We start from the raw sequence: 72,089 nt of genomic DNA, 5'->3' as shown, positions 1-72,089 counted from the left end.
ACAGGACCCTGCACATAGTACACAGGACACTGCACATAGTACACAGGACCCCTGCACATAGTACACACTGCACATAGTACACAGGACCCCTGCACATAGTACACACTGCACATAGTACACAGGACCCCTGCACATAGTACACAGGACACTGCACATAGTACACAGGACCCCTGCACATAGTACACAGGACACTGCACATAGTACACAGGACCCTGCACATAGTACACAGGACCCCTGCACATAGTACACAGGACACTGCACATAGTACACAGGACACTGCACATAGTACACAGGACACTGCACATAGTACACAGGACCCTGCACATAGTACACAGGACACTGCACATAGTACACAGGACCCTGCACATAGTACACAGGACCCTGCACATAGCACACAGGACCCTGCACATAGTACACAGGACCCCTGCACATAGCACACAGGACCCTGCACATAGTACACAGGACCCTGCACATAGTACACAGGACCCTGCACATAGTACACAGGACCCCTGCACATAGTACACAGGACACTGCACATAGTACACAGGACCCTGCACATAGTACACAGGACACTGCACATAGTACACAGGACCCCTGCACATAGTACACAGGACCCCTGCACATAGTACACAGGACCCCTGCACATAGTACACAGGACACTGCACATAGTACACAGGACCCTGCACATAGTACACAGGACACTGCACATAGTACACAGGACCCCTGCACATAGTACACAGGACCCTGCACATAGTACACCGGATACAGCACATAGTACACAGGACCCCTGCACATAGTACACAGGACCCTGCACATAGTACACAGGACCCTGCACATAGTACACAGGACCCTGCACATAGTACACAGGACCCTGCACATAGCACACAGGACACTGCACATAGTACACAGGACACTGCACATAGTACACAGGACCCTGCACATAGTACACAGGACACCCTGCACATAGTACACAGGACACCCTGCACATAGCACACAGGACACTGTACATAGTACACAGGACCCCTGCACATAGCACACAGGAACCCTGCACATAGTACACAGGACTCTGCACATAGCACACAGGACCACTGCACATAGCACACAGGACACCCTGCACATAGTACACATCCCCTGCACATAGTACACAGGACCCTGCACATAGTACACAGGACCCTGCACATAGCACACAGGACACTGCACATAGTACACAGGACACTGCACATAGTACACAGGACCCTGCACATAGTACACAGGACACCCTGCACATAGTACACAGGACACCCTGCACATAGCACACAGGACACTGTACATAGTACACAGGACCCCTGCACATAGCACACAGGACCCCTGCACATAATGCACAGGACACTGCACATAGTGCACAGGACCCTGCACATAGTACACAGGACCCTGCACATAGCACACAGGACCCTGCACATAGTACACCGGATACAGCACATAGTACACAGGACCCTGCACATAGTACACAGGACACTGCACATAGTACACAGGACCCTGCACATAGTACACAGGACACTGCACATAGTACACAGGACCCCTGCACATAGTACACACTGCACATAGTACACAGGACCCCTGCACATAGTACACACTGCACATAGTACACAGGACCCCTGCACATAGTACACAGGACACTGCACATAGTACACAGGACCCCTGCACATAGTACACAGGACACTGCACATAGTACACAGGACCCTGCACATAGTACACAGGACCCCTGCACATAGTACACAGGACACTGCACATAGTACACAGGACCCTGCACATAGTACACAGGACCCCTGCACATAGTACACAGGACCCTGCACATAGTACACAGGACCCTGCACATAGTACACAGGACCCTGCACATAGTACACAGGACCCTGCACATAGCACACAGGACCCTGCACATAGTACACAGGACCCTGCACATAGTACACAGGACCCTGCACATAGCACACAGGACCCTGCACATAGTACACAGGACCCCTGCACATAGCACACAGGACCCTGCACATAGTACACAGGACCCTGCACATAGTACACAGGACCCTGCACATAGTACACAGGACCCTGCACATAGTACACAGGACACTGCACATAGTACACAGGACACTGCACATAGTACACAAGACACTGCACATAGTACACAGGACACTGCACATAGTACACAGGACCCCTGCACATAGTACACAGGACCCCTGCACAAAGTACACAGGACACTGCACATAGTACACAGGACCCTGCACATAGTACACAGGACACTGCACATAGTACACAGGACCCCTGCACATAGTACACAGGACCCTGCACATAGTACACAGGACCCCTGCACATAGTACACAGGACCCCTGCACAAAGTACACAGGACACTGCACATAGTACACAGGACCCTGCACATAGTACACAGGACACTGCACATAGTACACAGGACCCTGCACATAGTACACAGGACCCTGCACATAGTACACCGGATACAGCACATAGTACACAGGACCCTGCACATAGTACACAGGACCCTGCACATAGTACACAGGACCCTGCACATAGTACACAGGACCCTGCACATAGCACACAGGACACTGCACATAGCACACAGGACACTGCACATAGTACACAGGACCCTGCACATAGTACACAGGACACCCTGCACATAGTACACACCCCCTGCACATAGCACACAGGACACTGTACATAGTACACAGGACCCCTGCACATAGCACACAGGACCCCTGCACATAGTGCACAGGACACTGCACATAGTGCACAGGACACTGCACATAGTGCACAGGACCCTGCACATAGTGCACAGGACCCTGCACATAGTACACAGGACCCCTGCACATAGTACACAGGACCCCTGCACATAGTACACAGGACACTGCACATAGTACACAGGACCCTGCACATAGTACACAGGACCCTGCACATAGTACACAGGACACTGCACATAGTACACAGGACACTGCACATAGTACACAGGACACTGCACATAGTACACAGGACCCTGTACATAGTACACACCCCCTGCACATAGTACACAGGACCCTGCACATAGTACACAGGACCCTGCACATAGTACACAGGACCCTGCACATAGTACACAGGACCCTGCACATAGTACACAGGACCCTGCACATAGTACACACTGCACATAGTACACAGGACCCTGCACATAGCACACAGGACCCTGCACATAGTACACAGGACACTGCACATAGTACACAGGACCCCTGCACATAGTACACAGGACCCTGCACATAGTACACAGGACACTGCACATAGTACACACCCCCTGCACATAGTACACAGGACACTGCACATAGTACACCCCCCCTGCACATAGTACACAGGACCCTGCACATAGTACACACCCCCTGCACATAGTACACACCCCCTGCACATAGTACACAGGACCCTGCACATAGTACACAGGACCCTGCACATAGTACACAGGACCCCTGCACATAGTACACAGGACCCCTGCACATAGTACACAGGACACTGCACATAGTACACAGGACACTGCACATAGTACACAGGACACTGCACATAGCACACAGGACACTGCACATAGTACACAGGACACTGCACATAGTACACAGGACCCTGCACATAGTACACAGGACCCTGCACATAGTACACAGGACCCTGCACATAGTACACAGGACCCTGCACATAGTACACAGGACACTGCACATAGTACACAGGACACTGCACATAGCACACAGGACACTGCACATAGCACACAGGACACTGCACATAGTACACAGGACACTGCACATAGTACACAGGACACTGCACATAGTACACAGGACCCTGCACATAGTACACAGGACCCTGCACATAGTACACACATCCTGCACATAGTACACAGGACCCTGCACATAGTACACAGGACCCTGCACATAGTACACAGGACCCCTGCACATAGCACACAGGACCCCTGCACATAGCACACAGGACACTGTACATAGTACACAGGACCCTGCACATAGTACACACCCCCCTGCACATAGTACACCCCCTGCACATAGTACACACCCCCTGCACATAGTACACAGGACCCTGCCATAGTACACACCCCCTGCACATAGTACACCCCCCCTGCACATAGTACACAGGACCCTGCACATAGTACACACCCCCTGCACATAGTACACAGGACCCTGCACATAGTACACAGGACCCTGCACATAGTACACACCCCCTGCACATAGTACACAGGACCCTGCACATAGTACACAGGACACTGCACATAGTACACACCCCCTGCACATAGTACACACTGCACATAGTACACAGGACCCCTGCACATAGTACACAGGACCCTGCACATAGTACACAGGACCCTGCACATAGTACACACGACCCTGCACATAGTACACAGGACCCTGCACATAGTACACACCCCCTGCACATAGTACACAGGACCCTGCACATAGTACACAGGACCCTGCACATAGTACACACCCCCTGCACATAGTACACAGGACCCTGCACATAGTACACAGGACCCTGCACATAGTACACAGGACCCTGCACATAGTACACAGGACCCTGCACATAGTACACACCCCCTGCACATAGTACACAGGACCCTGCACATAGTACACAGGACCCTGCACATAGTACACAGGACCCTGCACATAGTACACACCCCCTGTACATAGTACACAGGACCCTGCACATAGTACACAGGACCCTGCACATAGTACACACCCCCTGCACATAGTACACACTGCACATAGTACACAGGACCCCTGCACATAGTACACAGGACCCTGCACATAGTACACAGGACCCTGCACATAGTACACACGACCCTGCACATAGTACACAGGACCCTGCACATAGTACACACCCCCTGCACATAGTACACAGGACCCTGCACATAGTACACAGGACCCTGCACATAGTACACACCCCCTGCACATAGTACACAGGACCCTGCACATAGTACACAGGACCCTGCACATAGTACACAGGACCCTGCACATAGTACACAGGACCCTGCACATAGTACACACCCCCTGCACATAGTACACAGGACCCTGCACATAGTACACACCCCCTGCACATAGTACACAGGACCCTGCACATAGTACACACCCCCTGCACATAGTACACAGGACCCTGCACATAGTACACACCCCCTGTACATAGTACACAGGACCCTGCACATAGTACACAGGACCCTGCACATAGTACACACCCCCTGCACATAGTACACAGGACCCTGCACATAGTACACAGGACCCTGCACATAGTACACACCCCCTGCACATAGTACACAGGACCCTGCACATAGTACACAGGACACTGCACATAGTACACACCCCCTGCACATAGTACACACACCCTGCACATAGTACACACTGCACATAGTACACAGGACCCTGCACATAGTACACAGGACCCTGCACATAGTACACAGGACCCTGCACATAGTACACAGGACCCTGCACATAGTACACACGACCCTGCACATAGTACACAGGACCCTGCACATAGTACACACGACCCTGCACATAGTACACAGGACCCTGCACATAGTACACACCCCCTGCACATAGTACACAGGACCCTGCACATAGTACACAGGACCCTGCACATAGTACACACCCCCTGCACATAGTACACACCCCCTGCACATAGTACACAGGACCCTGCACATAGTACACAGGACCCTGCACATAGTACACAGGACCCTGCACATAGTACACACCCCCTGCACATAGTACACAGGACCCTGCACATAGTACACACCCCCTGCACATAGTACACAGGACCCTGCACATAGTACACACCCCCTGCACATAGTACACAGGACCCCTGCACATAGTACACAGGACCCTGCACATAGTACACACCCCCTGCACATAGTACACCCCCTGCACATAGTACACAGGACACTGCACATAGTACACAGGACCCTGCACATAGTACACAGGACACTGCACATAGTACACAGGACACTGCACATAGCACACAGGACACTGCACATAGTACACAGGACACTGCACATAGTACACAGGACCCTGCACATAGTACACAGGACCCTGCACATAGTACACAGGACCCTGCACATAGTACACAGGACCCTGCACATAGTACACAGGACACTGCACATAGTACACAGGACACTGCACATAGCACACAGGACACTGCACATAGCACACAGGACACTGCACATAGTACACAGGACACTGCACATAGCACACAGGACACTGCACATAGTACACAGGACACTGCACATAGTACACAGGACCCTGCACATAGTACACAGGACCCTGCACATAGTACACAGGACCCTGCACATAGTACACAGGACCCTGCACATAGTACACAGGACACTGCACATAGTACACAGGACACTGCACATAGCACACAGGACACTGCACATAGCACACAGGACACTGCACATAGTACACAGGACACTGCACATAGTACACAGGACCCTGCACATAGTACACAGGACCCTGCACATAGTACACACATCCTGCACATAGTACACAGGACCCTGCACATAGTACACAGGACCCTGCACATAGTACACAGGACCCCTGCACATAGCACACAGGACACTGTACATAGTACACAGGACCCTGCACATAGTACACACCCCCCTGCACATAGTACACCCCCTGCACATAGTACACACCCCCTGCACATAGTACACAGGACCCTGCCATAGTACACACCCCCTGCACATAGTACACCCCCCCTGCACATAGTACACAGGACCCTGCACATAGTACACACCCCCTGCACATAGTACACAGGACCCTGCACATAGTACACAGGACCCTGCACATAGTACACACCCCCTGCACATAGTACACAGGACCCTGCACATAGTACACAGGACACTGCACATAGTACACACCCCCTGCACATAGTACACACTGCACATAGTACACAGGACCCCTGCACATAGTACACAGGACCCTGCACATAGTACACAGGACCCTGCACATAGTATACACGACCCTGCACATAGTACACAGGACCCTGCACATAGTACACACCCCCTGCACATAGTACACAGGACCCTGCACATAGTACACAGGACCCTGCACATAGTACACACCCCCTGCACATAGTACACAGGACCCTGCACATAGTACACAGGACCCTGCACATAGTACACAGGACCCTGCACATAGTACACAGGACCCTGCACATAGTACACACCCCCTGCACATAGTACACAGGACCCTGCACATAGTACACAGGACCCTGCACATAGTACACAGGACCCTGCACATAGTACACACCCCCTGTACATAGTACACAGGACCCTGCACATAGTACACAGGACCCTGCACATAGTACACACCCCCTGCACATAGTACACAGGACCCTGCACATAGTACACAGGACCCTGCACATAGTACACACCCCCTGCACATAGTACACAGGACCCTGCACATAGTACACAGGACACTGCACATAGTACACACCCCCTGCACATAGTACACACACCCTGCACATAGTACACACTGCACATAGTACACAGGACCCTGCACATAGTACACAGGACCCTGCACATAGTACACAGGACCCTGCACATAGTACACAGGACCCTGCACATAGTACACACGACCCTGCACATAGTACACACGACCCTGCACATAGTACACACGACCCTGCACATAGTACACACGACCCTGCACATAGTACACAGGACCCTGCACATAGTACACACCCCCTGCACATAGTACACAGGACCCTGCACATAGTACACAGGACCCTGCACATAGTACACACCCCCTGCACATAGTACACACCCCCTGCACATAGTACACAGGACCCTGCACATAGTACACAGGACCCTGCACATAGTACACAGGACCCTGCACATAGTACACACCCCCTGCACATAGTACACAGGACCCTGCACATAGTACACACCCCCTGCACATAGTACACAGGACCCTGCACATAGTACACACCCCCTGCACATAGTACACAGGACCCCTGCACATAGTACACAGGACCCTGCACATAGTACACACCCCCTGCACATAGTACACCCCCTGCACATAGTACACCCCCTGCACATAGTACACCCCCTGCACATAGTACACCCCCTGCACATAGTACACACCCCCTGCACATAGTACACACCCCCTGCACATAGTACACAAAAAAATAATTATTTACAAAAAATCTACTTATAAATATGTGATGTATTTCATGTTTTTGTAGGGTGATCACACACAGAGCGGTGCCCTCCTGCCCCCGATTATAGGAGACGTCACCGCGGTCACAGGAGGGATCCTAGATCCCTGGAATAACCAGAAGGACCGGTCCTGCCAGTCCAGGGTCCAGTCACAGCCCTCACCCCCTGCAGTGCTGCCGCTTGTGAAGCCAACACTTCTCCGGGGCTTCCATTTTACCGACTGGTTTTATGGCACAAACAGAGCAGCAAAAAGTCCAGGAAGAACTTCCCCAAGGGGTTAACAATCTTCCTAAACGCATTGAGGGGGGGCAGATGTGAAGATGGGGGGGGGGCAGATGTGAAGATGGGGGGGCAGATGTGAAGATATGGGGGCAGATGTGAAGATATGGGGGCAGATGTGAAGATGGGGGGGCAGATGTGAAGATGAGGGGGCAGATGTGAAGATATGGGGGCAGATGTGAAGATATGGGGCAGATGTGAAGATGGGGGGGGCAGATGTGAAGATGGGGGGGGGGCAGATGTGAAGATATGGGGGCAGATGTGAAGATATGGGGGCAGATGTGAAGATATGGGGGCAGATGTGAAGATGGGGGGGGCAGATGTGAAGATATGGGGGCAGATGTGAAGATATGGGGGCAGATGTGAAGATATGGGGGCAGATGTGAAGATGGGGGGGGGCAGATGTGAAAACGGGGGAGGGGGGGGGCAGATGTGAAAAAACCATAATGACCCCAAAATAGTCCATTCTGAAATCTCCTTGAAATGACGGAAAAGCGATATTCCATGTGTAGAATAAATCATCCCGGGATTCCACCAATGATAAAGTGATAACCTGCGGAACGTCATTCATGGGAAATCCATCGGCCTCAAAACAAAATTTTTCACAATCTATCAGTTTTTATCTTTTTTTGTAAATAAACTCAAAACTTATCACCCAAAATTTACCAGAAAAATGAAGTACAACGCCCCCTCTGGTGCTGACATAGCGGAGTGCGCCCCCTCTGGTGCTGACATAGCGGAGTGCTCCCCCTCTGGTGCTGACATAGCGGAGTGCTCCCCCTCTGGTGCTGACATAGCGGAGTGCGCCCCCCTCTGGTGCTGACATAGCGGAGTGCGCCCCCCTCTGGTGCTGACATAGCGGAGTGCTCCCCCTCTGGTGCTGACATAGCGGAGTGCTCCCCCTCTGGTGCTGACATAGCGGAGTGCTCCCCCTCTGGTGCTGACATAGCGGAGTGCGCCCCCTCTGGTGCTGACATAGCGGAGTGCGCCCCCCTCTGGTGCTGACATAGCGGAGTGCTCCCCCTCTGGTGCTGACATAGCGGAGTGCTCCCCCTCTGGTGCTGACATAGCGGAGTGCGCCCCCTCTGGTGCTGACATAGCGGAGTGCGCCCCCTCTGGTGCTGACATAGCAGAGTGCGCCCCCTCTGGTGCTGACATAGCGGAGTGCGCCCCCTCTGGTGCTGACATAGCGGAGTGCGCCCCCTCTGGTGCTGACATAGCGGAGTGCTCCCCCTCTGGTGCTGACATAGCGGAGTGCGCCCCCTCTGGTGCTGACATAGCGGAGTGCGCCCCCTCTGGTGCTGACATAGCGGAGTGCGCCCCCCTCTGGTGCTGACATAGCGGAGTGCGCCCCCCTCTGGTGCTGACATAGCGGAGTGCGCCCCCCTCTGGTGCTGACATAGCGGAGTGCGCCCCCCTCTGGTGCTGACATAGCGGAGTGCGCCCCCCTCTGGTGCTGACATAGCGGAGTGCGCCCCCCTCTGGTGCTGACATAGCGGAGTGCGCCCCCCTCTGGTGCTGACATAGCGGAGTGCGCCCCCCTCTGGTGCTGACATAGCGGAGTGCGCCCCCCTCTGGTGCTGACATAGCGGAGTGCGCCCCCCTCTGGTGCTGACATAGCGGAGTGCGCCCCCCTCTGGTGCTGACATAGCGGAGTGCGCCCCCTCTGGTGCTGACATAGCGGAGTGCTCCCCCTCTGGTGCTGACATAGAGGAGTGCTCCCCCTCTGGTGCTGACATAGCGGAGTGCTCCCCCTCTGGTGCTGACATAGCGGAGTGCGCCCCCTCTGGTGCTGACATAGCGGAGTGCGCCCCCTCTGGTGCTGACATAGCGGAGTGCGCCCCCTCTGGTGCTGACATAGCGGAGTGCGCCCCCCTCTGGTGCTGACATAGCGGAGTGCGCCCCCCTCTGGTGCTGACATAGCGGAGTGCTCCCCCTCTGGTGCTGACATAGCGGAGTGCTCCCCCTCTGGTGCTGACATAGCGGAGTGCTCCCCCTCTGGTGCTGACATAGCGGAGTGCTCCCCCTCTGGTGCTGACATAGCGGAGTGCGCCCCCTCTGGTGCTGACATAGCGGAGTGCGCCCCCTCTGGTGCTGACATAGCGGAGTGCGCCCCCTCTGGTGCTGACATAGCGGAGTGCGCCCCCTCTGGTGCTGACATAGCGGAGTGCGCCCCCTCTGGTGCTGACATAGCGGAGTGCGCCCCCTCTGGTGCTGACATAGCGGAGTGCGCCCCCTCTGGTGCTGACATAGCGGAGTGCGCCCCCTCTGGTGCTGACATAGCGGAGTGCGCCCCCTCTGGTGCTGACATAGCGGAGTGCTCCCCCTCTGGTGCTGACATAGCGGAGTGCGCCCCCTCTGGTGCTGACATAGCGGAGTGCTCCCCCTCTGGTGCTGACATAGCGGAGTGCGCCCCCTCTGGTGCTGACATAGCGGAGTGCTCCCCCTCTGGTGCTGACATAGCGGAGTGCTCCCCCTCTGGTGCTGACATAGCGGAGTGCGCCCCCTCTGGTGCTGACATAGCGGAGTGCGCCCCCTCTGGTGCTGACATAGCGGAGTGCTCCCCCTCTGGTGCTGACATAGCGGAGTGCGCCCCCCTCTGGTGCTGACATAGCGGAGTGCGCCCCCCTCTGGTGCTGACATAGCGGAGTGCGCCCCCTCTGGTGCTGACATAGCGGAGTGCGCCCCCTCTGGTGCTGACATAGCGGAGTGCGCCCCCTCTGGTGCTGACATAGCGGAGTGCGCCCCCTCTGGTGCTGACATAGCGGAGTGCGCCCCCTCTGGTGCTGACATAGCGGAGTGCGCCCCCTCTGGTGCTGACATAGCGGAGTGCGCCCCCTCTGGTGCTGACATAGCGGAGTGCGCCCCCTCTGGTGCTGACATAGCGGAGTGCGCCCCCTCTGGTGCTGACATAGCGGAGTGCGCCCCCTCTGGTGCTGACATAGCGGAGTGCGCCCCCCTCTGGTGCTGACATAGCGGAGTGCGCCCCCCTCTGGTGCTGACATAGCGGAGTGCGCCCCCCTCTGGTGCTGACATAGCGGAGTGCGCCCCCTCTGGTGCTGACATAGCGGAGTGCGCCCCCTCTGGTGCTGACATAGCGGAGTGCGCCCCCTCTGGTGCTGACATAGCGGAGTGCGCCCCCTCTGGTGCTGACATAGCGGAGTGCGCCCCCTCTGGTGCTGACATAGCGGAGTGCGCCCCCTCTGGTGCTGACATAGCGGAGTGCGCCCCCTCTGGTGCTGACATAGCGGAGTGCGCCCCCTCTGGTGCTGACATAGCGGAGTGCGCCCCCCTCTGGTGCTGACATAGCGGAGTGCGCCCCCTCTGGTGCTGACATAGCGGAGTGCTCCCCCTCTGGTGCTGACATAGCGGAGTGCGCCCCCCTCTGGTGCTGACATAGCGGAGTGCGCCCCCTCTGGTGCTGACATAGCGGAGTGCGCCCCCTCTGGTGCTGACATAGCGGAGTGCGCCCCCTCTGGTGCTGACATAGCGGAGTGCGCCCCCTCTGGTGCTGACATAGCGGAGTGCTCCCCCTCTGGTGCTGACATAGCGGAGTGCGCCCCCTCTGGTGCTGACATAGCGGAGTGCTCCCCCTCTGGTGCTGACATAGCGGAGTGCTCCCCCTCTGGTGCTGACATAGCGGAGTGCGCCCCCCTCTGGTGCTGACATAGCGGAGTGCGCCCCCCTCTGGTGCTGACATAGCGGAGTGCGCCCCCCTCTGGTGCTGACATAGCGGAGTGCGCCCCCCTCTGGTGCTGACATAGCGGAGTGCTCCCCCCTCTGGTGCTGACATAGCGGAGTGCTCCCCCCTCTGGTGCTGACATAGCGGAGTGCGCCCCCTCTGGTGCTGACATAGCGGAGTGCGCCCCCTCTGGTGCTGACATAGCGGAGTGCTCCCCCTCTGGTGCTGACATAGCGGAGTGCTCCCCCTCTGGTGCTGACATAGCGGAGTGCTCCCCCTCTGGTGCTGACATAGCGGAGTGCTCCCCCTCTGGTGCTGACATAGCGGAGTGCTCCCCCTCTGGTGCTGACATAGCGGAGTGCGCCCCCTCTGGTGCTGACATAGCGGAGTGCGCCCCCTCTGGTGCTGACATAGCGGAGTGCGCCCCCTCTGGTGCTGACATAGCGGAGTGCTCCCCCTCTGGTGCTGACATAGCGGAGTGCTCCCCCTCTGGTGCTGACATAGCGGAGTGCTCCCCCTCTGGTGCTGACATAGCGGAGTGCGCCCCCCTCTGGTGCTGACATAGCGGAGTGCGCCCCCTCTGGTGCTGACATAGCGGAGTGCGCCCCCTCTGGTGCTGACATAGCGGAGTGCGCCCCCTCTGGTGCTGACATAGCGGAGTGCTCCCCCTCTGGTGCTGACATAGCGGAGTGCGCCCCCTCTGGTGCTGACATAGCGGAGTGCTCCCCCCTCTGGTGCTGACATAGCGGAGTGCGCCCCCCTCTGGTGCTGACATAGCGGAGTGCGCCCCCTCTGGTGCTGACATAGCGGAGTGCGCCCCCTCTGGTGCTGACATAGCGGAGTGCGCCCCCTCTGGTGCTGACATAGCGGAGTGCGCCCCCTCTGGTGCTGACATAGCGGAGTGCTCCCCCTCTGGTGCTGACATAGCGGAGTGCGCCCCCCTCTGGTGCTGACATAGCGGAGTGCGCCCCCCTCTGGTGCTGACATAGCGGAGTGCGCCCCCCTCTGGTGCTGACATAGCGGAGTGCTCCCCCCTCTGGTGCTGACATAGCGGAGTGCTCCCCCCTCTGGTGCTGACATAGCGGAGTGCTCCCCCTCTGGTGCTGACATAGCGGAGTGCGCCCCCTCTGGTGCTGACATAGCGGAGTGCTCCCCCTCTGGTGCTGACATAGCGGAGTGCTCCCCCTCTGGTGCTGACATAGCGGAGTGCTCCCCCTCTGGTGCTGACATAGCGGAGTGCTCCCCCTCTGGTGCTGACATAGCGGAGTGCGCCCCCCTCTGGTGCTGACATAGCGGAGTGCGCCCCCTCTGGTGCTGACATAGCGGAGTGCGCCCCCTCTGGTGCTGACATAGCGGAGTGCTCCCCCTCTGGTGCTGACATAGCGGAGTGCTCCCCCTCTGGTGCTGACATAGCGGAGTGCTCCCCCTCTGGTGCTGACATAGCGGAGTGCTCCCCCTCTGGTGCTGACATAGCGGAGTGCTCCCCCTCTGGTGCTGACATAGCGGAGTGCGCCCCCTCTGGTGCTGACATAGCGGAGTGCGCCCCCTCTGGTGCTGACATAGCGGAGTGCGCCCCCTCTGGTGCTGACATAGCGGAGTGCGCCCCCCTCTGGTGCTGACATAGCGGAGTGCTCCCCCTCTGGTGCTGACATAGCGGAGTGCGCCCCCTCTGGCAGGATCCACTCTTACTGTAACTTATTATGTCCTTATTTTAAAAACAAGTATGTAAATGAGCCTCTGGGGCTCAAGGCTGCATTGATATCTATGGAGCCTGTAGCACATCAGGTTCATTTGCAACTTTTTAAAAAAGTTGCTGGGACCCCTGCAGATGGCAAAATGACAGTCAAATATGAGGATGAGGGGGTGACACATGAGCTTACAGTCTATGAGGATGAGGGGGTGACACAAGAGCTTACAGTCTATGAGGATGAGGGAGGACACAAGAGCTTACAGTCTATGAGGATGAGGGGAGGACACAAGAGCTTACAGTCTATGAGGATGAGGGGAGGACACAAGAGCTTATAGTCTATGAGGATGAGGGGGTGACACAAGAGCTTACAGTCTATGAGGATGAGGGGAGACACAAGAGCTTACAGTCTATGAGGATGAGGGGAGGACACAAGAGCTTACAGTCTATGAGGATGAGGGGAGACACAAGAGCTTACAGTCTATGAGGATGAGGGGGACACAAGAGCTTACAGTCTATGAGGATGAGGGAGTGACACAAGAGCTTACAGTCTATGAGGATGAGGGGAGACACAAGAGCTTACAGTCTATGAGGATGAGGGGGACACAAGAGCTTACAGTCTATGAGGATGAGGGAGTGACACAAGAGCTTACAGTCTATGAGGATGAGGGGGAGACTCAAGAGCTTACAGTATCTGAGGATGAGGGGGTGACACAAGAGCTTACAGTCTATGAGGATGAGGAGAGGACACAAGAGCTTACAGTCTATCAGGATGAGGGGAGACACAAGAGCTTACAGTCTATGAGGATGAGGGGGACACAAGAGCTTACAGTCTATGAGGATGAGGGAGACACAAGAGCTTACAGTCTATGAGGATGAGGGGGTGACACAAGAGCTTACAGTCTATGAGGATGAGGGGGTGACACAAGAGCTTACAGTCTATGAGGATGAGGGGGAGACTCAAGAGCTTACAGTATCTGAGGATGAGGGGGTGACACAAGAGCTTACAGTCTATGAGGATGAGGGGAGGACACAAGAGCTTACAGTCTATGAGGATGAGGGGGGGCACAAGAGCTTACAGTCTATGAGGATGAGGGGGTGACACAAGAGCTTACAGTATCTGAGGATGAGGGGGTGACACAAGAGCTTACAGTCTATGAGGATGAGGGGGTGACACAAGAGCTTACAGTCTATGAGGATGAGGGGGACACAAGAGCTTACAGTCTATGAGGATGAGGGGAGGACACAAGAGCTTACAGTCTATGAGGATGAGGGGGTGACACCAGAGCTTACAGACTATAAGGATGAGGGGGGACACAAGAGCTTACAGTCTATGAGGATGAGGGGTGACACAAGAGCTTACACTCTATGAGGATGAGGGGGTGACACAAGAGCTTACAGTCTATGAGGATGAGGAGGTGACATAAGAGCTTACAGTCTATGAGGATGGGGGGTGACACAAGAGCTTACAGTCTATGAGGATGGGGGGTGACACAAGAGCTTACAGTCTATGAGGATGAAGGGGGACACAAGAGCTTACAGTCTATGAGGATGAGGCGGTGACACAAGAGCTTACAGTCTATGAGAATGAGGCGGTGACACAAGAGCTAACACTCTATGAGGATGAGGGGGTGACACAAGAGCTTACAGTCTATGAGGATGAGGAGGTGACATAAGAGCTTACAGTCTATGAGGATGGGGGGTGACACAAGAGCTTACAGTCTATGAGGATGAGGGGGGACACAAGAGCTTACAGTCTATGAGGATGAGGGGTGACACAAGAGCTTACAGTCTATGAGGATGAGGAGGTGACATAAGAGCTTACAGTCTATGAGGATGGGGGGTGACACAAGAGCTTACAGTCTATGAGGATGAGAAGGTGACACAAGAGCTTACAGTCTATGAGGATGAGGGGGTGACACAAGAGCTTACAGTCTATGAGGATGAGGGGGGACACAAGAGCTTACAGTCTATGAGGATGAGGGATGACACAAGAGCTTACAGTCTATGAGGATGAGGGGAGGACACAAGAGCTTACAGTCTATGAGGATGAGGACACAAGAGCTTACAGTCTATGAGGATGAGGGGAGACACAAGAGCTTACAGTCTATGAGGATGAGGAGTGACACAAGAGCTTACAGTCTATGAGGATGAGGAAGGACACAAGAGCTTACAGTCTATGAGGATGAGGGGGGACACAAGAGCTTACAGTCTATGAGGATGAGGGGGACACAAGAGCTTACAGTCTATGAGGATGAGGCGGTGACACAAGAGCTTACAGTCTATGAGGATGAGGGGGGACACAAGAGCTTACAGTCTATGAGGATGAGGGGAGGACACAAGAGCTTACAGTCTATGAGGATGAGGGTGACACAAGAGCTTACAGTCTATGAGAATGAGGCGGTGACACAAGAGCTTACAGTCTATGAGGATGAGGGGGACACAAGAGCTTACAGTCTATGAGGATGAGGGGGTGACACAAGAGCTTACAGTCTATGAGGATGAGGGGGTGACTCAAGCGCTTACAGTCTATGAGGATGAGGGGGACACAAGAGCTTACAGTCTATGAGGATGAGGCGGTGACACAAGAGCTTACAGTCTATGAGGATGAGGGGGACACAAGAGCTTACAGTCTATGAGGATGAGGGGGTGACACAAGAGCTTACAGTCTATGAGGATGAAGGGGGGGCACAAGAGCTTACAGTCTATGAGGATGAGGAGGGACACAAGAGCTTACAGTCTATGAGGATGAGGGAGGTGACACAAGAGCTTACAGTCTATGAGGATAAGGGGGTGACACAAGAGCTTACAGTCTATAAGGATGAGGGAGGTGACACAAGAGCTTACAGTCTATGAGGATAAGGGGGTGACACAAGAGCTTACAGTCTATGAGGATGACACAAGAGCTTACAGACTATGAGGATGAGGGGAGGACACAAGAGCTTACAGTCTATGAGGATGAGGGGAGGACACAAGAGCTTACAGTCTATGAGGATGAGGGGAGGACACAAGAGCTTATAGTCTATGAGGATGAGGGGGTGACACAAGAGCTTACAGTCTATGAGGATGAGGGGGGACACAAGAGCTTACAGTCTATGAGGATGAGGGGGGACACAAGAGCTTACAGTCTATGAGGATGATGGGGTGACACAAGAGCTTACAGTCTATGAGGATGAGGGGGTGACACAAGAGCTTACAGTCTATGAGGATGAGGGGGGCACAAGAGCTTACAGTCTATGAGGATGAGGGGGTGACACAAAAGCTTACAGTCTATGAGGATGAGGGGGTGACACAAGAGCTTACAGTCTATGAGGATGAGGGGGTGACACAAGAGCTTACAGTCTATGAGGATGAGGAGACACAAGAGCTTACAGTCTATGAGGATGAGGGGGTGACACAAGAGCTTACAGTCTATGAGGATGAGGGGAGGACACAAGAGCTTACAGTCTATGAGGATGAGGGGGTGACACAAGAGCTTACAGTCTATGAGGATGAGGGTGGGACACAAGAGCTTACAGTCTATGAGGATAAGGGGGTGACACAAGAGCTTACAGTCTATGAGGATGAGGAGGACACAAGAGCTTACAGTCTATGAGGATGAGGGGGTGACACAAGAGCTTACAGTCTATGAGGATGAGGGGAGGACACAAGAGCTTACAGTCTATGAGGATGAGGGGGTGACACAAGAGCTTACAGTCTATGAGGATGAGGGGGTGACACAAGAGCTTACAGTCTATGAGGATGAGGGGGTGACACAAGAGCTTACAGTCTATGAGGATGAGGGGGTGACACAAGAGCTTACAGTCAGCATTTCATGCAGTTAGCGAGTGCTATAGATCTGCCTAAATCTTCGGTGTTAGTGTATAGCCGGACATGTGCAGTCATAAGGTCAGAGAAGGTCACACCATTGTCACCTGTAGAGGTCAGCAGGAATTCTAGATCATCCTACAGTAATACCATAAGAATCTCCCAATCTCTGTGTAGTGTGAGTATAAGGAGAAGGGGGGGGGGGTGTAGGTGTAATGGAGGTGACAGGGTGTTTGATGTGGAAGGAAGATAAACTAATCAGCCGCTTTATTACTGAACACACAGGAAGCAGAAGAGGCCATAAAGAAGGAATCCTCTGCCCCGAGACCTCATCTCCAGCAATTAGCACCAGACTGAGGGTAAACAATCCATTCCCACAGACACAGCTCAACCCTGCACCCACACCTACCTCCGGGGTAAGTATCTGTACACTGGAGTACAAAGTACAGGTAGAGGTATAGACTGAGATGTAGAGCGGAGCAGCACTGGGAGAGTACAGGTAGAGGGTATAGACTGAGATGTAGAGCGGAGCAGCACTGGGAGAGTACAGGTAGAGGTATAGACTGAGATGTAGAGCGGAGCAGCACTGGGAGAGTACAGGTAGAGGTATAGACTGAGATGTAGAGCGGAGCAGCACTGGGAGAGTACAGGTAGAAGTATAGACTGAGATGTAGAGAGGAGCAGCACTGGGAGAGTACAGGTAGAGGTATAGACTGAGATGTAGAGCGGAGCAGCACTGGGAGAGTACAGGTAGAGGTATAGACTGAGATGTGGAGCGGAGCAGCACTGGGAGAGTACAGGTAGAGGGTATAGACTGAGATGTAGAGCGGAGCAGCACTGGGAGAGTACAGGTAGAGATATAGACTGAGATGTAGAGCGGAGCAGCACTGGGAGAGTACAGGTAGAGGTATAGACTGAGATGTAGAGCGGAGCAGCACTGGGAGAGTACAGGTAGAGGTATAGACTGAGATGTAGAGCGGAGCAGCACTGGGAGAGTACAGGTAGAGGGTATAGACTGAGATGTAGAGCGGAGCAGCACTGGGAGAGTACAGGTAGAGGTATAGACTGAGATGTAGAGCGGAGCAGCACTGGGAGAGTACAGGTAGAAGTATAGACTGAGATGTAGAGAGGAGCAGCACTGGGAGAGTACAGGTAGAGGTATAGACTGAGATGTAGTGCGGAGCAGCACTGGGGGAGTACAGGTAGAAGTATAGACTGAGATGTAGAGCGGAGCAGCACCGGGAGAGTACAGGTAGAGGTATAGACTGAGATGTAGAGCGGAGCAGCACTGGGAGAGTACAGGTAGAGGTATAGACTGAGATGTAGAGTGGAGCAGCACCGGGAGAGTACAGGTAGAGGTATAGACTGAGATGTAGAGCAGAGCAGCACTGGGAGAGTACAGGTAGAGGTATAGACTGAGATGTAGAGAGGAGCAGCACTGGGAGAGTACAGGTAGAGGTATAGACTGAGATGTAGAGCGGAGCAGCACTGGGAGAGTACAGGTAGAGGTATAGACTGAGATGTAGAGTGGAGCAGCACCGGGAGAGTACAGGTAGAGGTATAGACTGAGATGTAGAGCAGAGCAGCACTGGGAGAGTACAGGTAGAGGTATAGACTGAGATGTAGAGAGGAGCAGCACTGGGAGAGTACAGGTAGAGGTATACACTGAGATGTAGAGCGGAGCAGCACTGGGAGAGTACAGGTAGAGGGTATAGACTGAGATGTAGAGCGGAGCAGCACTGGGAGAGTACAGGTAGAGGTATAGACTGAGGTGTAGAGCGGAGCAGCACTGGGAGAGTACAGGTAGAGGTATATACTGAGGTGTAGAGCGGAGCAGCACTGGGAGAGTACAGGTAGAGGTATAGACTGAGATGTAGAGCGGAGCAGCACTGGGAGAGTACAGGTAGAGGTATAGACTGAGATGTAGAGCGGAGCAGCACTGGGAGAGTACAGGTAGAGGTATAGACTGAGATGTAGAGCGGAGCAGCACTGGGAGAGTACAGGTAAAGGTATAGACTGAGATGTAGAGCGGAGCAGCACTGGGAGAGTACAGGTAGAGGTATAGACTGAGATGTAGAGCGGAGCAGCACTGGGAGAGTACAGGTAGAGGTATAGACTGAGATGTAGAGCGGAGCAGCACTGGGAGAGTACAGGTAGAGGGTATAGACTGAGATGTAGAGCGGAGCAGCACTGGGAGAGTAAAGGTAGAGGTATAGACTGAGATGTAGAGCGGAGCAGCACTGGGAGAGTACAGGTAGAGGTATAGACTGAGATGTAGAGCGGAGCAGCACTGGGAGAGTACAGGTAGAGGTATAGACTGAGATGTAGAGCGGAGCAGCACTGGGAGAGTACAGGTAGAGGTATAGACTGAGATGTAGAGCGGAGCAGCACTGGGAGAGTACAGGTAAAGGTATAGACTGAGATGTAGAGCGGAGCAGCACTGGGAGAGTACAGGTAGAGGTATAGACTGAGATGTAGAGCGGAGCAGCACTGGGAGAGTACAGGTAGAAGTATAGACTGAGATGTAGAGCGGAGCAGCACTGGGAGAGTACAGGTAGAGGGTATAGGCTGAGATGTAGAGCGGAGCAGCACTGGGAGAGTACAGGTAGAGGGTATAGACTGAGATGTAGAGCGGAGCAGCACTGGGAGAGTACAGGTAAAGGTATAGACTGAGATGTAGAGCGGAGCAGCACTGGGAGAGTACAGGTAGAGGTATAGACTGAGATGTAGAGCGGAGCAGCACTGGGAGAGTACAGGTAGAGGTATAGACTGAGATGTAGAGTGGAGCAGCACTGGGAGAGTACAGGTAGAGGTATAGACTGAGATGTAGAGCGGAGCAGCACTGGGAGAGTACAGGTAGAGGTATAGACTGAGATGTAGAGAGGAGCAGCACTGGGAGAGTACAGGTAGAGGTATAGACTGAGATGTAGAGAGGAGCAGCACCGGGAGAGTACAGGTAGAGGTATAGACTGAGATGTAGAGCGGAGCAGCACTGGGAGAGTACAGGTAGAAGAATAGACTGAGATGTAGAGCGGAGCAGCACTGGGAGAGTACAGGTAGAGGTATAGACTGAGATGTAGAGCGGAGCAGCACTGGGAGAGTACAGGTAGAGGTATAGACTGAGATGTGGAGCGGAGCAGCACTGGGGGAGTACAGGTAGAGGTATAGACTGAGATGTAGAGCGGAGCAGCACTGGGAGAGTACAGGTAGAGGGTATAGACTGAGATGTAGAGCGGAGCAGCACTGGGAGAGTACAGGTAGAGGTATAGACTGAGATGTAGAGCGGAGCAGCACTGGGAGAGTACAGGTAGAGGTATAGACTGAGGTGTGGAGCGGAGCAGCACTGGGAGAGTACAGGTAGAGGTATAGACTGAGATGTAGTGCGGAGCAGCACTGGGAGAGTACAGGTAGAAGTATAGACTGAGATGTAGAGCGGAGCAGCACTGGGAGAGTACAGGTAGAGGTATAGACTGAGATGTGGAGCGGAGCAGCACCGGGAGAGTACAGGTAGAGGTATAGACTGAGATGTGGAGCGGAGCAGCACCGGGAGAGTACAGGTAGAGGTATAGACTGAGATGTAGAGTGGAGCAGCACTGGGAGAGTACAGGTAGAGGTATAGACTGAGATGTAGAGCGGAGCAGCACTGGGAGAGTACAGGTAGAGGTATAGACTGAGATGTAGAGCGGAGCAGCACCGGGAGAGTACAGGTAGAAGTATAGACTGAGATGTAGAGCGGAGCAGCACCGGGAGAGTACAGGTAGAGGTATAGACTGAGATGTAGAGCGGAGCAGCACCGGGAGAGTACAGGTAGAGGTATAGACTGAGATGTAGTGCGGAGCAGCACCGGGAGAGTACAGGTAGAGGTATAGACTGAGATGTGGAGCGGAGCAGCACTGGGAGAGTACAGGTAGAGGTATAGACTGAGATGTAGAGCGGAGCAGCACTGGGAGAGTACAGGTAGAGGTATAGACTGAGATGTGGAGCGGAGCAGCACTGGGAGAGTACAGGTAGAGGTATAGACTGAGATGTAGAGCGGAGCAGCACCGGGAGAGTACAGGTAGAGGTATAGACTGAGATGTAGAGTGTAGCAGCACTGGGAGAGTACAGGTAGAGGTATAGACTGAGATGTAGAGTGGAGCAGCACTGGGAGAGTACAGGTAGAGGTATAGACTGAGATGTAGAGCGGAGCAGCACTGGGAGAGTACAGGTAGAGGTATAGACTGAGATGTAGAGCGGAGCAGCACTGGGAGAGTACAGGTACAGGGTATAGACAGATGTAGAGCGGAGCAGCACTGGGAGAGTACAGGTAGAGGTATAGACTGAGATGTAGAGCGGAGCAGCACTGGGAGAGTATAGGTAGAGGTATACACTGAGATGTAGAGCGGAGCAGCACTGGGAGAGTACAGGTAGGAGGTATAGACTGAGATGTAGAGCGGAGCAGCACTGGGAGAGTACAGGTAGAGGGTATAGACTGAGATGTAGAGCGGAGCAGCACTGGAAGAGTACAGGTAGAGGTATAGACTGAGATGTAGAGCGGAGCAGCACCGGGGGAGTACAGGTAGAGGTATAGACTGAGATGTACAGCGGAGCAGCACTGGGAGAGTACAGGTAGAGGTATAGACTGAGATGTAGAGCGGAGCAGCACTGGGAGAGTACAGGTAGAGGTATAGACTGAGATGTAGAGCGGAGCAGCACTGGGAGAGTACAGGTAGAGGGTATAGACTGAGATGTAGAGCGGAGCAGCACTGGGAGAGTACAGGTAGAGGTATAGACTGAGATGTAGAGCGGAGCAGCACTGGGAGAGTACAGGTAGAGGTATAGACTGAGATGTAGAGCGGAGCAGCACTGGGGGAGTACAGGTAGAGGTATAGACTGAGATGTGGAGCGGAGCAGCACTGGGAGAGTACAGGTAGAGGTATAGACTAAGATGTAGAGCGGAGCAGCACTGGGAGAGTACAGGTAGAAGTATAGACTGAGATGTAGAGCGGAGCAGCACTGGGAGAGTACAGGTAGAGGTATAGACTGAGATGTGGAGCGGAGCAGCACTGGGAGAGTACAGGTAGAGGTATAGACTGAGATGTAGAGCGGAGCAGCACTGGGAGAGTACAGGTAGAGGGTATAGACTGAGATGTAGAGCGGAGCAGCACTGGGAGAGTACAGGTAGAGGGTATAGACTGAGATGTAGAGCGGAGCAGCACTGGGAGAGTACAGGTAGAGGGTATAGACTGAGATGTAGAGCGGAGCAGCACTGGGAGAGTACAGGTAGAGGTATACACTGAGATGTAGAGCGGAGCAGCACTGGGAGAGTACAGGTAGAGGGTATAGACTGAGATGTAGAGCGGAGCAGCACTGGGAGAGTACAGGTAGAGGTATAGACTGAGATGTAGAGCGGAGCAGCACTGGGAGAGTACAGGTAGAGGTATAGACTGAGATGTAGAGAGGAGCAGCACTGGGAGAGTACAGGTAGAGGTATAGACTGAGATGTAGAGCGGAGCAGCACTAGGAGAGTACAGGTAGAGGGTATAGACTGAGATGTAGAGCGGAGCAGCACTGGGAGAGTACAGGTAGAGGTATAGACTGAGATGTAGAACGGAGCAGCACTGGGAGAGTACAGGTAGAGGTATAGACTGAGATGTAGAGCGGAGCAGCACTGGGAGAGTACAGGTAGAGGTATAGACTGAGATGTAGAGCGGAGCAGCACTGGGAGAGTACAGGTAGAGGGTATACACTGAGATGTAGAGCGGAGCAGCACTGGGAGAGTACAGGTAGAGGTACAGACTGAGATGTAGAGAGGAGCAGCACTGGGAGAGTACAGGTAGAGGTACAGACTGAGATGTAGAGCGGAGCAGCACTGGGAGAGTACAGGTAGAGGTATACACTGAGATGTAGAGTGGAGCAGCACCGGGAGAGTACAGGTAGAGGTACAGACTGAGATGTAGAGAGGAGCAGCACTGGGAGAGTACAGGTAGAGGTACAGACTGAGATGTAGAGCGGAGCAGCACTGGGAGAGTACAGGTAGAGGTATAGACTGAGATGTAGAGCGGAGCAGCACTGGGAGAGTACAGGTAGAGGTATAGACTGAGATGTAGAGCGGAGAAGCACCGGGAGAGTACAGGTAGAGGTATAGACTGAGATGTAGAGCGGAGAAGCACCGGGAGAGTACAGGTAGAAGTATAGACTGAGATGTAGAGAGGAGCAGCACTGGGAGAGTACAGGTAGAGGTACAGACTGAGATGTAGAGCGGAGCAGCACTGGGAGAGTACAGGTAGAGGTATACACTGAGATGTAGAGTGGAGCAGCACCGGGAGAGTACAGGTAGAGGTACAGACTGAGATGTAGAGTGGAGCAGCACCGGGAGAGTACAGGTAGAGGTATACACTGAGATGTAGAGTGGAGCAGCACCGGGAGAGTACAGGTAGAGGTACAGACTGAGATGTAGAGAGGAGCAGCACTGGGAGAGTACAGGTAGAGGTACAGACTGAGATGTAGAGCGGAGCAGCACTGGGAGAGTACAGGTAGAGGTATAGACTGAGATGTAGAGCGGAGCAGCACTGGGAGAGTACAGGTAGAGGTATAGACTGAGATGTAGAGCGGAGAAGCACCGGGAGAGTACAGGTAGAAGTATAGACTGAGATGTAGTGCGGAGCAGCACCGGGAGAGTACAGGTAGAGGTATAGACTGAGATGTAGAGCGGAGCAGCACCGGGAGAGTACAGGTAGAGGTATAGACTGAGATGTAGAGCGGAGCAGCACTGGGAGAGTACAGGTAGAGGTATAGACTGAGATGTAGAGCGGAGCAGCACTGGGAGACTACAGGTAGAGGTATAGACGGAGATGTAGGGCGGAGCAGCACTGGGAGAGTACAGGTAGAGGTATAGACTGAGATGTAGAGCGGAGCAGCACTGGGAGACTACAGGTAGAGGTATAGACTGAGATGTAGAGCGGAGCAGCACTGGGAGAGTACAGGCAGAAGTATAGACTGAGATGTAGAGCGGAGCAGCACTGGGAGAGTACAGGTAGAAGTATAGACTGAGATGTAGAGCGGAGCAGCACTGGGAGAGTACAGGTAGAAGTATAGACTGAGATGTAGAGCGGAGCAGCACTGGGAGAGTACAGGTAGAGGTATAGACTGAGATGTAGAGCGGAGCAGCACTGGGAGAGTACAGGTAGAGGTATAGACGGAAATGTAGGGCGGAGCAGCACTGGGAGAGTACAGGTAGAGGTATAGACTGAGATGTAGAGCGGAGCAGCACTGGGAGAGTACAGGTAGAGGTATAGACTGAGATGTAGAGCGGAGCAGCACTGGGAGAGTACAGGTAGAGGTATAGACTGAGATGTAGAGCGGAGCAGCACTGGGAGAGTACAGGTAGAGGTATAGACTGAGATGTAGTGCGGAGCAGCACTGGGAGAGTACAGGTAGAGGTATAGACTGAGATGTAGAGCGGAGCAGCACTGGGAGAGTACAGGTAGAGGTATAGACTGAGATGTAGAGCGGAGCAGCACTGGGAGAGTAGAGGTAGAGGTATAGACTGAGATGTAGAGCGTAGCAGCACTGGGAGAGTACAGGTAGAGGTATAGACTGAGATGTAGAGCGGAGCAGCACTGGGAGAGTACAGGTAGAGGTATAGACTGCGATGTAGAGCGGAGCAGCACTGGGAGAGTACAGGTAGAGGTATAGACTGAGATGTGGAGCGGAGCAGCACTGGGAGAGTACAGGTAGAAGTATAGACTGAGATGTAGAGCGGAGCAGCACTGGGAGAGTACAGGTAGAGGGCATAGACTGAGATGTAGAGCGGAGCAGCACTGGGAGAGTACAGGTAGAGGGCATAGACTGAGATGTAGAGCGGAGCAGCACTGGGAGAGTACAGGTAGAGGGCATAGACTGAGATGTAGAGCGGAGCAGCACTGGGAGAGTACAGGTAGAGGTATAGACTGAGATGTAGAGCGGAGCAGCACTAGGAGAGTACAGGTAGAGGTATAGACTGAGATGTGGAGCGGAGCAGCACTGGGAGAGTACAGGTAGAGGTATAGACTGAGATGTGGAGCGGAGCAGCACTGGGAGAGTACAGGTAGAGGTATAGACTGAGATGTAGAGCGGAGCAGCACTGGGAGAGTACAGGTAGAGGGCATAGACTGAGATGTAGAGCGGAGCAGCACCGGGAGAGTACAGGTAGAGGTATAGACTGAGATGTGGAGCGGAGCAGCACCGGGAGAGTACAGGTAGAGGTATAGACTGAGATGTAGAGCGGAGCAGCACTGGGAGAGTACAGGTAGAGGTATAGACTGAGATGTAGAGCGGAGCAGCACTGGGAGAGTACAGGTAGAGGTATAGACTGAGATGTAGAGCGGAGCAGCACTGGGAGAGTACAGGTAGAAGTATAGACTGAGATGTAGAGCGGAGCAGCACCGGGAGAGTACAGGTAGAGGTATAGACTGAGATGTAGAGCGGAGCAGCACTGGGAGAGTACAGGTAGAGGTATAGACTGAGATGTAGAGTGGAGCAGCACCGGGAGAGTACAGGTAGAGGTATAGACTGAGATGTAGAGCGGAGCAGCACTGGGAGAGTACAGGTAGAGGTATAGACTGAGATGTAGAGCGGAGCAGCACTGGGAGACTACAGGTAGAGGTATAGACGGAGATGTAGGGCGGAGCAGCACTGGGAGAGTACAGGTAGAGGTATAGACTGAGATGTAGAGCGGAGCAGCACTGGGAGAGTACAGGTAGAGGTATAGACTGAGATGTAGTGCGGAGCAGCACTGGGAGAGTACAGGTAGAGGTATAGACTGAGATGTAGAGCGGAGCAGCACTGGGAGAGTACAGGTAGAGGTATAGACTGAGATGTAGAGCGGAGCAGCACTGGGAGAGTAGAGGTAGAGGTATAGACTGAGATGTAGAGCGTAGCAGCACTGGGAGAGTACAGGTAGAGGTATAGACTGAGATGTAGAGCGGAGCAGCACTGGGAGAGTACAGGTAGAGGTATAGACTGAGATGTAGAGCGGAGCAGCACTGGGAGAGTACAGGTAGAGGTATAGACTGAGATGTGGAGCGGAGCAGCACTGGGAGAGTACAGGTAGAAGTATAGACTGAGATGTAGAGCGGAGCAGCACTGGGAGAGTACAGGTAGAGGGCATAGACTGAGATGTAGAGCGGAGCAGCACTGGGAGAGTACAGGTAGAGGGCATAGACTGAGATGTAGAGCGGAGCAGCACTGGGAGAGTACAGGTAGAGGTATAGACTGAGATGTAGAGCGGAGCAGCACTAGGAGAGTACAGGTAGAGGTATAGACTGAGATGTAGAGCGGAGCAGCACTGGGAGAGTACAGGTAGAAGTATAGACTGAGATGTAGAGCGGAGCAGCACTGGGTGAGTACAGGTAGAGGTATAGACTGAGATGTGGAGCGGAGCAGCACTGGGAGAGTACAGGTAGAGGTATAGACTGAGATGTAGAGCGGAGCAGCACTGGGAGAGTACAGGCAGAGGTATAGACTGAGATGTAGAGCGGAGCAGCACTGGGAGAGTACAGGTAGAGGTATAGACTGAGATGTAGAGCGGAGCAGCACTGGGAGAGTACAGGTAGAGGTATAGACTGAGATGTAGAGCGGAGCAGCACTGGGAGAGTACAGGTAGAGGTATAGACTGAGATGTAGAGCGGAGCAGCACTGGGAGAGTACAGGTAGAAGTATAGACTGAGATGTAGAGCGGAGCAGCACCGGGAGAGTACAGGTAGAGGTATAGACTGAGATGTAGAGCGGAGCAGCACTGGGAGAGTACAGGTAGAGGTATAGACTGAGATGTAGAGCGGAGCAGCACTGGGAGAGTACAGGTAGAGGTATAGACTGAGATGTAGAGCGGAGCAGCACTGGGAGAGTACAGGTAGAGGTATAGACTGAGGTGTAGAGCGGAGCAGCACTGGGAGAGTACAGGTAGAGGTATAGACTGAGATGTAGAGCGGAGCAGCACTGGGAGAGTACAGGTAGAGGTATAGACTGAGATGTGGAGCGGAGCAGCACTGGGAGAGTACAGGTAGAGGTAGAGGTATAGACTGAGATGTAGAGCGGAGCAGCACTGGGAGAGTACAGGTAGAGGTATAGACTGAGATGTGGAGCGGAGCAGCACTGGGAGAGTACGGGTAGAGGTAGAGGTATAGACTGAGATGTAGAGTGGAGCAGCACCGGGGGAGTACAGGTAGAAGTATAGACTGAGATGTAGAGCGGAGCAGCACTGGTGGGGAGGTTATGGCTACTCTTCTCACACATTGTGGATTCTGCTGCCCCCTGCTGGAGATTATACTTTATAACAATCTTGTTCTTATATTGGTCACTTACTCTATGATTCTGGTGTATTAGGAGCTGCTGTGTATGTTTTGGCCTCTCGCATCGGTAGATATGCAGGGGGGGGGGGTCTCTGCAGTTAATCTGCATATTATAAAAGTTACATGTTTGAGACATAGGAGGCCACACACTGGGTTATCAATGCAGGTTCTTGATTGTTCTGCCTTAAGGCCGCGGTCACATGTACCGCTAGACGTCCGTTCATAACGCGACGCTAGCGCACAGGGGGAGGTCCTCGGCCCGAACGCACATGCGTTTTCAGGGAAACGCATGCGATTGTTAAGCCGATGGCATGCGTTTCTCTGGAAACCCATGTGCTCGGACCGAGGACCTCCCCCTGTGCGCTAGCGTCGCGTTATGAACGGACGTCTAGCGGTACATGTGACCGCGGCCTAAGGAATCCGCCACCGGATCCACTTCCAGGTGGTAGATTTCCTTTAACCCCTAAATGACCACCGTATCGAGTTCTTTCTATGTCGGCAGGTCAGAAGAAGATTACAGGAGAAGGTCGCCTGTCAGTGCCCAAACCTGGCACAAATGTAAAGACCGATCCCGGGGGTTTAACCCATGGATGACCGCAGTGCACAAGTTTATCCCTCATGGCTTGGACCCACCACAGTGAGCCTACAGGGGGATCTGATCCATTGTACTGCAGCCCCGGGCCAATCGCATCGCCGTTTCTATGGAAACGCCTGCGATTGGGAACGAGCCGCCGGTGTTTTGCGCTAATTTAACGCGAAACACCGGCGTCTCGTTCCCGATCGCAGGCGTTTCCATAGAAACGCCGATGCGATCGGGCCGAGGCCCGCCCCGGTGGGCGCGACTTTGTCTGCGTTTGCAAGCGCAGACAAAAGTGCCACGTGTGGCGCCGGCCTAAGGGTGAGGACATATAAGGCGTTTTTAGGCCGTTTTTACTAAGTGCGTTTTCAGATCGTAAAAAAACGTATCCGTTTTTGACGGGTTTTACCAATTATCTTAATTAAAAACGCCACGTGTGGCATCACCCGAAGTGTCTACCATGAAATAGTTAATACCATTTGTGGACTGAATCATCTATAGGTTGTATCTCCCCCTCTCTAGCCTCTCGCAGCCCCCCGAGTCTCGCCGTCACTTATCCAGTTATTTCGGGGATGTAACTAAAAGCCCAGAAAGCAGAACAGGAAAAACTTTGAAAATTACGTTTTTTTTTCAAAACACAAAACTTTTCACTTCAATTCTACAACTAACACGAAGGACAAAGTGTCACGAGAAAACATTCCCAGAATCCCCCGGACACGTCACAGGGACCCCAACTACAACCAATCGAGAGCTGCTCGGGAAAACAAGGGGTTAAAGCCGCATGTCCCCCCAATCCCACAGGGGCTCCGGGTGCAGTTTGTCTGATGCCAGAAGCGGGGGATGGGTGATAATGGGGGATGGGTGATAATGGGTGAGGAATTATTAGTGAGAGAAGCTCCTCCCCCATTTTCACTCCTGGTTTGGGCATCAAAAACTGCATCTGAAACCCTGAACGTGTGGACGCAGCCTTAAACTACTGCCTGCTACAGGGGCAGGGCGGGACTCAGAACTACCGCCTGCAGCGGGGGCGGGACTCAGAACTACCGCCTGCAACAGGGGGCGGAACTCAGAACTACCGCCTGCAGCGGGGGCGGGACTCAGAACTACCGCCTGCAACAGGGGGCGGGACTCAGAACTACCGCCTGCAACAGGGGGCGGGACTCAGAACTACCGCCTGCAACGGGGGCGCGACTCAGAACTACCGCCTGCAACGGGGGCGGGACTCAGAACTACCGCCTGCAACGGGGGCGGGACTCAGAACTACCGCCTGCAACGGGGGCGGGACTCAGAACTACCGCCTGCAACGGGGGCGGGACTCAGAACTACCGCCTGCAACGGGGGCGGGACTCAGAACTACCGCCTGCAACGGGGGCGGGACTCAGAACTACCGCCTGCAACGGGGGCGGGGCTCAGAACTACCACCTGCAACGGGTGCGGGGCTCAGAACTACCGCCTGCAACGGGGGCGGGGCTCAGAACTACCGCCTGCTACGGGGGCGGGGCTCAGAACTACTGCCTGCTACGGGGGCGGGGCTCAGAACTACTGCCTGCATTGGGGGCGGGGCTCAGAACTAATGCCTGCTACAGGGGCGGGGCTCAGAACTAATGCCTGCATTGGGGGCGGGGCTCAGAACTAATGCCTGCATTGGGGGCGGGGCTCAGAACTAATGCCTGCTACAGGGGCGGGGCTCAGAACTACTGCCTGCTACAGGGGCGGGGCTCAGAACTACTGCCTGCAATGGAGAAAAGGGGGGGGGAGGTTCCATTTGTCCGATCAATATAATTCTCGGTAGATGACGTCACGGATGACCCATAATAACTGAAAAGTGATGAAATCCTCAGCGGCTCCGCGATTACCGGGACGGCGCCTGGGAGAGCTATGGCCATTTCTAGCGACTTCCAGCAGGTTCAAGGCACAGACTATGGCGCCTCAGGCTGCGCTTCCCGCCCGCCGGGTGACGTCACTAGTGTAGTCCTGGCGCCGCCATTTTACCTTAGCCCCGCGCCGGTCCCCGCTGACGTCATACGTAGCGACCTCTTGTATCGGGATGGACGCTGGGAGTACTAACATGGCGTCCGCTCTACAGACGCAGTGCCCAAGCTGAAGCCCTGGAGTGGGAGCAGCAAGATGGCGGTGTGCTGTTGCCATGACGGCTCTCGGGTTTTGTTCCCAGACGAGAAATAGTAACTGCCGGGCAGAGAGTAGCGGAGGAGGTAAGTGGCCGCAGTGTACCCGGACCTCACCCGGGGCAGCGTGTACTCAGCACACAGGTATGTACCCAGTGCAGGGGGACTACAAGCCTCAGCGGGGGCAGTACCGGGAGGACTACAAGCCTCAGCGGGGGCAGTACCGGGGGACTACAATCCTCAGCGGGGGCAGTACCAGGGGGGGGGGGGACTACAATCCTCAGCGGGGGCAGTACCAGGAGGACTACAATCCTCAGCGGGGGCAGTACCAGGGGGGACTACAAGCCTCAGCGGGGGCAGTACCAGGGGGGACTACAAGCCTCAGCGGGGGCAGTACCAGGGGGGACTACAAGCCTCAGCGGGGGCAGTACCTGGGGGACTACAAGGCTCAGCGGGGGCAGTACCAGGGGGACTACAAGCCTCAGCGGGGGCAGTACCAGGGGGGGGACTACAATCCTCAGCGGGGGCAGTACCAGGGGGGACTACAAGCCTCAGCCGGGGCAGTACCGGGAGGACTACAAGGCTCAGCGGGGGCAGTACCGGGGGGGGGGACTACAAGCCTCAGCGGGGGCAGTACCAGGTGGACTACAAGCCTCAGCGGGGGCAGTACCAGGGGGGACTACAAGCCTCAGCGGGGGCAGTACCAGGGGGACTACAAGCCTCAGCCGGGGCAGTACCAGGGGGACTACAAGCCTCAGCCGGGGCAGTACCGGGAGGACTACAAGGCTCAGCGGGGGCAGTACCGGGGGGGGGGACTACAAGCCTCAGCGGGGGCAGTACCAGGTGGACTACAAGCCTCAGCGGGGGCAGTACCAGGTGGGACTACAAGCCTCAGCGGGGGCAGTACCAGGGGGGACTACAAGGCTCAGCGGGGGCAGTATCGGGGGGACTACAATCCTCAGCGGGGGCAGTACCAGGGGAACTACAAGCCTGAGCGGGGGCAGTACCAGGAGGACTACAATCCTCAGCGGGGGCAGTACCAGGGGAACTACAAGCCTGAGCGGGGGCAGTACCAGGTGGACTACAAGCCTGAGCGGGGGCAGTACCAGGTGGACTACAAGCCTGAGCGGGGGCAGTACCAGGTGGACTACAAGCCTGAGCGGGGGCAGTACCAGGTGGACTACAAGCCTGAGCGGGGGCAGTACCAGGTGGACTACAAGCCTGAGCGGGGGCAGTACCAGGTGGACTACAAGCCTGAGCGGGGGCAGTACCAGGTGGACTACAAGCCTGAGCGGGGGCAGTACCAGGTGGACTACAAGCCTGAGCGGGGGCAGTACCAGGTGGACTACAAGCCTGAGCGGGGGCAGTACCGGGAGGACTACAAGCCTGAGCGGGGGCAGTACCGGGAGGACTACAAGCCTGAGCGGGGGCAGTACCGGGAGGACTACAAGCCTGAGCGGGGGCAGTACCGGGAGGACTACAAGCCTGAGCGGGGGCAGTACCGGGAGGACTACAAGCCTGAGCGGGGGCAGTACCGGGAGGACTACAAGCCTGAGCGGGGGCAGTACCGGGAGGACTACAAGCCTGAGCGGGGGCAGTACCGGGAGGACTACAAGCCTGAGCGGGGGCAGTACCGGGAGGACTACAAGCCTGAGCGGGGGCAGTACCGGGAGGACTACAAGCCTGAGCGGGGGCAGTACCGGGAGGACTACAAGCCTCAGCGGGGGCAGTACCGGGAGGACTACAAGCCTCAGCGGGGGCAGTACCGGGAGGACTACAATCCTCAGCGGGGGCAGTACCGGGAGGACTACAATCCTCAGCGGGGGCAGTACCGGGAGGACTACAATCCTCAGCGGGGGCAGTACCGGGAGGACTACAATCCTCAGCGGGGGCAGTACCGGGAGGACTACAATCCTCAGCGGGGGCAGTACCGGGAGGACTACAATCCTCAGCGGGGGCAGTACCGGGAGGACTACAATCCTCAGCGGGGGCAGTACCGGGAGGACTACAATCCTCAGCGGGGGCAGTACCGGGAGGACTACAATCCTCAGCGGGGGCAGTACCGGGAGGACTACAATCCTCAGCGGGGGCAGTACCGGGAGGACTACAATCCTCAGCGGGGGCAGTACCGGGGGGACTACAATCCTCAGCGGGGGCAGTACCGGGGGGACTACAATCCTCAGCGGGGGCAGTACCGGGGGGACTACAATCCTCAGCGGGGGCAGTACCGGGGGGACTACAATCCTCAGCGGGGGCAGTACCGGGGGGACTACAAGGCTCAGCGGGGGCAGTACCGGGAGGACTACAAGGCTCAGCGGGGGCAGTACCGGGAGGACTACAAGGCTCAGCGGGGGCAGTACCGGGAGGACTACAAGGCTCAGCGGGGGCAGTACCGGGAGGACTACAAGGCTCAGCGGGGGCAGTACCGGGAGGACTACAAGGCTCAGCGGGGGCAGTACCGGGAGGACTACAAGGCTCAGCGGGGGCAGTACCTGGAGGACTACAAGGCTCAGCGGGGGCAGTACCGGGAGGACTACAAGGCTCAGCGGGGGCAGTACCGGGAGGACTACAATCCTCAGCGGGGGCAGTACCGGGAGGACTACAATCCTCAGCGGGGGCAGTACCGGGAGGACTACAATCCTCAGCGGGGGCAGTACCGGGAGGACTACAATCCTCAGCGGGGGCAGTACCGGGGGGGGACTACAATCCTCAGCGGGGGCAGTACCGGGGGGGGACTACAATCCTCAGAGGGGGCAGTACCAGGGAAACTACAATCCTCAGCGGGGGCAGTACCAGGAGGACTACAATCCTCAGCGGGGGCAGTACCAGGAGGACTACAATCCTCAGCGGGGGCAGTACCAGGAGGACTACAATCCTCAGCGGGGGCAGTACCAGGAGGACTACAATCCTCAGCGGGGGCAGTACCAGGAGGACTACAATCCTCAGCGGGGGCAGTACCAGGGGGGGGCTACAAGCCTCAGCGGGAGCAGTACCGGGGGGGGGGGGCTACAAGCCTCAGCGGGGGCAGTACCGGGGGGGGGGGGCTACAAGCCTCAGCGGGGGCAGTACCGGGGGGGGGGGGGGGCTACAAGCCTCAGCGGGGGCAGTACCAGGGGGGGGCTACAAGCCTCAGCGGGGGCAGTACCAGGGGGGGGCTACAAGCCTCAGCGGGGGCAGTACCAGGGGGGGGCTACAAGCCTCAGCGGGGGCAGTACCAGGGGGGGGCTACAAGCCTTAGCTGGGGCAGTACCAGGGGGGGGCTACAAGCCTCAGCTGGGGCAGTACCAGGGGGGGCTACAAGCCTCAGCGGGGGCAGTACCAGGGGGGGCTACAAGCCTCAGCGGGGGCAGTACCAGGGGAACTACAAGCCTCAGCGGGGGCAGTACCAGGGGGGGCTACAAGCCTCAGCGGGGGCAGTACAGGGCTGGGACAGTATTGAGGGAGGTCTCTGTGGGTCAGCCTGGGATTTGTGGTTCTCCTCCTAATGGTTGGGTCTTTTCCTGATTGCAGATGTCTCTTGGTGAAGACGAGGCGGCCCTCCCGGCCCCCAGTGCCCCCCGGCCGGCTGCGCTAGTCCCGGATCAGGCAGAAGCTCATCCGCTACTGGATGTGTCCCTGACCCCGGAGAAAGGCGGAGGAATCCTGCGCAGGGAGACGGCGGAGCGCAGGAGGGGGCAGCGGCAGGTGCGGACCTCTCCCCTGTATTACACCCTCACTGCACAGGGTCACCCCCATGGTGGCTCCGGCTCGTACCCCCGCCCCTCCTCTGTCTTACAATGAGCAGCTCCATGCACCCCGCGTGTGCCCGCAGTGTGTGCGGCAGGATTGGCGGAGCACTGCTCGCTCCTGTACAGTGGTATGTAAGGAGCTGACGGGTTCCCTCCCCTCTGTGTAATATATTAGTGAGGATTGTTATTCTGATTGGGTGAAGCTCAATCCGACAGCAAGCAGAGATCTATACGTACAGTGGGAAGCCCAGATTACATTCACCTTATCTAGTGGTCCTTCCCCCCCCCCCCAGGTGCGCTTTGATGTACAGGATGAGGGGTCCGTCCGCCCCCTGGCAGCCCCCAGAGTGCACAGCAGCGCAGCACTGAGGACGGAGGTGCGGAGGGAAGCTCACAAGGAATTCAATGCAGAAAATGCAGTGCGGACCGAGCTGCTCCGCTCATTCACTGTGCGGCGAAATGTGGAGAGCGAGGCAGCCAAAGGTGAGGGGGAGGAGGAGGACTGCCGGGGACAGGAGAGGAGTAGGAGGACTGCCGGGGACAGGAGAGGAGGAGGAGGACTGCCGGGGACAGGAGAGGAGGAGGAGGGCGACTGCCGGGGACAGGAGAGGAGGAGGAGGACAACTGCCGGGGCCAGGAGAGGAGGACGACTGCCTGGGACAGGAGAGGAGGAGGAGGACGACTGCCGGGGACAGGAGAGGAGGAGGAGGACGACTGCCGGGGACAGGAGAGGAGGAGGAGGACGACTGCCGGGGACAGGAGAGGAGGAGGAGGACAACTGCCGGGGACAGGAGAGGAGGAGGAGGACAACTGCCGGGGACAGGAGAGGAGGAGGACTGCCGGGGACAGGAGAGGAGGGCGACTGCCGGGGACAGGAGAGGAGGAGGAGGACTGCCGGGGACAGGAGAGGAGTAGGAGGACTGCCGGGGACAGGAGAGGAGGAGGAGGGCGACTGCCGGGGACAGGAGAGGAGGAGGAGGACGACTGCCGGGGACAGGAGAGGAGGAGGAGGACGACTGCCGGGGACAGGAGAGGAGGAGGAGGACGACTGCCGGGGACAGGAGAGGAGGAGGAGGACGACTGCCGGGGACAGGAGAGGAGGAGGAGGACGACTGCCGGGGACAGGAGAGGAGGAGGAGGACAACTGCCGGGGACAGGAGAGGAGGAGGAGGACTGTCGGGGACAGGAGAGGAGGAGGAGGACAACTGTCAGGGACAGGAGAGGAGGAGAAGGAGGACTGTCGGGGACAGGAGAGGAGGAGGAGGACTGCCGGGGACAGGAGAGGAGGAGGAGGACAACTGCCGGGGACAGGGGAGGAGAGGAGGAGGAGGAGGACTGCCGGGGACAGGGGAGGAGGAGGACTGCCGGGGACAGGGGAGGAGGAGGAGGACTGCCGGGGACAGGGGAGGAGGAGGAGGACTGCCGGGGACAGGGGAGGAGAGGAGGAGGAGGACTGTCGGGGACAGGGGAGGAGGACTGTCGGGGACAGGGGAGGAGGACTGTCGGGGACAGGGGAGGAGGAGGAGGACTGCCGGGGACAGGGGAGGAGGAGGAGGACAACTGCCGGGGACAGGGGAGGAGGAGGACTGCCGGGGACAGGGGAGGAGGAGGAGGACAACTGCCGGGGACAGGGGAGGAGGAGGAGGACAACTGCCGGGGACAGGGGAGGAGGAGGAGGACAACTGCCGGGGACAGGGGAGGAGGAGGAGGAGGACTGCCGGGGACAGGGGAGGAGGAGGACTGCCGGGGACAGGGGAGGAGGAGGACTGCCGGGGACAGGGGAGGAGGAGGAGGACTGCCGGGGACAGGAGAGGAGTAGGAGGACTGCCGGGGACAGGAGAGGAGTAGGAGGACTGCCGGGGACAGGAGAGGAGTAGGAGGACTGCCGGGGACAGGAGAGGAGGAGGAGGACGACTGCCGGGGACAGGAGAGGAGGAGGAGGACAACTGCCGGGGACAGGAGAGGAGGAGGAGGACAACTGCCGGGGACAGGAGAGGAGGAGGAGGAGGACAACTGCCGGGGACAGGAGAGGAGGAGGAGGACTGTCGGGGACAGGAGAGGAGGAGGAGGACAACTGTCAGGGACAGGAGAGGAGGAGAAGGAGGACTGCCGGGGACAGGAGAGGAGGAGGAGGACTGCCGGGGACAGGAGAGGAGGAGGAGGACAACTGCCGGGGACAGGGGAGGAGAGGAGGAGGAGGAGGACTGCCGGGGACAGGGGAGGAGGAGGACTGCCGGGGACAGGGGAGGAGGAGGAGGACTGCCGGGGACAGGAGAGGAGGAGGAGGACTGTCGGGGACAGGAGAGGAGGAGGAGGACAACTGTCAGGGACAGGAGAGGAGGAGAAGGAGGACTGCCGGGGACAGGAGAGGAGGAGGAGGACTGCCGGGGACAGGAGAGGAGGAGGAGGACAACTGCCGGGGACAGGGGAGGAGAGGAGGAGGAGGAGGACTGCCGGGGACAGGGGAGGAGGAGGACTGCCGGGGACAGGGGAGGAGGAGGAGGACTGCCGGGGACAGGGGAGGAGGAGGAGGACTGCCGGGGACAGGGGAGGAGGAGGAGGGCGACTGCCGGGGACAGGAGAGGAGGAGGAGGGCGACTGCCGGGGACAGGAGAGGAGGAGGAGGGCGACTGCCGGGGACAGGAGAGAAGGAGGAGGGCGACTGCCGGGGACAGGAGAGGAGGAGGAGGGCGACTGCCGGGGACAGGAGAGGAGGAGGACTGCCGGGGACAGGAGAGGAGGAGGAGGACAACTGCCGGGGACAGGGGAGGAGGAGGAGGAGGACTGCCGGGGACAGGGGAGGAGGAGGAGGACTGCCGGGGACAGGGGAGGAGGAGGACTGCCGGGGACAGGGGAGGAGGAGGACTGCCGGAGATAGGACAGGAGAGGAGGAGGAGGGCGACTGCCGGGACAGGGGAGGAGGAGGGCAACTGCCGGGGACAGGGGAGGAGGAGGACTGCCGGGGACAGGAGAGGAGGAGGAGGGCGACTGCCGGGGACAGGAGAGGAGGAGGAGGGCGACTGCCGGGGACAGGAGAGGAGGAGGAGGGCGACTGCCGGGGACAAGAGAGGAGGAGGAGGGCGACTGCCGGGGACAGGGGAGGAGGAGGAGGGCGACTGCCGGGGACAGGAGAGGAGGAGGAGGGCGACTGCCGGGGACAGGAGAGGAGGAGGAGGGCGACTGCCGGGGACAGGAGAGGAGGAGGAGGGCGACTGCCGGGGACAGGAGAGGAGGAGGAGGGCGACTGCCGGGGACAGGAGAGGAGGAGGAGGACTGTCGGGGACAGGAGAGGAGGAGGACTGCCGGGGACAGGAGAGGAGGAGGAGGGCGACTGCCGGGGACAGGAGAAGACACTAATTTACACTTCTCTGTAGCTCTCAATGTCTGTAGGCTGCAGAGTCTCTATCAGGGTCTGGTGAGTGTGGAGCCCCCCACAGAGCACATCCAGAGGCCGACCGCGAGGCAGAGGCGCCCCGAGCACAGAGAGGTAAGGAGGAGGCATTGTGCTGTCTACTCTGCACCACCGCTCTCCTGCCGCGTTGTTAGGTCTCGCCTCCGCCGCTCTCCTGCCCCGCCGTTGTTACGTCTCGCCTCCGCCGCTCTCCTGCCCCGCCGTTGTTACGTCTCGCCTCCGCCGCTCTCCTGCCCCGCCGTTGTTACGTCTCGCCTCCGCCGCTCTCCTGCCCCGCCGTTGTTACGTCTCGCCTCCGCCGCTCTCCTGCCCCGCCGTTGTTACGTCTCGCCTCCGCCGCTCTCCTGCCCCGCCGTTGTTACGTCTCGCCTCCGCCGCTCTCCTGCCCCGCCGTTGTTACGTCTCGCCTCCGCCGCTCTCCTGCCCCGCCGTTGTTACGTCTCGCCTCCGCCGCTCTCCTGCCCCGCCGTTGTTACGTCTCGCCTCCGCCGCTCTCCTGCCCCGCCGTTGTTACGTCTCGCCTCCGCCGCTCTCCTGCCCCGCCGTTGTTACGTCTCGCCTCCGCCGCTCTCCTGCCCCGCCGTTGTTACGTCTCGCCTCCGCCGCTCTCCTGCCCCGCCGTTGTTACGTCTCGCCTCCGCCGCTCTCCTGCCCCGCCGTTGTTACGTCTCGCCTCCGCCGCTCTCCTGCCCCGCCGTTGTTACGTCTCGCCTCCGCCGCTCTCCTGCCCCGCCGTTGTTACGTCTCGCCTCCGCCGCTCTCCTGCCCCGCCGTTGTTACGTCTCGCCTCCGCCGCTCTCCTGCCCCGCCGTTGTTACGTCTCGCCTCCGCCGCTCTCCTGCCCCGCCGTTGTTACGTCTCGCCTCCGCCGCTCTCCTGCCCCGCCGTTGTTACGTCTCGCCTCCGCCGCTCTCCTGCCCCGCCGTTGTTACGTCTCGCCTCCGCCGCTCTCCTGCCCCGCCGTTGTTACGTCTCGCCTCCGCCGCTCTCCTGCCCCGCCGTTGTTACGTCTCGCCTCCGCCGCTCTCCTGCCCCGCCGTTGTTACGTCTCGCCTCCGCCGCTCTCCTGCCCCGCCGTTGTTACGTCTCGCCTCCGCCGCTCTCCTGCCCCGCCGTTGTTACGTCTCGCCTCCGCCGCTCTCCTGCCCCGCCGTTGTTACGTCTCGCCTCCGCCGCTCTCCTGCCCCGCCGTTGTTACGTCTCGCCTCCGCCGCTCTCCTGCCCCGCCGTTGTTACGTCTCGCCTCCGCCGCTCTCCTGCCCCGCCGTTGTTACGTCTCGCCTCCGCCGCTCTCCTGCCCCGCCGTTGTTACGTCTCGCCTCCGCCGCTCTCCTGCCCCGCCGTTGTTACGTCTCGCCTCCGCCGCTCTCCTGCCCCGCCGTTGTTACGTCTCGCCTCCGCCGCTCTCCTGCCCCGCCGTTGTTACGTCTCGCCTCCGCCGCTCTCCTGCCCCGCCGTTGTTACGTCTCGCCTCCGCCGCTCTCCTGCCCCGCCGTTGTTACGTCTCGCCTCCGCCGCTCTCCTGCCCCGCCGTTGTTACGTCTCGCCTCCGCCGCTCTCCTGCCCCGCCGTTGTTACGTCTCGCCTCCGCCGCTCTCCTGCCCCGCCGTTGTTACGTCTCGCCTCCGCCGCTCTCCTGCCCCGCCGTTGTTACGTCTCGCCTCCGCCGCTCTCCTGCCCCGCCGTTGTTACGTCTCGCCTCCGCCGCTCTCCTGCCCCGCCGTTGTTACGTCTCGCCTCCGCCGCTCTCCTGCCCCGCCGTTGTTACGTCTCGCCTCCGCCGCTCTCCTGCCCCGCCGTTGTTACGTCTCGCCTCCGCCGCTCTCCTGCCCCGCCGTTGTTACGTCTCGCCTCCGCCGCTCTCCTGCCCCGCCGTTGTTACGTCTCGCCTCCGCCGCTCTCCTGCCCCGCCGTTGTTACGTCTCGCCTCCGCCGCTCTCCTGCCCCGCCGTTGTTACGTCTCGCCTCCGCCGCTCTCCTGCCCCGCCGTTGTTACGTCTCGCCTCCGCCGCTCTCCTGCCCCGCCGTTGTTACGTCTCGCCTCCGCCGCTCTCCTGCCCCGCCGTTGTTACGTCTCGCCTCCGCCGCTCTCCTGCCCCGCCGTTGTTACGTCTCGCCTCCGCCGCTCTCCTGCCCCGCCGTTGTTACGTCTCGCCTCCGCCGCTCTCCTGCCCCGCCGTTGTTACGTCTCGCCTCCGCCGCTCTCCTGCCCCGCCGTTGTTACGTCTCGCCTCCGCCGCTCTCCTGCCCCGCCGTTGTTACGTCTCGCCTCCGCCGCTCTCCTGCCCCGCCGTTGTTACGTCTCGCCTCCGCCGCTCTCCTGCCCCGCCGTTGTTACGTCTCGCCTCCGCCGCTCTCCTGCCCCGCCGTTGTTACGTCTCGCCTCCGCCGCTCTCCTGCCCCGCCGTTGTTACGTCTCGCCTCCGCCGCTCTCCTGCCCCGCCGTTGTTACGTCTCGCCTCCGCCGCTCTCCTGCCCCGTTGTTACGTCTCTTCTCACTTTGCTGTTGCTGTGGTTTCAGGTGCTGCAGATCGTGGGTCCAGATATTTTGGCGTTTGCGGACCCCAGTGACCGATTTACAGAGACCCCGCACCTGAGAACGGACGGACTCCCTCCCCTCACCCTGCAGCTGCGCTCCCGACCACCACGGACAGTGTTTGATATGTTCCATAAGCTGGAAGAGTGGGCGGCCTAGAAGAAGAGGGGGAGGGGCAGGGAGGGGGAGGGGCTTTATGATGGTGGATTATAATTAATAAAGATATTTATAAACTTTTCAATATATAAATCCGAACATGAGTGATTATTACAAGTTACCAAAAATGGGAGGCGGGGCTGTGACCACCTCTCACACAGGATATACTGGCAGGGGGCGGGGCTACCTCTCACACAGGATATACAGGCAGGGGGCGGGGCTGTGACCACCTCTCACACAGGATATACAGGCAGGGGGTGGGGCTGTGACCACCTCTCACAGGATATACAGGCAGGGGGCGGGGCTACCTCTCACACAGGATATACAGGCAGGAGGCGGGGCTGTGACTATCTCCATGTGGGAGGAGCAGAGAAGGGGAACACAATGTGGGAGGAGCAGAGGAGGGGACACAATGTGGGAGGAGCAGAGGAGGGGCACACAATGTGGGAGGAGCAGAGGAGGGGCACACAATGTGGGAGGAGCAGAGGAGGGGCACACAATGTGGGAGGAGCAGAGGAGGGGCACACAATGTGGGAGGAGCAGAGGAGGGGCACACAATGTGGGAGGAGCAGAGAAGGGGCACACAATGTGGGAGGAGCAGAGGAGGGGGACACAATGTGGGAGGAGCAGAAGAGGGTCACACAATGTGGGAGGAGCAGAGGAGGGGGACACAATGTGGGAGGAGCAGAGGAGGGGGACACAATGTGGGAGGAGCAGAGGAGGGGGACACAATGTGGGAGGAGCAGAGGAGGGGGACACAATGTGGGAGGAGCAGAGGAGGGTGACACAATGTGGGAGGAGCAGAGGAGGGTGACACAATGTGGGAGGAGCAGAAGAGGGTGACACAATGTGGGAGGAGCAGAAGAGGGTGACACAATGTGGGAGGAGCAGAAGAGGGTGACACAATGTGGGAGGAGCAGAAGAGGGTGACACAATGTGGGAGGAGCAGAAGAGGGTGACACAATGTGGGAGGAGCAGAAGAGGGTGACACAATGTGGGAGGAGCAGAAGAGGGTGACACAATGTGGGAGGAGCAGAAGAGGGTGACACAATGTGGGAGGAGCAGAAGAGGGTGACACAATGTGGGAGGAGCAGAAGAGGGTGACACAATGTGGGAGGAGCAGAAGAGGGTGACACAATGTGGGAGGAGCAGAGGAGGGGGACACAATGTGGGAGGAGCAGAGGAGGGTCACACAATGTGGGAGGAGCAGAGGAGGGTCACACAATGTGGGAGGAGCAGAAGAGGGTCACACAATGTGGGAGGAGCAGAAGAGGGTCACACAATGTGGGAGGAGCAGAAGAGGGTCACACAATGTGGGAGGAGCAGAAGAGGGTCACACAATGTGGGAGGAGCAGAAGAGGGTCACACAATGTGGGAGGAGCAGAAGAGGGTCACACAATGTGGGAGGAGCAGAAGAGGGTCACACAATGTGGGAGGAGCAGAAGAGGGTCACACAATGTGGGAGGAGCAGAAGAGGGTCACACAATGATGGAGGAGCAGAGGAGGGTCACACAATGATGGAGGAGCAGAGGAGGGGGACACAGTGTGGGAGGAGCAGAGAAGGGGGACACAGTGTGGGTGGAGCAGAGGAGGGGGACACAATGTGGGAGGAGCAGAAGAGGGTCACACAATGTGGGAGGAGCAGAAGAGGGTCACACAATGTGGGAGGAGCAGAGGAGGGGGACACAATGTGGGAGGAGCAGCAGAGGGTCACACAATGTGGGAGGAGCAGAAGAGGGTCACACAATGTGGGAGGAGCAGAAGAGGGTCACACAATGATGGAGGAGCAGAGGAGGGTCACACAATGATGGAGGAGCAGTGGAGGGGGACACAGTGTGGGAGGAGCAGAGAAGGGGGACACAGTGTGGGTGGAGCAGAGGAGGGGGACACAGTGTGGGAGGAGCAGAAGAGGGTCACACAATGTGGGAGGAGCAGAAGAGGGTCACACAATGTGGGAGGAGCAGAGGAGGGGGACACAATGTGGGAGGAGCAGAAGAGGGTCACACAATGTGGGAGGAGCAGAGAAGGGGCACACAATGTGGGAGGAGCAGAGGAGGGGCACACAATGTGGGAGGAGCAGAGGAGGGGCACACAATGTGGGAGGAGCAGAGGAGGGGGACACAATGTGGGAGGAGCAGAGGAGGGGCACTCAATGTGGGAGGAGCAGAGGAGGGGCACACAATGTGGGAGGAGCAGAGGAGGGGCACTCAATGTGGGAGGAGCAGAGGAGGGGCACACAATGTGGGAGGAGCAGAGGAGGGGCACACAATGTGGGAGGAGCAGAGGAGGGGGACACAATGTGGGAGGAGCAGAGGAGGGGGACACAATGTGGGAGGAGCAGAGGAGGGGCACACAATGTGGGAAGAGCAGAGGAGAAGACACAGTGTGGGAGGAGCAGAGGAGAAGACACAATGTGGGAGGAGCAGAGGAGGGCACACAATGTGGGAGGAGCAGAAGAGGGTCACACAATGTGGGAGGAGCAGAGAAGGGGCACACAATGTGGGAGGAGCAGAGGAGGGGGACACAATGTGGGAGGAGCAGAGAAGGGGCACACAATGTGGGAGGAGCAGAGAAGGGGGACACAATGTGGGAGGAGCACAGGAGGGCACACAATGTGGGAGGAGCAGAGGAGGGGGACACAATGTGGGAGGAGCAGAGAAGGGGGACACAATGTGGGAGGAGCAGAGAAGGGGCACACAATGTGGGAGGAGCAGAGGAGGGGGACACAATGTGGGAGGAGCAGAGAAGGGGCACACCATGTGGGAGGAGCAGAAGAGGGTCACACAATGATGGAGGAGCAGAAGAGGGTCACACAATGTGGGAGGAGCAGAGGAGGGGGACACAATGTGGGAGGAGCAGAAGAGGGGACACAATGTGGGAGGAGCAGAGGAGGGGACACAATGTGGGAGGAGCAGAGGAGGGGACACAATGTGGGAGGAGCAGAGGAGAAGACACAGTGTGGGAGGAGCAGAGGAGAAGACACAATGTGGGAGGAGCAGAGGAGGGCACACAATGTGGGAGGAGCAGAAGAGGGTCACACAATGTGGGAGAAGCAGAGGAGGGGCACACAATGTGGGAGGAGCAGAGGAGGGGGACACAATGTGGGAGGAGCAGAGAAGGGGCTCACAATGTGGGAGGAGCAGAGGAGGGGGACACAATGTGGGAGGAGCAGAAGAGGGTCACACAATGATGGAGGAGCAGAAGAGGGGGACACAATGTGGGAGGAGCAGAAGAGGGGACACAATGTGGGAGGAGCAGAGGAGGGGACACAATGTGGGAGGAGCAGAGGAGGGGGCACAATGTGGGAGGAGCAAAGGAGGGGGCACAATGTGGGAGGAAGAGAGAATGGGGACACAATGTGGGAGGAGCAGAGGAGGGGGACACAATGTGGGAGGAGCAGAGGAGGGGCACACAATGTGGGAGGAGCAGAGAAGGGGCACACAATGTGGGAGGAGCAGAGGAGGGGGACACAATGTGGGAGGAGCAGAGAAGGGGCACACAATGTGGGAGGAGCAGAGAAGGGGCACACAATGTGGGAGGAGCAGAGGAGGGGACACAATGTGGGAGGAGCAGAAGAGGGTCACACAATGTGGGAGGAGCAGAAGAGGGTCACACAATGTGGGAGGAGCAGAGAAGGGGCACACAATGTGGGAGGAGCAGAGGAGGGGGACACAATGTGGGAGGAGCAGAGGAGGGGGACACAATGTGGGAGGAGCAGAGAAGGGGGACACAGTGTGGGTGGAGCAGAGGAGGGGGACACAATGTGGAAGGAGCAGAAGAGGGTCACACAATGTGGGAGGAGCAGAAGAGGGTCACATAATGTGGGAGGAGCAGAGGAGGGGGACACAATGTGGGAGGAGCAGAAGAGGGTCACACAATGTGGGAGGAGCAGAGAAGGGGCACACAATGTGGGAGGAGCAGAGGAGGGGCACACAATGTGGGAGGAGCAGAGGAGGGGGACACAATGTGGGAGGAGCAGAGGAGGGGGACACAATGTGGGAGGAGCAGAGGAGGGGCACACAATGTGGGAGGAGCAGAGGAGAAGACACAGTGTGGGAGGAGCAGAGGAGAAGACACAATGTGGGAGGAGCAGAAGAGGGCACACAATGTGGGAGGAGCAGAGGAGGGCACACAATGTGGGAGGAGCAGAAGAGGGTCACACAATGTGGGAGGAGCAGAGAAGGGGCACACAATGTGGGAGGAGCAGAGGAGGGGGACACAATGTGGGAGGAGCAGAGGAGGGGCACACAATGTGGGAGGAGCAGAGGAGAAGACACAGTGTGGGAGGAGCAGAGGAGAAGACACAATGTGGGAGGAGCAGAAGAGGGCACACAATGTGGGAGGAGCAGAGGAGGGCACACAATGTGGGAGGAGCAGAAGAGGGTCACACAATGTGGGAGGAGCAGAGAAGGGGCACACAATGTGGGAGGAGCAGAGGAGGGGGACACAATGTGGGAGGAGCAGAGAAGGGGCACACAATGTGGGAGGAGCAGAGGAGGGGGACACAATGTGGGAGGAGCAGAAGAGGGGGACACAATGTGGGAGGAGCAGAGGAGGGGACACAATGTGGGAGGAGCAGAGGAGAAGACACAATGTGGGAGGAGCAGAGGAGGGGACACAATGTGGGAGGAGCAGAAGAGGGGACACAATGTGGGAGGAGCAGAGGAGGGGGACACAATGTGGGAGGAGCAGAGGAGGGGGCACAATGTGGGAGGAGCAAAGGAGGGGGCACAATGTGGGAGGAAGAGAGAATGGGGACACAATGTGGGAGGAGCAGAGGAGGGGCACACAATGTGGGAGGAGCAGAAGAGGGTCACACAATGATGGAGGAGCAGAAGAGGGGGACACAATGTGGGAGGAGCAGAAGAGGGGACACAATGTGGGAGGAGCAGAGGAGGGGACACAATGTGGGAGGAGCAGAGGAGGGGACACAATGTGGGAGGAGCAGAGGAGAAGACACAATGTGGGAGGAGCAGAGGAGGGGACACAATGTGGGAGGAGCAGAAGAGGGGACACAATGTGGGAGGAGCAGAGGAGGGGGACACAATGTGGGAGGAGCAGAAGAGGGTCACACAATGTGGGAGGAGCAGAAGAGGGTCACACAATGTGGGAGGAGCAGAAGAGGGGACACAATGTGGGAGGAGCAGAAGAGGGTCACACAATGTGGGAGGAGCAGAGGAGGGGGACACAATGTGGGAGGAGCAGAAGAGGGTCACACAATGTGGGAGGAGCAGAGGAGGGGGTCACAATTTGGGAGGAGCAGAGGAGGGGACACAATGTGGGTGGAGCAGAGGAGGGGACACAATGTGGGTGGAGCAGAGGAGAAGACACAATGTGGGAGGAGCAGAGGAGGGGGTCACAATTTGGGAGGAGCAGAGGAGGGGACACAATGTGGGTGGAGCAGAGGAGAAGACACAATGTGGGAGGAGCAGAGGAGGGGCACACAGTGTGGGTGGAGCAGAGAAAGGGGCACAATGTGGGAGGAGCAGAGGAGGGGGATACAATGTGAGGGGGAGGAGTTATAGATAAGATCTTCCTGTGAGTCTCCTGTCTATCACTCCGTCATTCGTGATGTCATCAGCAGGGGGCGGGGCACCAGTAGATGGCGGTTGAGCGCAGCGCGGATATATGTGCGGGCTGCAGTACTCAGTGGCGGCCACTAGATGTCAGAGGAGCGGCCCCCGCACTGCGCTTGCGCCGGCGATGGATCCTGTGACGCGGAGGTCTGTGGCGGGAATGATGGAGCGCTCCGAATTTCAGCAGCAGCGACAGCGTCACGTGGACAGGATCCGGGAGGTGAATCACGTGACTGCGCGTCACTCACTATAGTCCCCCTCCCCTCTCCCCCTCTCTGGTGGGGTGTCCGTCCGTCCCCTCTCCCTCTCTCTGGTGGGGTGTCCGTCCGTCCCCTCTCCCTCTCTCTGGTGGGGTGTCCATCCCCCCTCTCCCTCTCTCTGGTGGGGTGTCCGTCCCCCCCCCTCTCCCTCTCTCTGCTGGGGTGTCCGTCCCCCCTCTCTCTGCTGGGGTGTCCCCCCCCCCCTCTCTCTGCTGGGGTGTCCCCCCCCCTCTCTCTGCTGGGGTGTCCCCCCCCCCCTCTCTCTGCTGGGGTGTCCCCCCCCCCTCTCTCTGGTGGGGTGTCCGCCCCCCCCTCTCCCTCTCTCTGGTGGGGTGTCCGTCCCCCCCCTCTCCCTCTCTCTGGTGGGGTGTCCGCTCCCCCCTCCCTCTCTCTGGTGGGGTGTCCGTCCCCCCCCTCTCCCTCTCTCTGGTGGGGTGTCCGCCCCCCCCCCCTCTCCCTCTCTCTGGTGGGGTGTCCGCTCCCCCCCCCTCTCCCTCTCTCTGCTGGGGTGTCCCCCCCCTCTCTCTGGTGGGGTGTCCGCCCCCCCCCCTCTCCCTCTCTCTGGTGGGGTGTCCGTCCCCCCCCTCTCCCTCTCTGGTGGGGTGTCCGCCCCCCCCCCTCTCCCTCTCTCTGGTGGGGTGTCCATCCCCCCTCTCCCCCTCTCTGGTGGGGTGTCCATCCCCCCCCTCTCCCCCTCTCTGGTGGGGTGTCCGTCCCCCCCCTCTCCCTCTCTCTGGTGGGGTGTCCGTCCCCCCCTCTCCCTCTCTCTGGTGGGGTGTCCGCCCCCCCCCTCTCCCTCTCTCTGGTGGGGTGTCTGTCCGTCCCCCCTCTCCCTCTCTCTGGTGGGGTGTCCGTCCCCCCCTCTCCCCCTCTCTGGTGGGGTGTCCGTCCCCCTCTCTCCCTGGTGGGGTGTCCTCCCCCTCTCCCTCTCTCTAGTGGGGTGTCCGTCCCCCCCTTCTCCCTCTCTCTGGTGGGGTGTCCGCCCCCCCCCTCTCCCTCTCTCTGGTGGGGTGTCCGCTCCCCCCCCCTCTCCCTCTCTCTGGTGGGGTGTCCGTCCCCCCCCTCTCCCTCTCTCTGGTGGGGTGTCCGTCCCCCCCCTCTCCCTCTCTCTGGTGGGGTGTCCGTCCGTCCCCCCTCCCTCTCTCTGGTGGGGTGTCCGTCCGTCCCCCCTCCCTCTCTCTGGTGGGGTGTCCGTCCGTCCCCTCTCCCTCTCTCTGGTGGGGTGTCCATCCCCCCCCCTCTCCCTCTCTCTGCTGGGGTGTCCCCCCCCCCCTCTCTCTGCTGGGGTGTCCCCCCCCCTCTCTCTGCTGGGGTGTCCCCCCCCCCTCTCTCTGGTGGGGTGTCCGCCCCCCCCCTCTCCCTCTCTCTGGTGGGGTGTCCGTCCCCCCCCTCTCCCTCTCTGGTGGGGTGTCCGTCCCCCCCCTCTCCCTCTCTCTGGTGGGGTGTCCGTCCCCCCCCTCTCCCTCTCTCTGGTGGGGTGTCCGCCCCCCCCTCTCCCTCTCTCTGGTGGGGTGTCTGTCCGTCCCCCCTCTCCCTCTCTCTGGTGGGGTGTCCGTCCCCCCCTCTCCCCCTCTCTGGTGGGGTGTCCGTCCCCCGGTGTCCGTCCGTCCCCTCTCCCTCTCTCTGGTGGGGTGTCCATCCCCCCCCCTCTCCCTCTCTCTGCTGGGGTGTCCCCCCCCCCCTCTCTCTGCTGGGGTGTCCCCCCCCCCTCTCTCTGCTGGGGTGTCCCCCCCCCCTCTCTCTGCTGGGGTGTCCCCCCCCCCTCTCTCTGGTGGGGTGTCCGCCCCCCCCCCTCTCCCTCTCTCTGGTGGGGTGTCCGTCCCCCCCCTCTCCCTCTCTGGTGGGGTGTCCGTCCCCCCCCTCTCCCTCTCTCTGGTGGGGTGTCCGTCCCCCCCCTCTCCCTCTCTCTGGTGGGGTGTCCGCCCCCCCCCTCTCCCTCTCTCTGGTGGGGTGTCTGTCCGTCCCCCCCTCTCCCTCTCTCTGGTGGGGTGTCCGTCCCCCCCTCTCCCCCTCTCTGGTGGGGTGTCCGTCCCCCTCTCTCCCTGGTGGGGTGTCCTCCCCCTCTCCCTCTCTCTAGTGGGGTGTCCGTCCCCCCCTTCTCCCTCTCTCTGGTGGGGTGTCCGCCCCCCCCCTCTCCCTCTCTCTGGTGGGGTGTCCGCTCCCCCCCCCTCTCCCTCTCTCTGGTGGGGTGTCCGTCCCCCCCTCTCCCTCTCTCTGGTGGGGTGTCCGTCCCCCCCTCTCTCTGGTGGGGTGTCCGCCCCCCCTCTCCCTCTCTCTGGTGGGGTGTCCGCCCCCCCTCTCCCTCTCTCTGGTGGGGTGTCCGCTCCCCCCTCTCTTCCTCTCTGGCGGGGTGTCCGCTCCCCCCTCTCCTCCTCTCTGGTGGGGTGTCTGGCCCCCCTCCCCCCTCTCTGGTGGGGTGTCTGTCCCCCCCCTCTCCTCCTCTCTGGTGGGGTGTCTGTCCCCCCCCTCTCCTCCTCTCTGGTGGGGTGTCTGTCCCCCCCCTCTCCTCCTCTCTGGTGGGGTGTCTGTCCCCCCCCTCTCCTCCTCTCTGGTGGGGTGTCCGCCCCCCCTCCCCCCTCTCTGGTGGGGTGTCCGTCCCCCCTCTCCTCCTCTCTGGCGGGGTGTCCGCTCCCCCCTCTCCTCCTCTCTGGCGGGGTGTCCGCTCCCCCCTCTCCTCCTCTCTGGTGGGGTGTCTGTCCCCCCCCTCTCCTCCTCTCTGGTGGGGTGTCTGTCCCCCCCCTCTCCTCCTCTCTGGTGGGGTGTCTGCCCCCCCTCTCCTCCTCTCTGGCGGGGTGTCCGCTCCCCCCTCTCTGGCAGGGTGTAGCCCCGCCCCCTCCTGTCCTGATGTGTGGTACTCGCTGTGTTCTCAGGGGCTGGAGGAGGCCGCGTCTCTGATGTCGTTGTTGAACCGTAACCTGGAAGCCTGGGGAGAGATCAGTGGGGAAAGCGAGAAGCTCTTACAGGTAGGTAGCCAATCCCTCCCAGTGGTACAGACCAGAGGAGGAGCTAGGGGCCGGCCTCTCCCCTTGCAGGGTGGTACAGGAGGAGGAGCAGCTACGGGCTGGCCTCTCCCCAGCAGGGTGGTACATACAGGAGGAGGAGCTACGGGCTGGCCTCTCCCCAGCAGGGTGGAGCACACAGGAGGAGGAGCTATGCTCCGGCCCCTCCCCTGCAGGGTGGTACAAACAGGAGGAGGAGCTATGCTCTGGCCCCTTCTCTGCAGGGTGGTACATACAGGAGGGGGAGCTATGCTCCGGCCCCCCCCCCGGCAGGCTGGTGCAGGAGGAGGAGCTATGCTCCGGCCCCTCCCCTGCAGGGTGGAGCACACAGGAGGAGGAGCTATGCTCCGGCCCCTTCCCTGCAGAGTGGAGCATACGGGAGGAGGAGCTATGCTCCGGACCCTCCCCTGCAGGGTGGTACATACAGGAGGAGGAGCTATGCTCCGGCCCCTCCCCTGCAGGCTGGTGCAGGAGGAGGAGCTATGCTCCGGCCCCTCCCCTGCAGGGTGGTACATACAGGAGGAGGGGCTATGCTCTGGCCCCTTCCCTGCAGGGTGGAGCACACAGGAGGAGGAGCTATGCTCCGGCCCCTCCCCTGCAGGGTGGTACATACAGGAGGAGGGGCTATGGGTCAGTCCCTCCCCTGGAGGGTGGTATATACAGGAGGAGGAGCTACGGGCTGGCCTCTCCCCTGCAGGGTGGTACATACAGGAGGAGGAGCTATGCTCCGGCCCCTTCCCTGCAGGGTGGAGCACACAGGAGGAGGAGCTATGCTCCGGCCTCTCCCCAGCAGGGTGGTACATACAGGAGGAGGAGCTATGCTCCGGCCCCTCCCCTGCAGGGTGGTACATACAGGAGGAGGAGCTATGCTCCGGCCCCTTCCCTGCAGGGTGGAGCACACAGGAGGAGGAGCTATGCTCCGGCCCCTTCCCTGCAGGGTGGAGCACACAGGAGGAGGAGCTATGCTCCGGCCTCTCCCCAGCAGGGTGGTACATACAGGAGGAGGAGCTATGCTTCGGCCCCTCCCCAGCAGGGTGGTACATACAGGAGGAGGAGCTATGCTCCGGCCCCTCCCCTGCAGGGTGGTACATACAGGAGGAGGAGCTATGCTCCGGCCTCTCCCCAGCAGGGTGGTACATACAGGAGGAGGAGCTATGCTCCGGCCCCTCCCCTGCAGGGTGGAGCACACAGGAGGAGGAGCTATGTTGTGGGTGATGCTGTGGTTCTCTCTGCAGGTGTGGATGCAGTTTCGGCAGCGCCTCGCTCTGGTATCTGAAGCTTTTGCAGGTTGTGATCAGTGATGCGGCGCAGTGGGTGGAGCTTCCAGTGTCACACATCAGTGATGATTGAATGGATCCTCCCCTGTTGTGCTGAAGGCGGAGTCATGCACAGGGATCGGCTGGGACCTCCCCTTTACCCTGCAGTGTGGTCTGGGGGCTCTGTATGAGGGCACAGGCTCCGCCTCTTGCAGCCCCGCCTCTCAATAAAACACAATGAATCTGCCAGGGCCGGGGGTCACTTTATTTCTTACATTATTTATATTGTTTATATGTGTCATCTATAAACCCCCCCCCCCCCCTCGCCCCAATATAGAGGAGAAGGGGGGTGGGGGACCTGCCCCTATACCCCCAAACACTAACACAGACCCCAGAGAACACAAGACCATAATAATTATAGGAATTGTGATTACCTGGCTGCACGCAGGGGCTCTGGTAGACCCCAATACCGAGCCCTCCCTGCAGCCAACCAGGAATTCAACCTTATCACACGCTGCACAGGGAAGAATAACCTGGCTTCAGGCTGCCAGAGGTGAAATATTACTATAATACTGCCCCCTATGTACAGGAATATAACTACTATAATACTGCCCCCTATGTACAGGAATATAACTACTATAATACTGCCCCCTATGTACAAGAATATAACTACTATAATACTGCCCCTATGTACAGGAATATAACTACTATAATACTGCTCCCTATGTACAGGAATATAACTACTATAATACTGCTCCCTATGTACAGGAATATAACTACTATAATACTGCCTCCTATGTACAGGAATATAACTACTATAATACTGCCCCCTATGTACAGGGATATAACTACTATAATACTGCCCCCTATGTACAGGAATATAACTACTATAATACTGCCCCCTATGTACAAGAATATAACTACTATAATACTGCCCCCTATGTACAAGAATATAACTACTATAATACTGCCCCTATGTACAGGAATATAACTACTATAATACTGCTCCCTATGTACAGGAATATAACTACTATAATACTGCTCCCTATGTACAGGGATATAACTACTATAATACTGCCCCCTATGTACAGGAATATAACTACTATAATACTGCCCCTATGTACAAGAATATAACTACTATAATACTGCCCCCTATGTACAGGAATATAACTACTATAATACTGCCCCCTATGTACAGGAATATAACTACTATAATACTGCCCCCTATGTACAGGAATATAACTACTATAATACTGCCCCCTATGTACAGGGATATAACTACTATAATACTGCCCCCTATGTACAGGAATATAACTACTATAATACTGCCCCTATGTACAAGAATATAACTACTATAATACTGCCCCCTATGTACAGGAATATAACTACTATAATACTGCCCCCTATGTACAAGAATATAACTACTATAATACTGCCCCCTATGTACAGGAATATAACTACTATAATACTGCCCCCTATGTACAGGAATATAACTACTATAATACTGCCCCCCTATGTACAGGAATATAACTACTATAATACTGCCCCCTATGTACAGGAATATAACTACTATAATACTGCCCCCTATGTACAGGAATATAACTACTATAATACTGCTCCTTATGTACAGGAATATAACTACTATAATACTGCCCCCTATGTACAGGAATATAACTACTATAATACTGCCTCCTATGTACAGGAATATAACTACTATAATACTGCCTCCTATGTACAGGAATATAACTACTATAATACTGCCCCCTATGTACAGGGATATAACTACTATAATACTGCCCCCTATGTACAGGGATATAACTACTATAATACTGCCCCCTATGTACAGGAATATAACTACTATAATACTGCCCCCTATGTACAGGAATATAACTACTATAATACTGCTCCTATGTACAGGAATATAACTACTATAATACTGCCCCCTATGTACAAGAATATAACTACTATAATACTGCCCCCTATGTACAAGAATATAACTACTATAATACTGCCTCCTATGTACAGGAATATAACTACTATAATACTGCCCCCTATGTACAAGAATATAACTACTATAATACTGCCCCCTATGTACAGGAATATAACTACTATAATACTGCTCCCTATGTACAGGAATATAACTACTATAATACTGCTCCCTATGTACAGGAATATAACTACTATAATACTGCCCCTATGTACAGGAATATAACTACTATAATACTGCCCCCTATGTACAGGAATATAACTACTATAATACTGCCCCCTATGTACAGGAATATAACTACTATAATACTGCCCCCTATGTACAGGAATATAACTACTATAATACTGCCCCCTATGTACAAGAATATAACTACTATAATACTGCCCCCTATGTACAAGAATATAACTACTATAATACTGCCCCCTATGTACAGGAATATAACTACTATAATACTGCCCCCTATGTACAAGAATATAACTACTATAATACTGCCCCCTATGTACAAGAATATAACTACTATAATACTGCTCCCTATGTACAAGAATATAACTACTATAATACTGCCCCCTATGTACAAGAATATAACTGCTATAATACTGCTCCCTATGTACAGGGATATAACTACTATAATACTGCCTCCTATGTACAAGAATATAACTACTATAATACTGCCCCCTATGTACAAGAATATAACTGCTATAATACTGCTCCCTATGTACAGGGATATAACTACTATAATACTGCCCCCTATGTACAAGAATATAACTACTATAATACTGCCCCCTATGTACAAGAATATAACTGCTATAATACTGCTCCCTATGTACAGGGATATAACTACTATAATACTGCCTCCTATGTACAGGAATATAACTACTATAATACTGCCCCCTATGTACAGGGATATAACTACTATAATACTGCCCCCTATGTACAGGAATATAACTACTATAATACTGCCCCCTATGTACAGGAATATAACTACTATAATACTGCCTCCTATGTACAAGAATATAACTACTATAATACTGCCCCCTATGTACAGAAATATAACTACTATAATACTGCCCCCTATGTACAGGAATATAACTACTATAATACTGCCCCCTATGTACAGGAATATAACTACTATAATACTGCCCCCTATGTACAGGAATATAACTACTATAATACTGCCCCCTATGTACAGGAATATAACTACTATAATACTGCCCCCTATGTACAGGAATATAACTACTATAATACTGCCCCCTATGTACAAGAATATAACTACTATAATACTGCCCCCTATGTACAGGAATATAACCACTATAATACTGCCCCCTATGTACAAGAATATAACCACTATAATACTGCCCCCTATGTACAAGAATATAACCACTATAATACTGCCCCCTATGTACAGGAATATAACTACTATAATACTGCCCCCTATGTACAGGAATATAACTACTATAATACTGCCCCCTATGTACAGGAATATAACTACTATAATACTGCCCCCTATGTACAAGAATATAACTACTATAATACTGCCCCCTATGTACAAGAATATAACTACTATAATACTGCCCCCTATGTACAAGAATATAACTACTATAATACTGCCTCCTATGTACAGGAATATAACTACTATAATACTGCCCCCTATGTACAGGAATATAACTACTATAATACTGCCCTCTATGTACAAGAATATAACTACTATAATACTGCCCCCTATGTACAGGAATATAACTACTATAATACTGCCCCCTATGTACAGGAATATAACTACTATAATACTGCCTCCTATGTACAAGAATATAACTACTATAATACTGCCCTCTATGTACAGGAATATAACTACTATAATACTGCCCCCTATGTACAGGAATATAACTACTATAATACTGCCCCCTATGTACAGGAATATAACTACTATAATACTGCCCCCTATGTACAGGGATATAACTACTATAATACTGCCCCCTATGTACTTTCCCCCCCCCCCCCCGGGTCTTGTGTCTTTCCTCACAGTTGCGCCCCCTTCCGCTCCTGAGATCTTCCTCTCTATGACCCAGGTGCTTGGCCAGTATACAGTGACCGCCGATCACTATGGGTGAAGACACACATGGCGTTTTTGGGCCGTTTTTTGTTAGTGCGTTTTCAGATCGTTAAAAAACGCATGCGTTTTTGACCAGTTTGAATTAAGATAATTGCTCAAACCTGTCAAAAACGCATGCGTTTTTTAACGATCTGAAAACGCACTAAAAACGGCCCAAAAACGCCATGTGTGTCTTCACCCTATGGGGGGGGGGGGGGGCACCTGGTCTAGACTATGATGGTGGATGTGGAAGACGCAGATTATTGTCTCCTACAGACTGGAGCACACGCTGGAAGGTCCTTCTCTCCCGATTCCAGGTCCTTCCTTACGGCCTTTGTCCCCGACTCTTCACGAGAAATAAGGTGCAGGTTTTCTGAACATCCGCATCGCAACGACTTCCTAGCTGCAGCCCCGTCCCGTCTCCGCGTTGTATGAAGAAGCAGATCTAATACCCATCAGAGGTTCTTCTGGACACCAAACGTGATCCTCAGCCCAAAGGTCTGTGCTCTGGAGAGAAGATGGAGGACCCTCAGCGATGCGATGATAGTCCTGGGCCTGAGGACCTTCACCGGCCGTCCAGACTTCATGGAGCCCAGACCTGATGATGATGGGCTCCTCCACCATACAAGAACATCTGCAGTCCTGGAGCCGTCACCTCACACCCGATACGTGGAAGTCACGAGTAGACAATGGTGGACTACAGAAATTCTCCTACAGCGAGGACCAAGCCTAAAGGTCCTGCTCTAAGCCTAAAGGTCCTCTAAGCCTTCCCACTGACTGAGGGCCATACAGAAGATTCTAGAATCGGGCGTCTCAGTGATTCTTCTACAACCACATTGGACCGGGAGATGGTTCCTTGCCCTGGCAGACATGTCCTCCATCCAAACATTCAGCAACCGAGAGCGAGGAACCGGAGAGAAACCTCCTCCCGACAGGACGGGTCCACCTCACAGCGCGGAACGCTTGACCTTACTTGGAAGCATCGTCACGGAGATGAATTGCGAGATTTCTGAAGGCCACAACCTCACGTTCATCTGTTGGACCTGTCTGCTCCACTTATGGGGCTTACAGAGCAGACCCTTGGAGGAGCTTCCCTCTCACACGTGGTGGGCGTCACTGATCCACAGGCACTTGGGATTTTCTTCCTATCCTCCCTGGTCGCCAGGATATCAGTCCCAGTATCTACCTATTGTATTCCTCTCCCCTTTCAGAGAGGAGGGGGCAGGTGTTATGCTAATCTTTCCTCACATTGTTCAATCAGTGAAAGATCACAACACAGCAGCTTCTGTCACACTGTCTGCTACGTGCTGCTGGGTCCGGTGAGCATCGTTAGGCTCACAGACCGCTGCTGAAAAGGAGCCGGGGGGAAGTATAGAAATCTATGCAATGAGCAGAGTATTTGCACCAATCATCTTTGCCACCACTCGGCCGCGAGCACCTTGTCACCTATTTAATGAGGTCTATACTCTCTGCCCGCCAGCATCTACCTCCTCCTCCTCAGCGTGCGCTCACAGATCAGGCTTTCGCTTAGAAAGTTGTGAGCGCAGCAGCTAAACACTGAGATAGATGAGCAGGAGATCCCACTAACTGTACACAGCAGCTTCTCTGACACTGTCTGTATCACACACGCCTGAATAATTCCTTTCTTTATACAGCGCACACAGCTGGCCAGATCCCGCCTGTTCCTCCAGCACCTCCTCTGTGACAGTGGAGAGGAATACAATGGTCAAATATCGGGGCCTATAGCTCAGTAACTGTGAGGGGTAGAAAGAAGACTCCAAATATCCCCAAATCTGTGTAGCAGCCCCTGCAGAATGGTACTATCACGTGTGAGGGGGCAAAGGGGCATTTTTAAGGGCTCCAACATTTCTTAAAAGTAGGGGGTGATCCAAGCCGCCCCCTTATCATCCAGTCATGGACATCAGGGGGCAGCACTTCCTCCAGTCCTCTCCTCACCAGGCACTACAAGGGGCTTTAGCTACACCCAGATGGAGCCCCTGGCAGAGGAGCAGCACATGCACCATCCTCTCGCCTCCTTCCACCATCGTGGAAGTCGCTCTGAGCCAATCGTTCTCTCTACAGTCACTACTACCCCTCCCGTCAGAGGGTCTCCAGCGCCCCCTGCTGGTGGTCAGCAGTGCTACATAATAATCCCACTACTCCCAGCACCCGGCCATAGGATGTGACCCTTCCATGTCAGGAAGCAGTTATCAGCCCGATGCTGTAAGCCCCTCCCTGATTGTAAATAAAGCTTATTGACACCCGAGCCTGAGGCTGCAGGATCCACCATCATGATACGCCACAGAGACATTCAATAAACTCTATGGAGCGCAGCGGACAAGAACGAGGCCAGGCCGAGTCATATAACAGGTTATATTCTGCAAATGTTCCCCCAACAGGCAAAAACCCCAAGAAAATGCAAAAAAATAAACTCTGTCCCCCCCCCCAAAACAATACAAAATAAAAAGGGGAGCTCCGTACAAAATGGCGTCCTTTAACCCTGGACGGATGGCGGGGGCTCCTCCTGGACGCCTGACTTGTGGAAAGCATAGATGGGCCTCTGGAACCCTGCAGGGGAGGAGACAAGAGACATCAGCCACGCCCACATTCACATGCCCCGCCCCCAGGAAACTTCACTACATGCAGATAGGAAGAATAAGCAAGGAGGACCCCAAAAGTCATAGCTGAGAGGGGGCCGTGTGTATATAGACATCCCCCTCTATAGGGTGTATGATAGGGGAGGGGGTATATAGAGAGAGGCCGTCCCCCGGGGTAGATGTAGCGTGTATGATGGGGGAGGGGGTATATAGAGAGAGGACGCCCCCCGGGGTAGATGTAGCGTGTATGATGGGGGAGGGGGTATATAGAGAGAGGACGTCCCCCGGGGTAGATGTAGCGTGTATGATGGGGGAGGGGGTGTATAGAGAGAGGACGTCCCCCGGGGTAGATGTAGCGTGTATGATAGGGGAGGGGGTATATAGAGAGAGGACGTCCCCGGGGTAGATGTAGCGTGTATGATGGGGGAGGGGGTGTATAGAGAGAGGACGTCCCCCGGGGTAGATGTAGCGTGTATGATAGGGGAGGGGGTATATAGAGAGAGGCCGTCCCCCGGGGTAGATGGTAGTGTGTATGATAGGGGAGGGGGTATATAGAGAGAGGACGTCCCCCGGGGTAGATGTAGTGTGTATGATGGGGGAGGGGGTATATAGAGAGAGGACGTCCCCCGGGGTAGATGTAGTGTGTATGATGGGGGAGGGGGGGGTATATAGAGAGAGGACGTCCCCCGGGGTAGATGTAGTGTGTATGATGGGGGAGGGGGGGGTATATAGAGAGAGGACGTCCCCCGGGGTAGATGTAGCGTGTATGATGGGGGAGGGGGGGGGTATATAGAGAGAGGACGTCCCCGGGTAGATGTAGTGTGTATGATAGGGGAGGGGGTATATAGAGAGAGACGTCCCCCGGGGTAGATGTAGTGTGTATGATGGGGGAGGGGGGGGGTATATAGAGAGAGGACGTCCCCCGGGGTAGATGTAGCGTGTATGATGGGGGAGGGGGGGGGGGTATATAGAGAGAGGACGTCCCCCGGGGTAGATGTAGCGTGTATGATGGGGGAGGGGTATATAGAGAGAGGCCGTCCCCCGGGGTAGATGTAGCGTGTATGATGGGGGAGGGGGTATATAGAGAGAGGCCGTCCCCCGGGGTAGATGTAGTGTGTATGATGGGGGAGGGGGTATATAGAGAGAGGCCGTCTCCCGGGGTAGATGTAGCGTGTATGATGGGGGAGGGGGTATATAGAGAGAGGACGTCCCCCGGGGTAGATGTAGGGTGTATGATGGGGGAGGGGGTGTATAGAGAGAGGACGCCCCCCGGGGGTAGATGTAGCGTGTATGATGGGAGGGGGTATATAGAGAGAGGGCCGTCCCCCGGGGTAGATGTAGTGTGTATGATGGGGGAGGGGGTATATAGAGAGAGGCCGTCCCCGGGGTAGATGTAGCGTGTATGATGGGGGGGTATATAGAGAGAGGCCGTCCCCCGGGGTAGATGTAGCGTGTATGATGGGGGATGGGGTATATAGAGAGAGGCCGTCCCCCGGGGTAGATGTAGCGTGTATGATGGGGGAGGGGGTATTAGAGAGAGGACGCCCCCCGGGGTAGATGTAGCGTGTATGATGGGGGAGGGGGTATATAGAGAGAGGACGCCCCCCGGGGTAGATGTAGTGTGTATGATGGGGGAGGGGGTATATAGAGAGAGGACGCCCCCCGGGGTAGATGTAGCGTGTATGATGGGGGAGGGGGTATATAGAGAGAGGCCGCCCCCTGGGGTAGATGTAGTGTGTATGATGGGGGAGGGGGTATATAGAGAGAGGCCGCCCCCCGGGGTAGATGTAGCGTGTATGATGGGGGAGGGGGTATATAGAGAGAGGACGTCCCCCGGGGTAGATGTAGCGTGTATGATGGGGGAGGGGGTATATAGAGAGAGGACGTCCCCCGGGGTAGATGTAGCGTGTATGATGGGGGAGGGGGTATATAGAGAGAGGACGTCCCCCGGGGTAGATGTAGTGTGTATGATGGGGGAGGGGGTATATAGAGAGAGGACGCCCCCCGGGGTAGATGTAGCGTGTATGATGGGGGAGGGGGTATATAGAGAGAGGACGCCCCCCGGGGTAGATGTAGTGTGTATGATGGGGGAGGGGGTATATAGAGAGAGGCCGTCCCCCGGGGTAGATGTAGTGTGTATGATGGGGGAGGGGGTATATAGAGAGAGGCCGTCCCCCGGGGTAGATGTAGCGTGTATGATGGGGGAGGGGGTATATAGAGAGAGGCCGTCCCCCGGGGTAGATGTAGCGTGTATGATGGGGGAGGGGGTATATAGAGAGAGGCCGTCCCCCGGGGTAGATGTAGTGTGTATGATGGGGGGGGGGGGGGGGGGTATATAGAGAGAGGCCGTCCCCGGGGGTAGATGTAGTGTGTATGATGGGGGGTATATAGAGAGAGGACGTCCCCCGGGGTAGATGTAGTGTGTATGATGGGGGAGGGGGTATATAGAGAGAGGCCGTCCCCCGGGGTAGATGTAGTGTGTATGATGGGGGGTATATAGAGAGATGATGCCCCCAGGGGGAGGAGCTGGAGGTCAGGAGTAGGGCGTTACCTTTAGCGGAAGTGCAGGGTGTGGCGAGCAGCTCGTAGCTGGAGAACCCCACGTCAGGAGACAGGAGGTAAGTGGTGAACTGCTCCGGCCGCAGGGAGATCCGGCAGTAATTCCTGAAGATGGCGTCCTGCACAGAGAGGAGCGTTACAGGCATAGCCAGCACCTACCACCAGCTCTACCCCAACCCACCACTGCCGCCATCCCTCCCCCTCACTGTCTCCTCCCTTCTGCCATCTCTACCACTCCCCAAACCCTCTGTGCCTCCTCCGCGGCTCTACCCCTCCTCACCACCATCACTGCCCCTCACTGCCACCTCTACCCCTACCCAACCCTCTCGCCTCCACCCCTCTGCACCCATCCCGGCTCTACCCCTCCTCACCACCATCACTGCCACCTCCAACCCTCTGCACCCATCCCGGCTCTACCCCTCCTCACCACCATCACTGCCACCTCCACCCCTCTGCACCCATCCCGGCTCTACCCCTCCTCATCACCATCACTGCCACCTCCACCCCTCTGCACCCATCCCGGCTCTACCCCTCCTCACCACCATCACTGCCACCTCCACCCCTCTGCACCCATCCCGGCTCTACCCCTCCTCACCACCATCACTGCCACCTCCACCCCTCTGCACCCATCCCGGCTCTACCCCTCCTCACCACCATCACTGCCACCTCCACCCCTCTGCACCCATCCCGGCTCTACCCCTCCTCATCACCATCCCTGCCACCTCCACCCCTCTGCACCCATCCCGGCTCTACCCCTCCTCATCACCATCCCTGCCACCTCCACCCCTCTGCACCCATCCCGGCTCTACCCCTCCTCACCACCATCACTGCCACCTCCACCCCTCTGCACCCATCCCGGCTCTACCCCTCCTCACCACCATCACTGCCACCTCCACCCCTCTGCACCCATCCCGGCTCTACCCCTCCTCACCACCATCACTGCCACCTCCACCCCTCTGCACCCATCCCGGCTCTACCCCTCCTCACCACCATCACTGCCACCTCCACCCCTCTGCACCCATCCCGGCTCTACCCCTCCTCACCACCATCACTGCCACCTCCACCCCTCTGCACCCATCCCGGCTCTACCCCTCCTCACCACCATCACTGCCACCTCCACCCCTCTGCACCCATCCCGGCTCTACCCCTCCTCACCACCATCACTGCCACCTCCACCCCTCTGCACCCATCCCGGCTCTACCCCTCCTCATCACCATCCCTGCCACCTCCACCCCTCTGCACCCATCCCGGCTCTACCCCTCCTCACCACCATCACTGCCACCTCCACCCCTCTGCACCCATCCCGGCTCTACCCCTCCTCACCACCATCACTGCCACCTCCACCCCTCTGCACCCATCCCGGCTCTACCCCTCCTCACCACCATCACTGCCACCTCCACCCCTCTGCACCCATCCCGGCTCTACCCCTCCTCACCACCATCACTGCCACCTCCACCCCTCTGCACCCATCCCGGCTCTACCCCTCCTCACCACCATCCCTGCCCCTCACTGCCACCTCCACTCCTCTGCACCCATCCCGGCTCTACCCCTCCTCACCACCATCACTGCCACCTCCACCCCTCTGCACCCATCCCGGCTCTACCCCTCCTCACCACCATCACTGCCACCTCCACCCCTCTGCACCCATCCCGGCTCTACCCCTCCTCACCACCATCACTGCCACCTCCACCCCTCTGCACCCATCCCGGCTCTACCCCTCCTCACCACCATCCCTGCCCCTCACTGCCACCTCCACCCCTCTGCACCCATCCCGGCTCTATCCCTCCTCACCACCATCCCTGCCCCTCACTGCCACCTCCACCCCTCTGCACCCATCCCGGCTCTACCCCTCCTCACCACCATCACTGCCACCTCCACCCCTCTGCACCCATCCCGGCTCTACCCCTCCTCACCACCATCACTGCCACCTCCACCCCTCTGCACCCATCCCGGCTCTACCCCTCCTCAACACCCACCGTCAGCTTCTTCCTCTTGCCGTACGAGGACCAGGGCTGCGGCTCCAGGACCAGGATCCCGCCGGGCCTCAGGTGTCTGTAGAACCTCTTGAACATTCTCTTCAGCCCATCGTCGCCCCAGTTGAGGTGGACCCACTTGGTGACGCTGAGGCACAAGATGACGTCGTACTCGGGTCTTTGGACCTCCAGCAGCTCATCCCGATCCAGCACGTAATTACCCTGAGGAGGAATAACAATGATCAGCATAATGCCCCCAACCCTGGGGCAATATTTCATGTAGTGATGTGGAGTGTGGCCATGGTGTAAAAGGGGGGCAGTTGCTGTTTGGCATGGACCCTCGTCACACACCGGCCGATTATATGTGGGGCTACGGTGACCATCACTGGAGCCAGGACTCCGGGATATGGAATATTTGGGGGGTCCCAATTCAGTCTCCCCACTCACACAGCTGCAACTCTGCTCCTTATTATGTATGATCTGCAAGGGGCGGGTACATGGACTAGAGGGCGGTGCCCTTGTAGGGACAAGCTTTACTTCTGCCCTTTTGAGGGACCTGTGACGTCTCCCTCCCCCACCATCTGGTCCTTAGAAGGTCCCCGGTTCTCACCTTGATAAACACCACGTTGTGAGGAAACGTTTGGCCTCCGTCCTCCTGCCCTGCCTCGGTGGGAATGCTGGGTGCAGCGATGGGCCCTCGGGTAGCGGCCAGCGCTGCGGGGAATCCGCCCCCTCTCAGGGACTGTGAAAGGTAATGTCTGATGTTTTGTCGCGCCGCTTGTATCAGAGCGCCATCAATGTCCATTCCCACGATACGCGCGGGCTCCAGCTGTAGGGCCACGCTCAGCGTCAGGTGCCCCACATTGCAGCCAATGTCCAGTACTGCCTTGTTACGGAACCACTCCGGCCTAAGAGCCCGCAGGCGTGGGTCGTCGGTGCGGGACGGGTTCCGGTACCCATAATATCGGCAGTAATTACCAAACTGAAACCGCTTTTTGTCTTTGCCCTTAGGTTGGGATCGGAGGCACGGGACCTTGGGGGCCTCCGCAGTAGCTGCTGGCTTCACAGCGGCCACCACACTTGCCAAGTTCTTACCCTTCTCAGGGCTACAATGCCTCCCCTCAGACTTACTGGAGGTCCTTCTCCTCTTACGGTGCCGAGATCCTGGAGCACCTGAGCCAGCTGTGGCCGGTGCGCTGACATCAGTGGCCTCACTTTCCAAGGACGGCAAAGCCACAACTTCGTCCCGGCAGTTTATGGTGGTGTTCAGTTCATAGGGTCGGAGTTCTTCAGGCACCGGCTCGGCCTCCTGCCCCATGGGGGCCTTGTTGGGGACGTCCGTGGACAGATGGTGGCGATGCCGATGCCTTTTCCGGCCACTTTTCAACGGAGAAAGCAGAAGTTCCACATCACCAGAACCGGTATTAAGGCTCAGTGGATCCGTGAGGTCCTTAGGGATCAAAATCTCAACCGGATCCCGATTCCGGGAGGGGAGAGGGGACGACTTTGGGGTCTCTGCATTCAGAGCACGGTTCACCTCCTCATCTAAAAGGCTGTTAAGGTTTAGAGGGTCAAAAATATTTCCCCCCAGGAGGAAGTTGGATGGTAACACGGGTTCGCAGTCCGAGTTGACCCGTCTCCGGCGCTTGAACGGCGCGGGGTGCTTGAAGCCGACATTGAAACTGTTTCTTCTTTTGCCCTGGAATCCATTCCGGGGGACACGTGGTGGGTTCTGCTCCAGACCTTCCTTCAATCCTCGATTCTGGGATTCGTTCTGTGGGGGAGGTTCAGGGGGCGGGGCTAGGAAAGTCTTTTCGCCATCGCCGGCCTCCACAGCTTGCTGCAAAGTTTCAGAAGAAGACGCCATTTCTATCAGAACCTGCATGGGTGCATCCGGGATGGGAAAACCTCCGGCATGTGATGAGTCTGGTCTGTGGCGCTATCACTCCTCTGTACACAGCAGCCACACGCACATCATGGCACCGCAAGAACCAAACAGACTCCTAGTGGGTGGGACCTGCTATAGCCACGCCCTCCTCCCAAAGGACACACCCCTGAGGAGTTCTTCCACAAAACTAAACGTCAGAAGTGGGAAAGGGTGGAGCCTGCAAGAGAGAAATAAGAAATTATTCCTGAGCTGCAGCCCTGAGCGTAAAGGATGACGAGACAAGGCAGCAGGGACTGAGGTAACTAACACCCGGATGAAGAGCAGCCACCCCCACCCTGACCCCTCAGCCACCGCTGACTACTGACTGAAATGGCGGGGGAGCGCTCTTATTTATACCCCCTCCTTTAGCCCCGCCCACTAGCTGATGGCTTCCCTGTGCCCAATAGCGCAGCCGCTAACCAGCTGCAACAGCGCGCATGCGCGAAGATTGCCACGCCCCCAAACACCGCGCACCTGACGACCAAGGAGAGAGCGAGCGAGTCTGTACGACTTCACGTCGTGCGCGCCGTTATATAGATGGCTCACACCCCGCCCACAGCCCTGACGTAACGAGGGCACAGGCCCCCTTTCCTGCCGAGTTAGCGACACGTGACATAGATTGAAGTAGAGAGTGAGCCAATGAGAGTGTCCAGCGGTAGGATTCGCCCCCAGATCTCAGCCAATCAGAAAGGTAAACAATGTGGAGGCGGCCCTGGGCGTCGCCCTGGTGATCCGGGAGTGAGATCCGCTCTGCGGGGAGGCCTCGTGTGCGCCCGCATGGTCCCGGTGACTTGTCCCGTAACTGCGCGGGGGGATCCGGAGAATGTGGCTCGGCCCGACCGGTAATCTCCTCCACAGCGCGGGAAATCGCGTCAGGACAAGCCACGGACGCCCCGTGTACGGATGAGGGGGCCTGAGCGCTGCGCGGGGCATGCCGGGACTTGTAGTCTGCGCTCCCCGCCCTCTCGCCATAAGTTCTGCTGTCGTCTCTGCTTTCTCTCCTCTTCCGTGACGGGAATTAAAATGGCGACGGAAGGTGTGAGGCCTGAGCCCAGCGCAGAGTCACCGCACACGTACCCGAGTACTGCCCTTATATACAGAGAGACGTGTATATACACCCTGCCCTACTATACAGAGAGACGTGTATACACCCTGCCCTTATATACAGAGAGCCATGTATATACACCCTGCCCTTATATACAGAGAGACGTGTATACACCCTGCCCTTATATACAGAGAGACGTGTATACACCCTGCCCTTATATACAGAGAGCCATGTATACACCCTGCCCTTATATACAGAGAGACGTGTATACACCCTGCCCTTATACACAGAGAGAGCAATGTATACACCCTGCTCTTATATACAGAGAGACGTGTATACACCCTGCCCTTATATACAGAGAGACGTGTATACACCCTGCCCTTATATACAGAGAGACGTGTATACACACCCTGCCCTAATATACAGAGACGTGTATACACCCTGCCCTTATATACAGAGACGTGTATACACCCTGCCCTTGTATACAGAGACGTGTATATACACCCTGCCCTTATATACAGAGAGACGTGTATATACACCCTGCCCTTATATACAGAGACATGTATATACACCCTGCCCTTATATACAGAGAATCATGTATACACCCTGCCCTTATATACAGAGACATTATACACCCTGCCCTTATATACAGAGAGACGTGTATATACACCCTGCCCTTATATACAGAGAGACGTGTATATACACCCTGCCCTTATATACAGAGAGACGTGTATACACCCTGCCCTTATATACAGAGAGACGTGTATACACCCTGCCCTTATATACAGAGAGCCATGTATACACCCTGCCCTTATATACAGAGAGACGTGTATACACCCTGCCCTTATATACAGAGAGCCATGTATACACCCTGCCCTTATATACAGAGAGACGTGTATACACCCTGCCCTTATATACAGAGAGACATGTATACACCCTGCCCTTATATACAGAGAGCAATGTATACACCCTGCCCTTATATACAGAGAGACGTGTATACACCCTGCCCTTATATACAGAGAGCCATGTATACACCCTGCCCTTATATACAGAGAGCCATGTATACACCCTGCCCTTATATACAGAGAGACGTGTATACACCCTGCCCTTATATACAGAGAGACGTGTATACACCCTGCCCTTATATACAGAGAGACGTGTATACACCCTGCCCTTATATACAGAGAGCCATGTATACACCCTGCCCTTATATACAGAGAGCCATGTATACACCCTGCCCTTATATACAGAGAGACGTGTATATACACCCTGCCCTTATATACAGAGAGACGTGTATACACCCTGCCCTTATATACAGAGAGATGTGTATATACACCCTGCCCTTATATACAGAGAGACGTGTATATACACCCTGCCCTTATATACAGAGAGACGTGTATACACCCTGCCCTTATATACAGAGAATCATGTATATACCCTGCCCTTATATACAGAGACATTATACACCCTGCCCTTATATACAGAGACGTGTATACACCCTGCCCTTATATACAGAGAGCCATGTATACACCCTGCCCTTATATACAGAGAGCCATGTATACACCCTGCCCTTATATACAGAGAGCCATGTATACACCCTGCCCTTATATACAGAGAGACGTGTATACACCCTGACCTTATATACAGAGAGACGTGTATATACACCCTGCCCTTATATACAGAGAGCCATGTATACACCCTGCCCTTATATACAGAGAGCCGTGTATACACCCTGCCCTTATATACAGAGACATTATACACCCTGCCCTTATATACAGAGAGACGTGTATATACACCCTGCCCTTATATACAGAGACATGTATATACACCCTGCCCTAATATACAGAGAGACGTGTATACACCCTGCCCTTATATACAGAGAGACGTGTATACACCCTGCCCTTATATACAGAGAGACGTGTATATACACCCTGCCCTTATATACAGAGAGACGTGTATACACCCTGCCCTTATATACAGAGAGACGTGTATATACACCCTGCCCTTATATACAGAGAGACGTGTATATACACCCTGCCCTTATATACAGAGAGACGTGTATATACACCCTGCCCTTATATACAGAGAGACGTGTATACACCCTGCCCTTATATACAGAGAGACGTGTATATACACGCTGCCCTTATATACAGAGAGACGTGTATATACACCCTGCCCTTATATACAGAGAGACATGTATATACACCCTGCCCTTATATACAGAGAATCATGTATACACCCTGCCCTTATATACAGAGAGCCATGTATACACCCTACCCTTATATACAGAGAGACGTGTATACACCCTGACCTTATATACAGAGAGACGTGTATACACCCTGCCCTTATATACAGAGAGACATGTATACACCCTGCCCTTATATACAGAGAGCCATGTATACACCCTGCCCTTATATACAGAGACATTATACACCCTGCCCTTATATACAGAGACGTGTATACACCCTGCCCTTATATACAGAGAGCCATGTATACACCCTACCCTTATATACAGAGAGACGTGTATACACCCTAACCTTATATACAGAGAGACGTGTATACACCCTGCCCTTATATACAGAGACGTGTATACACCCTGCCCTTATATACAGAGAGCCATGTATACACCCTACCCTTATATACAGAGAGACGTGTATACACCCTGACCTTATATACAGAGAGACGTGTATACACCCTGCCCTTATATACAGAGAGACATGTATACACCCTGCCCTTATATACAGAGAGCCATGTATACACCCTGCCCTTATATACAGAGAGCCATGTATACACCCTGCCCTTATATACAGAGAGACATGTATACACCCTGCCCTTATATACAGAGAGACATGTATACACCCTGCCCTTACATACAGAGAGACGTGTATACACCCTGTCCTTATATACAGAGAGACGTGTATACACCCTGCCCTTATATACAGAGAGACATGTATACACCCTGCCCTTATATACAGAGAGCCATGTATACACCCTGCCCTTATATACAGAGACATTATACACCCTGCCCTTATATACAGAGACGTGTATACACCCTGCCCTTATATACAGAGAGCCATGTATACACCCTACCCTTATATACAGAGAGACGTGTATACACCCTAACCTTATATACAGAGAGACGTGTATACACCCTGCCCTTATATACAGAGACGTGTATACACCCTGCCCTTATATACAGAGAGCCATGTATACACCCTACCCTTATATACAGAGAGACGTGTATACACCCTGACCTTATATACAGAGAGACGTGTATACACCCTGCCCTTATATACAGAGAGACATGTATACACCCTGCCCTTATATACAGAGAGCCATGTATACACCCTGCCCTTATATACAGAGAGCCATGTATACACCCTGCCCTTATATACAGAGAGACATGTATACACCCTGCCCTTATATACAGAGAGACATGTATACACCCTGCCCTTATATACAGAGAGACATGTATACACCCTGCCCTTATATACAGAGAGCCATGTATACACCCTGCCCTTATATACAGAGAGCCATGTATACACCCTGCCCTTATATACAGAGAGCCATGTATACACCCTGCCCTTATATACAGAGACATTATACACCCTGCCCTTATATACAGAGACGTGTATACACCCTGCCCTTATATACAGAGAGCCATGTATACACCCTACCCTTATATACAGAGAGACGTGTATACACCCTAACCTTATATACAGAGAGACGTGTATACACCCTGCCCTTATATACAGAGAGACGTGTATACACCCTGCCCTTATATACAGAGAGACGTGTATACACCCTGCCCTTATATACAGAGAGACATGTATACACCCTGCCCTTATATACAGAGAGACATGTATACACCCTGCCCTTATATACAGAGAGACGTGTATACACCCTGCCCTTATATACAGAGAGACGTGTATACACCCTGTCCTTATATACAGAGAGACGTGTATACACCCTGCCCTTATATACAGAGAGACATGTATACACCCTGTCCTTATATACAGAGAGAGCAATGTATACACCCTGCCCTTATATACAGAGAGACGTGTATACACCCTGCCCTTATATACAGAGAGCCGTGTATACACCCTGCCCTTATATACAGAGAGACGTGTATACACCCTGCCCTTATATACAGAGAGCCATGTATACACCCTGCCCTTATATACAGAGAGACGTGTATACACCCTGCCCTTATATACAGAGAGCCATGTATACACCCTGCCCTTATATACAGAGAGACGTGTATACACCCTGCCCTTATATACAGAGAGCCATGTATACACCCTGCCCTTATATACAGAGAGACGTGTATACACCCTGCCCTTATATACAGAGAGACGTGTATACACCCTGCCCTTATATACAGAGAGCCATGTATACACCCTGCCCTTATATACAGAGAGACGTGTATACACCCTGCCCTTATATACAGAGAGACGTGTATACACCCTGCCCTTATATACAGAGAGACGTGTATACACCCTGCCCTTATATACAGAGAGACATGTATACACCCTGCCCTTATATACAGAGAGACATGTATACACCCTGCCCTTATATACAGAGAGAGCAATGTATACACCCTGCCCTTATATACAGAGACATGTATACACCCTGCCCTTATATACAGAGACATGTATACACCCTGCCCTTATATACAGAGAGACGTGTATACACCCTGCCCTTATATACAGAGAGCAATGTATACACCCTGCCCTTATATACAGAGAGAGCAATGTATACACCCTGCCCTTATATACAGAGAGACGTGTATACACCCTGCCCTTATATACAGAGAGAGCAATGTATACTCCCTGCCTTTATATACAGAGAGACATGTATACACCATGCCCTTATATACAGAGAGAGCAATGTATACACCCTGCTCTTATATACAGAGAGCAATGTATACACCCTGCCCTTATATACAGAGAGAGCAATGTATACACCCTGCCCTTATATACAGAGAGCAATGTATACACCCTGCGCTTATATACAGAGAGAGCAATGTATACACCCTGCCCTTATATACAGAGACATGTATATACACCCTGCCCTTATATACAGAGACATGTATACACCCTGCCCTTATATACAGAGACATGTATACACCCTGCCCTTATATACAGAGAGACGTGTATACACTCTGCCCTTATATACAGAGACATGTATATACACCCTGCCCTTATATACAGAGACATGTATACACCCTGCCCTTATATACAGAGAGACGTGTATACACCCTGCCCTTATATACAGAGACATGTATATACACCCTGCCCTTATATACAGAGACATGTATACACCCTGCCCTTATATACAGAGAGCAATGTATACACCCTGCCCTTATATACAGAGAGAGCAATGTATACACCCTGCCCTTATATACAGAGAGAGCAATGTATACTCCCTGCCCTTATATACAGAGAGAGCAATGTATACACCCTGCCCTTATATACAGAGAGCAATGTATACACCCTGCGCTTATATACAGAGAGAGCAATGTATACACCCTGCCCTTATATACAGAGACATGTATACACCCTGCCCTTATATACAGAGACATGTATATACACCCTGCCCTTATATACAGAGACATGTATACACCCTGCCCTTATATACAGAGAGCAATGTATACACCCTGCCCTTATATACAGAGAGCAATGTATACACCCTGCCCTTATATACAGAGAGAGCAATGTATACACCCTGCCCTTATATACAGAGAGAGCAATGTATACTCCCTGCCCTTATATACAGAGAGACGTGTATACACCCTGCCCTTATATACAGAGAGCAATGTATACACCCTGCCCTTATATACAGAGAGCAATGTATACACCCTGCCCTTATATACAGAGAGACGTGTATACACTCTGCCCTTATATACAGAGAGAGCAAAGTATACACCCTGCCCTTATATACAGAGACGTGTATACACCCTGCCCTTATATACAGAGAGCCATGTATACACCCTGCCCTTATATACAGAGAGCCATGTATACACCCTGCCCTTATATACAGAGAGCCATGTATACACCCTGCCCTTATATACAGAGAGCAATGTATACACCCTGCCCTTATATACAGAGAGCCATGTATACACCCTGCCCTTATATACAGAGAGACATGTATACACCCTGCCCTTATATACAGAGAGACATGTATACACCCTGCCCTTATATACAGAGAGCCATGTATACACCCTGCCCTTATATACAGAGAGCCATGTATACACCCTGCCCTTATATACAGAGACATTATACACCCTGCCCTTATATACAGAGACGTGTATACACCCTGCCCTTATATATAGAGAGCCATGTATACACCCTACCCTTATATACAGAGAGACGTGTATACACCCTGCCCTTATATACAGAGAGACGTGTATACACCCTGCCCTTATATACAGAGAGACGTGTATACACCCTGCCCTTATATACAGAGAGACATGTATACACCCTGTCCTTATATACAGAGAGACGTGTATACACACTGCCCTTATATACAGAGAGACATGTATACACCGTCCTTATATACAGAGAGAGCAATGTATACACCCTGCTCTTATATACAGAGAGACGTGTATACACCCTACCCTTATATACAGAGAGACGTGTATACACCCTGCCCTTATATACAGAGAGCCATGTATACACCCTGCCCTTATATACAGAGAGACGTGTATACACCCTGCCCTTAAATACAGAGAGCCATGTATACACCCTGCCCTTATATACAGAGAGACGTGTATACACCCTGCCCTTATATACAGAGAGCCATGTATACACCCTGCCCTTATATACAGAGAGACGTGTATACACCCTGCCCTTATATACAGAGAGACATGTATACACCCTGCCCTTATATACAGAGAGAGCAATGTATACACCCTGCCCTTATATACAGAGACATGTATACACCCTGCCCTTATATACAGAGACATGTATACACCCTGCCCTTATATACAGAGAGCAATGTATACACCCTGCCCTTATATACAGAGAGAGCAATGTATACACCCTGCCCTTATATACAGAGAGACGTGTATACACCCTGCCCTTATATACAGAGAGAGCAATGTATACTCCCTGCCCTTATATACAGAGAGACATGTATACACCCTGCCCTTATACACAGAGAGAGCAATGTATACACCCTGCTCTTATATACAGAGAGCAATGTATACACCCTGCCCTTATATACAGAGAGAGCAATGTATACACCCTGCCCTTATATACAGAGAGAGCAATGTATACACCCTGCCCTTTTATACAGAGAGCAATGTATACACCCTGCGCTTATATAC

General features: G+C 55.7%; 2 protein-coding genes across 4 annotated transcripts; one reads left to right on the top strand and one right to left on the bottom strand.

Moving 5' to 3' along the window:
- Positions 1-30,561: 30,561 nt before the first annotated feature.
- On the top strand, positions 30,562-40,587 carry PPP1R35 (protein phosphatase 1 regulatory subunit 35). Of its 2 annotated transcripts, none has more exons than XM_072144700.1 (5): positions 30,562-30,806; positions 34,173-34,346; positions 34,684-34,873; positions 37,765-37,877; positions 40,324-40,587. In XM_072144700.1, exons 2-5 carry the CDS (start codon positions 34,173-34,175, stop codon positions 40,495-40,497), a joined length of 651 nt encoding a protein of 216 aa, XP_072000801.1. In that variant the 5' UTR covers positions 30,562-30,806; the 3' UTR covers positions 40,498-40,587. The 2 variants fall into 2 exon arrangements, with proteins under 2 accessions (XP_072000801.1, XP_072000800.1); XM_072144699.1 differs by having other exon boundaries at positions 30,564-30,749.
- Positions 40,588-57,017: 16,430 nt separating this feature from the next.
- On the bottom strand, positions 57,018-64,503 carry MEPCE (methylphosphate capping enzyme). 2 transcript variants are annotated; one of them, XM_072150061.1, is made up of 5 exons: positions 64,189-64,503; positions 62,398-63,892; positions 61,791-62,009; positions 59,807-59,933; positions 57,018-57,226 (listed from the first exon to the last, which is right to left on the bottom strand). In XM_072150061.1, the coding sequence occupies exons 2-5, from the start codon at positions 63,670-63,672 to the stop codon at positions 57,153-57,155; spliced, it is 1,695 nt and encodes a 564-aa protein (XP_072006162.1). In that variant the 5' UTR covers positions 63,673-63,892; positions 64,189-64,503; the 3' UTR covers positions 57,018-57,152. The 2 variants fall into 2 exon arrangements, with proteins under 2 accessions (XP_072006162.1, XP_072006163.1); XM_072150062.1 differs by lacking the exon at positions 64,189-64,503 and adding an exon at positions 63,983-64,043.
- Between the last annotated feature and the right edge of the window lie 7,586 nt (positions 64,504-72,089).

This window comes from Engystomops pustulosus, chromosome 4 (genome assembly GCF_040894005.1).
Source record: "Engystomops pustulosus chromosome 4, aEngPut4.maternal, whole genome shotgun sequence".
Lineage (NCBI taxonomy): Eukaryota > Metazoa > Chordata > Amphibia > Anura > Leptodactylidae > Engystomops > Engystomops pustulosus.
The sequence above is the reverse complement of the archived record's forward strand: the minus strand, read 5'-3'. Positions and strand labels throughout refer to the sequence as shown.

Excerpts from the sequence above, each read along its gene's own strand:
- MEPCE (XM_072150061.1), bottom strand. The coding sequence starts at position 63,672 with ATGCAGGTTCTGATAGAAATGGCGTCTTCTTCTGAAACTTTGCAGCAA. Across the intron at positions 62,010-62,397 it reads ACAACGTGGTGTTTATCAAG|GGTAATTACGTGCTGGATCG; the intron begins GTGAGAACCGGG and ends ATTCCTCCTCAG. Across the intron at positions 59,934-61,790 it reads GCAAGAGGAAGAAGCTGACG|GACGCCATCTTCAGGAATTA; the intron begins GTGGGTGTTGAG and ends CTCTCTGTGCAG.
- PPP1R35 (XM_072144700.1), top strand. The coding sequence starts at position 34,173 with ATGTCTCTTGGTGAAGACGAGGCGGCCCTCCCGGCCCCCAGTGCCCCC. Across the intron at positions 34,874-37,764 it reads GGAGAGCGAGGCAGCCAAAG|CTCTCAATGTCTGTAGGCTG; the intron begins GTGAGGGGGAGG and ends ACTTCTCTGTAG. Across the intron at positions 37,878-40,323 it reads GGCGCCCCGAGCACAGAGAG|GTGCTGCAGATCGTGGGTCC; the intron begins GTAAGGAGGAGG and ends CTGTGGTTTCAG.